General features: G+C 36.1%; 2 protein-coding genes across 2 annotated transcripts; one reads left to right on the top strand and one right to left on the bottom strand.

The window, feature by feature from the left end:
- Positions 1-22023: 22023 nt before the first annotated feature.
- LOC111142198 (capping actin protein of muscle Z-line alpha subunit 3) lies at positions 22024-23088 on the bottom strand. The gene has a single exon (XM_022495218.1). It carries the CDS (start codon positions 22938-22940, stop codon positions 22041-22043), a length of 900 nt encoding a protein of 299 aa, XP_022350926.1. The 5' UTR covers positions 22941-23088; the 3' UTR covers positions 22024-22040.
- A 1776-nt stretch (positions 23089-24864) lies between these two features.
- Positions 24865-69769, top strand: LOC111142271 (phospholipase C zeta 1). The gene is made up of 12 exons (XM_022495322.1): positions 24865-24993; positions 36474-36705; positions 40554-40755; positions 45193-45337; positions 50670-50819; positions 51688-51918; positions 53395-53542; positions 56824-56940; positions 58054-58226; positions 65175-65307; positions 68765-68914; positions 69684-69769. Exons 1-12 carry the CDS (start codon positions 24883-24885, stop codon positions 69767-69769), a joined length of 1878 nt encoding a protein of 625 aa, XP_022351030.1. The 5' UTR covers positions 24865-24882.
- The last annotated feature ends 2320 nt before the right edge of the window (positions 69770-72089 follow it).

Genomic DNA, 72089 nt, shown 5'->3' with positions numbered 1-72089 from the left:
CCTTTTCAAGATCCAGGTGTGTTAGCAGCCCTAAAATACTGGGTAGAGCTTGTGTCTCCCCCTACTTCCTGCTCACCTGTCTGTACTTTGTAACTTTATTAATCTGTTTTGGAATTTTATGTACACACACACATATGTATACACATTTTATATATATATATATATATATATATATATTTTTTTTTTTTTTTTTTTTTTTTCTTGAGAGAGAGAACACGTGTGCATGAGTGGGGATGTGGAGCCACCCAAGTGCCCCTGCATTTTTCTTTTAAGATTTTATATATTTGTCAGAGAGAGCACAAGCAGAGGGGAGCAGCAGGCAGAGGGAGAAGCAGGCTCCCCACTGAGCAAGAAGCCTGATGTGGGGCTCTTGGGATCATGACCTGACTGAGGATGCTTTACTGACTGAGCCACCAGGTGTCCCATGGAATTATCTTAATTTGGCCAAATGATATTTGTTCCTTGCTGGCAGTCTAATACAATAAACAAGTCATTTAATAAAGCATCACATGTGATACCAAAACCTGAAAAAGATAGTGCACAAAAGAATTACCAACTAAACTCACTTTTCATTAGAAAGAAAATTCTAAATTAAATGTTAACAAATTCATATACTCCACCATGGTGAAAAACACTCACCATGAATAAGTAGTTTGTATTAAAAAAACACAAGGATGGTTTGATACTACTGCATTTATTTCATATCAACAGATTAAATAAGGAAAAATGATCTTGACACTGAAAAAATATTTAATAAAATCTAATTTATCTATTATTAAAAAATCAATCAATACCTTAAAAATTAAGAAAAAACTGTCTCAAACTAAAAGCAACATCATTCTTAATGGTGAAACAAACCACCTTTTCTTACTATTGCATTATTTTTTACACTATGTTATTTAGTAGTATTATAGGAGGTCAGTGTAATTAGACATGTAACAAGAAAAGCTAGAGTGTTTTAAAGGAATGAGATAAATTATGATTATTTGTAGATGATATAATTTTTGTGTAAGTATTCTAGAATTAAGTAATCTCACTAAAGTTACTGGATTTAAGAAAATTATGTGAAATTAATAATTATTAACAGTGTAATAACCACTGAGATGAAACAACAGGGAAATTTCTTTCACGTTTGCAACAGAACAGATAACAAAATCGGGAATTAAGTTGAGAAATGTAAAGAAATATTAAAAAAAAAGTAACATTTGCCTGCTATACATGTCAGGATTCTTCAATGGATGGGAAAATATACATACTGTAATACTTGAGAAGGCAGTATATCTTGATAATTAAAATCATCGACTTGGATTCAAACTGGCCCAGGCTTGGATTCTGGCTCCTTCACTTATGAGCTGCTTAAACTTCATGAGCTCAGTTCTGCTACTTATAAATTAGGAACAATAATGATATTTCTTAGGGTTCTTGTGAGTATATAAAGTCACAAATTTTTGTGAAGCCCTCAGCACAGAGTCTAGAAAATTCTAAGGGCTCAAAAATGTCAGAATGACTGAATTTTCCTCAAACTCAATGATGGGTTTAACAGACTCCCAATCAAATTAAAAAATAATTTTTCAGGGGGTAACTTGACAAAAAATCCTGATGTTAACCTACAAGAAAATAAGTAGGTAAGAATGGTCAAAACTTTTTGACAAAGAAGAGACATGTCAATATCCCAAAGTGACATACGTAAAAATATGTGACAAGGATTTAAGAAAAGACAAACAGAGAAGTGGAAACAGACACACATATATGGGAGGATTTAATACATCAATTAAAGGGATGGGCAAGCATATTTACCCAAATGGCATGGGCACTTTTGGGGGTGAAAAAAAAAAGGCTTAATAACAATTTCACACAAACTGGCAAAATAAAATCCATATAGTTAAAATTTTAAAGATGTATCATCACACTATCAAATCACAGGAAAAATGTGTGTAATTTGATGTAAATTTCTTATTGAAGTACATGCTGCTGTACATTGCTAAGTGTACTTTAACTTTATTGATAGATTGTTCAGGTTCTCCACCTGTTAAAATAACCTTCTATCTTTATTAGAGCAAATTTATTTGCTTGGAGACTTCTTGTGATGGCTCCATTTTTCATTTTAAACTTGGACACATTCTACTTCAAATTTTCTACAGTAGCTGCACGGTCACATGCAAAGTCATTCCTATTTGGTGATTTCGAATAGTTGCCTCCATTCTTCCAGCCTTGATTTACATTTATTAAGGACTTACAAAGTTTGTACTCATACAAAAGGTGAATTTGGGTAGTCAGAGCGTTTCTCCCATCTCTATATCCCATTGACTTTAAAATTGGACTTTATAACTCTTTCCCCCCATTCTGGGAGTAGTCCACTTAGTTAAAGATGGGACTTTTTTTTTCCCATAAAGGGGCTGTCTCGCCAGGACTCATTAAGAGGGTTTCTTTCTCTTTAAGAAAATGGTCTGCTAGTTCTACCTTTCAAGCTGCAGAGGCTGACTGTGCTCTACAGGATCACTAGGATCTCCGACAGAGCTTCGTAACGATGATGCAGACGATTTCTCACCCAGAGTGCTCCATTTCACTCTCATTATGGTGTTCTTCTCCTGGCTCTGAGGCAACATTTCATAGTCTTTGCCTCTTTAAGTCTTAAAGTGACAGAAACTTGGGACAGCCTGGAGAGTCACATCTGACACTTCCATTTCCACCAGAAAGGGACTTTCGAAGTGCTGGACTAAAAAGTAGAGCTATAGTGCCTAGAACCAATGAGGCATGGTCCCACTGGTTAAAGTCAGACACTGGTCAGAATCAGATTTATGCTATGGCACCAACTTTTAATGGTAGGAAACTTGAGAAGTTGGAATGTTGGAAGAAGAAATGAGGGTGATGACTTGTCTGGAGAACACAGGACACAAAGCATAGATGAGGGAACTGGAGAGATACAGTCTAGAGAATGAAAGACCTCGCTTATGATGATGAGGCAGGAATATTGTCAAATGCTACATTGAAGAGAATGTGGGACTTGAATAGAAATAAGGGGTTCGGTAGGGTGTTTGCCATTGACCAGCAAGCACTGTGGCCCAGGGGCAGACCCTTAATCTCTCAGGGCCTCAGTACCCTTTACAACTTGATGTGTTGGATAAGATCACCTCAGTATTTTTGTAATATTGGAGATGACCTATGATTTTTCAACACTATTTTTTACAAATGTGGACCTCTTTCTTCCAGAGCAATGTTTACTAGGATTTCCATTATATAAAAAAGATAAAGAACAGGTCTTGTTTGGTTGAATCAATGACGAAAGCTCCAGAGTTTCCTCTCCACATGGTGCTAGCTCCTGTCACTCTCCCTGAGTAGCAGCACAGACACTTCCACAGAACCTCTTTATGGAGAACATAGTCTAAAACCACAGAAAAATTGGATTAAAAATCAGCATTGACTTTATAGGTGTAAGTATATGGATTTGCCAATTCTGTGCCTCCATTATGGTCAAATATCAGTAATTTCAGGTGGTTCATTCCAATATAGAGGCTGAGTGGGGTTAGAGCCTTCCCTTTTCTGACCTTTGTATCTGTCCTTTAAATGAATTTAGGATTGAACACTTCCATAGTTGAGCTGTGTGTTGTAGAGAAATAGAATTCCCAAAACTTCATACCCCTCATTAAAACATCTTACTCCCACTTCAGGTTGGAACAATTCACCTTGTTACAACAATGAGAAAAATGTATATTATAGTAGTTAGTCTGCTTTAATTTTCATAATTATGATAGTTTTCTTTAATTGGCTTGTAATAAATTAAGTGAGAAATTTTCATAATAGGAAATATTTTAGGCCCTTAAGGAAGGTTTTCATGGTTTTCTGAATACTGAACCAGATCTTAATAATATTCACTACTACTACTAGTATTACTTACTATCTGTATGTATATATGCATTTTACTTTGCAGATAATTTAACCAGTTTCATGGTAGGACATTTGGAATTAAGAAATATCCCAAGCGTCTTCAAAAACACTGATATTTATAGCAATGATTGGTTTCCTTTAAATCTGTTTTAAATGGGTTGTGAAATGCAAACCCAACTCCAGAGGATGAATAGCATCCTCTTTCGTGAAGAGTACACAGATTAGAACAGTTAATGTTGTTGACGTGACTTCAAACCAACCTTTTGATGAAGAGAAAAATGTTGACAAAAGTTATAATATGCTTAAATGAAAGTTAACTTCAAATAGAATCTTAATTATTAAAGTAACTGGACTGGAAAAGACTATGATAGCTGAAACAGTAGTTAATTTTTCAGAAAGTACCATGGAATAAATTTACATTCTCAAGTTAGGCAGGAAAAATAATAGCACAAAATATATGAAGCCCTCTTGGTTTTAACATATTACTTTCCAAGAATGTAGATAGAGGAGCAGGAAGGTGACTAACACAGATGCATTTGAGGGTTTAATTCATTAACAATCCAAGAAGGAATAATAAATACTTCAAATAAGCTGTGCTTTTCATATCTGCTCACTAATGAAATTTTAATTAACTGTGGATCCAATTATAAGATTTTGTATAAAATGTTGCAAGATTAATTTTTAAAATGGAAATTAAAGCACTCAAGCAGTTTTCCTACTAGGCTTTCTTAAGACTTTCCTTCTTTGTTTTTCTTCAATTTTTTATCATAATAAATATGAAGAATATATAAGTACTTAGGCTTTAAAAATGAAACCCATTTTATGTATATGTTTCATATATATAACAATTTTTAAAAATATAATGATATGTATCACCTCATTTGGATAAATCATTAGACAAAGAGGAGCTTTCTTCTACTTAGTAGGCCCTAAATGAATTAATTGGTTCCTTTGCATGGCAGTCCATGAAGTAGACAGAAGCCTAGGAAGCAAAACATCAGCCTAAAGCCTTTTTAAATAAAATTCCTTTTATTTTCCTATCAAAAATATTAAGTAATAAGCAGATATTGCTTATAGTGGTTTTTAGCTCTACAGGAGGAACGTTTACTTTCCTGAAGTTACTTCAAACGACTGAACAGGGAGGATGTTCCCCCTGTTCTGTTCCAGTAGATCCCCCATCACCCCACTTCTACCACCCACCCTGTCCCATCCTTGTCTAAGAGACAAATTCAAGGTGCCTGGGTCGCTCAGTTGGTTGAGCATCTGACTCCTGATCTTGGTTTACGTCTTGATCTCAGGACCCTGAGTTCATGTCCTGCTTTGGGTTCCATGCTGGGAATGGAGCCTACTCAAAAAAAAAAAAAAAAAAAAAAAAAAAAAGAGGCAAACTCAAGGGAATATATTGTTCACTACTTACCTGCGAACAAGGTGATTCTTTTTTTTTTCCACACCTGAAATAATTGGGAGTAATGATCCTCAATTACAACTTTTTCTTTTTCTTTTGTTTGTGACTTAATGACGTGGACAACTTCTGTTTTTCATAGAAATGTTATAAAGAAGCAAGTATGAAAAACCTTTTGTGACATAGAGAAAGACACAGAAACTTTGCTAGATATCCCATGCTTTTTTTTTCATTCTCTCGTTATTAGATGCATAGCCTTATGATGACAGTCTTCCAAATGGACTATGAATACCTTTGGGAGTTTGTGAAGACAGTGAAGGGAATTATTTTCTAGATCCTTGATTTTCATACATTTTTTTCTTAAAACATATCTGAAGAGAACCGTCTTGCATATTTAGGCAGATTCTCTTTTGCCACCTTTCTTTATAAAAGCTATACCCCCACTGTGTGAAACAAAGGCACAGCCTTCACCCAAATCTCACAATGCTACATTTTCCCAGGAGTAAAAGGTTCTAGGGCTCTAAGCAAAAGGACATTGGAGTGTTGGTTGAGTGTTGTCAGGTTCTGAATTTAGGTACATTGTAGAGTGGCATAATAGGAGTAATTTTGCTTCTTCTATTGCCTTGAGAGGTGTGGAAGAACACATTGTTCTTGAAAGAGAGTGTCTTGAGAACAAGGTTTGCCATTTGAAGGTAGTTGATTCTATCAACTCTTTTCAGTAGTCATCCTCAAGCCAGGCCATGAGCTGGAAATGAAGAGCCAAAGGATTAAAAATTAGACAGTTGATTCTTTTTCATGTAACTGGAAATTATTTTGACATTATCAAAATTTTTAAGCTACTGGGTTAAAGCTGTAAATGTACATTTTATATGATTTCTTTTAGACTGGAGTTAATTATTTACTAATGTAGTTAAACTTATTTTCTCAGATCATTTCATAAAATATTTATTCTGATTTCAGTCAGCCTAATCTTTTTTGTCTATAAAATATTTAATATATTCTGCCTCATATTAGCAAAAAATACAACCATATGCTAATTTTGGGACTAAGTAATTTTTAGCAGTACATATCATTTCTTTCATAAAATACATGAGAAATTTTGATTCTGGATTTATGGTATTTTATTTAGTTTTACACCAAATGTACACATTTACCAAAGGGAAACTATACCTGATATCGTATCCCTCACTTCATAAATAAACATATAATAATGTTTACTTATGAATAACATATATTATATATATTATTATATTATATGTTATTATATATTATATTATATATTATTATATTATATATTATTATATATAACATATAAACACTTCACAAATTTACATATAACAGACTTGCAAATTAAGAAATAAAAATGGCATATTATCACGCTTTCAGCTTATTAGAATATGGATAAATTAAATTAGATATAAAAAAATTTCATCTTAATAACTACTTTTAGTAATCTGTGTTGCAAGATCTGATTCCTAAGTAATTTTACATAATTTTTATATTTCTAAAAATGTAATAACACTTTTATTGGAAGTAAAAACTTGAAGTCTGATTTTTTTTCTGATCTGGTTGATTGGTTTGACAATGAGGGTTTGTTTTGCTAATTAGGTTGTAAGCTGGACGTTTTCCACTAATTAAATGAGTTAACTCTGCAGCTCCCAGACTCTGATAAGATAAAACTATATTGTTGAAAAAGATTGTTGCATTAACAAAGATATATTAAATTTAATATTTCATTTTCCCTCACCCTGCATGAGTATATTGGATTAATAAAATACCTTTAAGTGAAGGAGTTACAACATAAGCCTAGTCATTGGATGAGTCTTGGTAAAGCCTTTGTGCTCCTCCAAGAAACTGAGAGTGTCGGTGCCTATAATAAAGCCCTAGTAAATAAGGTGGTTTCTAATTCTTTGCTTTTAATGAACAGAAGGGCTACCTGACAAGTTATGAATTGATACAGTATTAAAACATTTTTTGATAATAGATTATTGTGTGATTTTGCTCTAAAATTCAGAAGAACTTAACAGAATATTGTTCATAGTTATCTCATTCGTATTACTTATCTGATTATTTGCTCATTGCTTATATTTATGAAATAAAAATAAAAATAGATTTTATGCTGACCCTTCTCTGTAACAATAATATTCATTGACAGATACGTAAAGTAACTGGAAATGAATTAGCTTGATCCATATCATTATGAGGTGAATTTCCAATAAATTTTATTTTTATCTTTAATAACCATTCATTTGTAATATATTTATATTTTGAATAATTATTTACAAATAAATTTAAAAAGACATACATATTTTTGTAGCAAAGATGTATTATACTTTCTAATGTAAAAGACTTGGAGTAAAGGCCTTTCTAGCATAAAAATATATTACATTAGTATAAAATATATTGCCGAAATGAAATGCAAATTTCAAGAAGATAAAGGAACTATAAAAAAATTAGCCAAGTGTTTGTTCACTTACTTTTTAGATAAATCCAGTGTATTTAGAGTCTACTGACTACTTTTTAAAACTTGGTATGAATATTTTATTTCAAAATGTCAATATTTACAATATGTTTGAAATTACATGCAACTGTTTAAACTTTTTATGAAAAATCGTAAGTGTAACTTATAAATGTACAGGTGGGTATATAGTTTCGCAAAATTCTTTTGAGGATTTTAAAGACTTGTGAGCTGAAGACCTTGTTCTCTTGAAGACACGCCCTCTTGATGACAACTTTTAGAGCCTTTTTGTCCATTGCAGGATCTCTTCTCCCCTCACTAGTGGCCAGAACTCTTTACCTCTGAGAAAGACTGTAGAAAGGCCTTTGGGGTTCTCATATTAAGGATCATCTACTTGGTTTGACATGCAACGCACTTCAGTCTATCCTAGCAGATTGCCATCTACCCTGGACCCAACCGCAAATCTACATTCCTGCCACAGCAAATTCCCAGTGTCTCTTGGACTATACCAGGTCCTTTGGTACTTTGGTGCCTTTGTTCATGATGTGTCTTGTGCCTGCAGTCATCTCACTGTCAAAGGCAAGAAATCCAGACTGTGTAGGAAGATGGACTTCATTTAGAGTATTGCCAAAGGAGAGCACCCCGGTTCTGAGGCTCAGGTCTCGGCAGAGTAGTTTCGCCTTATGTTTTAGAAAGAAGAATAGAGAAGTTATAGGTGCAGTAAATTGTACGGTTAGGATTGGTTTTTGAAATAAAAAGGAGCCAGTCAGATGAACAAGTGAAGTTTATTTTGGGGTACAAATACTTGGGGGTACAAAGCACAAAGGCTTTGTTTGGGGTACAAATAGTTTAGCCGATCATTTATGAAACAAAAAAATGAGAATTTTGAGGGTTGGTGTTTGGCCTTGTCATATGTAAATAAGGGAGTCATTTGAGAGTCTTATAGGAGTGCAGAGAAGGAAGAGTGTTCTTTTTTTTCCTTTTTAAAGATTTTACCCATTTATTTGAGAGAAAGAGAGCATGAGTGCGGAGGTATCAGGGGGTGTTTGGAAGGGCAGAAGGAGAAGCAGACTCGGGGCAGGACGGAGATCCTGATGCAGGGTCTGATACTGGAACTCCAGGATCATGACCTAAGCTGAAGGCAGACGCTCAACGGACTGAGTCACACTGGTGCCTGGGAAGAGCGTGTTCTAAGTCAAGCTGAAAAGGTAGCTCTTTGCAGTAAGCCCTTTCCTGGAACACAACAGGGTGGGGGCTTTGGAAAACAAAAGGTTAAGAGGCTTAACCATCTTTATTTTCCAGAACCGCAGGGTTTAGGTAAAATCTATCTTGTTACCACCTTTGTCTAGCAAACTCCTGGTAAACTTTGAGTCTCAATTACTTCCTTTGTCATGTGGTCATGCCTTCTCCGACAGAGATTTGCCTGCACGATTTTTACTGGGGAAGTCCTTTTGAAATCAACTCCTGAGGGAAGCAGGTGAGGAAGCACTTTCGGTTGGAACAGAGCTCAGTCAAGCCTGGGGTGGGGGCGGGATGGGGGGAGTACGTGCCCTGGTTGGTGTGGTGACAGCATCCTCTATGAGCTTTCCTTACCTTCCCCAGGGAAAGCTTGTTACTCTCATCTCTTCTCTCCCTGTGTGTTGTTTTTTATTCCACTTATTACGTACTTAGTTCTTGTTATGGCAGTATCTTTGGCTCAGCTAGGACCTACTCAGACACAGGAAAAATGTCCTATTTATTTCTAGTGTTTTTTTCTTGTTTTCTTTGTGTTTTTAGTGCCTCACACAGGGCTTGGCATGAAGAATGGGCTTACTAAATATAACTGAATGAAGGAATATTCTTGCTTTTCTTAAGACTGAAAAATAGAAAATAAGCTGTTCAGGAGACCGTAGACTAATTCATTGGAAGAGTCTTTTAAAATTCATATTTCTTACAAACTAGATTTTATTTTCATAAAGTGGATAGGAATGGATTCTTGACACCTGAATACAGGAAAAGTAGAATGTCATATTTCAATCACATAGATGCAGCTTGGAGTAATTTCTTCTTTGTTTGTGTAAGCAGCCCTATCAGTGCTCCTGACACTTCTTGCCACGTGTTAGAAAGAGTATATTTCTTTTTTCTTTTTTTTTTTTTTTAAGATTTATTTATTTATATATTTGACAGAGATCACAAGTAGGCAGAGAGGCAGGCAGAGAGAGGAAGGGAAGCAGGCTCCCCAGTGAGCAGGGAGCCTGATGCGGGGCTCGATCCCAGGACCCTGAGATCATGATCTGAGCTGAATGCAGAGGCTTTAACCCACTGAGCCACCCAGGTGCGCCAAGACTATATTTCTGCCAGACTGCCAGTTAGCCTCACTTGTCTCTACCTTCAAAACACAAAACCCACCATCTCCTGCCACTCTGGGATAAGCAAACTGAATTCACTTTCCCTGGCTCTGAATCAGAAAAAACAAAAAAGCGAATACCCCCCCCCTCAAAAAAAAACACAAAAAAACCAAAACCACAAAAATCCATTAATTCTAGGACAAGGGATTCCAGAATTCAAAACTCTTCTCATAAAAATTACTACTTTTTCATTCTTTTTATTGCTTGGGTCTATACAAGCAAAGAGCAAAGGTATAATTTCTTAATAACACTCTGTTAAAATTATCATCTCCAAATGGTAGAAACCTGATGTTTCATCATTAAACACTAATAACTATCACTCCTTATAAGGACACTAATTATATGGCATACAATTATTCTTGTTTCCTCAGCATTGCACCATCAAGATTTTGGAGAACAGGGATCATCACTCATGTTACCGTTCTAATTCCACAGTTCCTGGTACAGTGGTGTTTTTAGAACAATGACTTGTAGAATAAATTGATGAAAAGTAAATTCTATACGTCATAAATCCAATGCTATAAAACGTTACAATCAATGATTTATGTTTTGTTTCACCAACGGTGGATGAATTCATCTTGATTTAGAAATTCCCATGTTCTTGTAGACCTTTGGAAAGAGTTTACTGTTGGCATCATGTGAAGCTTCTCCAAGGTTGCTTTCCCAGTGGAAGGTTAATAGGGTGGGAATGCAGAAGAGGGGAATAGTTTTATTTGATAGATATCATACATACATTCTGAACTCTGGATTTAGGTGGATGGCCATGGCAGATGGGTTGGAAGGGAGTCTCTTGCATTCTACTGACTCCATAAGATATTTTCTCAACTGTGGTCATTCCAAACACCTTTTGCCTTCAGTGTATATGAGCCACATTTTAGTAATAGGTTTCAAATGTTATTGTATATAATTTGAGTTCGGCTATAGGGATGCCCATAATATTTTCTACTGCTACGGTAATAACTGTGGAAATGCACTGTATTCCCCAGAATCACATATCTTGGGTAGATGTAAATTGGCTGTCTAATACCAAGTCTTGCACTCTCTATTCTTTGTGCCAGAAACTCCAGGGCATCCGGAGAATACATCTGATTGTGTGGAAGGGCATCAAGCGTCTCCAATACCTATTTGAAAAGTGTCAACTCATTTTCTGTTATACTGTCATTTCTCAGAAAAACATCACTAATAATTTTACAGCTAAATTCCTCTGAATGCAACACTCTGCTTAAAGATAAATGGATTTTATCTTTGTGGTTTTGCTTTTTCTGACATACTCATTGAACTATAATAAGTAAAAATTTAAAAATGAATAGTTCAGCAACTTCTTTCTGCAAATTTTCTTCACCATCAGGAAATAGGTGAGGCAACAAGATAGAAATGAATAATATTAAGGATCAGAATGCACGAAACTGGAGAAGTACGTAATTTATGTACTCTGCAAAGCAGTTTTATTAAACAGAAAATTGTTACAATTTTGTGCAAGTTACAGGAAAGTCAGGCTCTATCATATGGTCAGACTTTCATAATCTTCCAAGCTGGTAGGAAATACTCTGACTTTCCAATTTCCTACTCGGAACCCTACACCTGGCGCGAGTGCTGGCCCCTGTCGCTCTCTTCTGAGCGATGCCTCAGTACCAGGGGCAGCTGTGAAGCCAAACGCACCTTTTAATCACCCCAAGCCAAAACCAGAGATGGACTTCTTTCCCAGTTTCACTTTGCAGTTATCACGAGGAATTCAACCTCAGACTCACGAGCGGCATGGCTGCCTTGGTTCAGAACACAGTCATGCCCATTTCTCAGCCTCAGTCTTACTACCGCTCATCTTTTACAATGACATGAGCTGGCAATGAAGTGTGGTGCCCGTAGCTCTACATGGCCCTCTTATGTAAAATAGTAACTTGGCAGCCTACCCTTGACTTTCCTAAAATGTGTTGTGTGGATTATTAATAAGTTTTACCTGAAAGAGGGTCCCATGCACAAACATATTTTTTTCAGCAATTATTTATGCCCTATCATGTGCCAGGCATTATTTAGACTCTGAGGATATTCCAGGAAGCAAGAAAAATAAGGCTGCTGCCCTCAGAAATTCATATTCCAGGATAGAAAACCAGAATTTTTGAAAGTTCAAATGGCGCAGAGTGCTCTGAAGGAAATACAGTTGGTGGTGTGGCGGATGTCATAATAGCATTGTATGGTGACAGGTGGTAGCTGGGTTTGTGGTGAGCATAATGTGATGTGTAGACTTGTTGAATCACTCTGTTGTACACCTGAACCTAACATAACATTGTGTGTCAACTGTACTTCAATTTAAAAAAAAAAAAGGAAGGAAGATGGTGTTTGAACTGAGGTTTGAAGGATGAAGAGAAACTGGTGATAAGAAGAGGTAAAGGGTGTAAGTTTTCAGGCAGAGGAAATGTTCGGTACACAGGCCCTCATATAGGAAAGGGCTTGGTATAAAAAAAGGCCTAGAAGGAAGCCTATGCAAGAGTGGTCAGGCAGAAGGAGAGCAGTGGTTGGTAGTTTCGAGAATGAGCCCTGGGCCAGAGGTCCCAAGACCTGATAGGCCAATATACTAAAGATTAGACTTTAAGAACACTAAATGTGTTGGTATGCTTCGGTAAGTAGGAGACTATTATTATTTTTTAAAGCTCATTTTGGCTGTTTTTCTGGAATGCATTTAAGAAACTAACAGTGGAAGCAGGGACATCAATTTGGAGGACATTGTTGTGCTCCTTAGAGAAAGGTTGTGCCTTGGACTGGAGTGATGGCAGCAGTGATGGAGGGAGGGGGCAGATATTCTTTTGGAGGTCAAACTCACAAACCTTGCAGATGAATGAGATCTGAGTGGGAGCAGGGAATGGAAGAGTCACAGATGACTTCCAGATAACACTCAACTTAATATATATATTTTTAAGTGATGTACTATCTCAGAGCCTTTAATGTATTAATGTACTTTGAGAATCCAAGTAGAGGCACACATAGCATTTTCAAACTTGTTTGTCCATGGAATCCCAGAGAGTTCTCTTTAACCCTTAGGACATCTTTTGTGCTTGCATTCTCAAGTTGACATTCACCTCTTGATGCTTTGGAAATTAAAATGTTTAGTGAAAAAGTATCTATCTAAAGGGAATAGTAAGGCAATTGTTGAATCGTTACATTGTATGCCTTAAACTAATATAATACTGGGTGTTAATTATACTTGAATTGAAAATATTAAAAATATGTAATAAATAAAATAAATAATAAAAGAAAAAAAAAGAGAAAGTAAAGGAAACAGTAGTAGAGTTTGTTTTCTTCCTTCAGTGTAGTTATCCATTTAACCGTTCATTTACACATTCAACAAATATCTACTAAACTCTCCTTATGTTCAGACTCAGTAATGGGATCACCAAAGTAAATAAGATAAGAATCCTTTTCCTCAAGGCATATTTATAAAGAAACATTTTTTGAAAATTAATTTAAAAGAAGGAATTGAGTAATAAGATAAAAGGGAAGCAGTGTTAGTGAAAATATTTCACAAAAGAATTTGGGGAGCAAGTTAAATAAATTTCTAGTAACATAATGGAGGCTCTTGGGACTGCAGTCTCATAGGAGGAAGCTGGAACTCATCTATGGGTGGGTTGGTAGCAAGATCAGATTGTTCTACCAGGTTTTGAAGGGTTTGAAGTGAGGTTTTCTTGGGTAAAACAAATACAGTGGGACTTGAATGTTGGCAAGTGGGTTACAAGTTTATCTTGGCCCCAGCTAAGTAAGTTAATGCAGGTTAACTCAAATTTTCCATAAATTCCTTGTAAATAGATGTGTGCTAGGAGTTAATTTAGTTCCAACAAAATGTACTGAGTGGTATGTGTAACTATAAAAAACCACTGTCACCAAATTTTCCTGTTTCTTGAGGTCTTGGCATTGGAGACCAAGCCACTCCTCAAGTATTTCTAGAAATCTGAAGAATCAGTTTGACATATGATTATCAGCATAGACATAGCTAATTTAATACCAGGCAAATACTATAGGCCCTTCTTAAACTTTGGGTATTTGTTATGCTATGATAATAGTTTTGCAAAAAAGCCCTGATTATAAATTTTATAAATCCTGTATTTTTTATAAATCTGCAAGAATTTGAGCTGTTGAATTAAGATTGTTTACTCAAGAATGAGGTGTAGAAACAAGTACTAAAGTGAACATGAGAGATACTCATTAAAAAACACTATGATACTGTTCAGGTACCTCTTGTAAAAACACATATAATGTTTATGGAATTTTCCCTTTCTTCAGTCACATGCTATGACTGTCTCTGAACTGAGGGGTGCATTTGCATGCTATTAGGGACACAGATCACATTCTTAAGGAAGGAAAGAAATAAATCTGTCCAATTAGTAAATCCTATTCACACAATAAAGTCTTTTTTATTTGTATGAGTTTGGAACATGAACATGGGGGCTTGCAAAAGTGAGGGCACTTTACATATTCTAAAATAAGAATAAAAAGTGACTAGGGAGATAAGAACAGTATGATAAGCATTATATTTATGCAATAAAGTTAATTCAGGAAAGCTGCTGCATTTATAACCTAGAAGAGGTTGTCCTTTTCAAGGCAGTTAAAAGGGACTAAAATATTCAGAAAAATTACTTGAAATCCTTCCAAACACATCTTTTATGTAGCTCTATAAAATACATTTATTTATTTAAACTAATGGCATTTCTAAATGAACAAAAGGACCAAATATACTTAGTAAATGCCAGGTGTTCATCTTACTAAAATAAAAGCCCTGTAAAGTGTCAGAAATCACATTCAGGTGAATGAATGTGTATCTGGTATCCTCCATCTAACCCTCTAAATCTACCTTCTTTCCTTCCCTATCCTGCTACTACCTTAGGAGGCTGATACATGGACCGTATTGATGGAGTCCTTTGCCTTTTGGCTTTTGATTGGTTCTGCCAACGAGTAGCTCTGACAGAAGCTGGAGAAAAAAAGACCACTTACGCCCTCCCTCTCTTCCTGAGGAGTCTTTTCCTGAGACATCTCTTTCTGAGGGCTTCCTTACACTGGCAGTGTCCCTTCACAGATGGTTATAGCCCTTCTGGTGGCCAATTATATTGACTCCTCCCCCCGGGTTCTAGTGGCCACTCCCTAACCTTGACCTAAATATGTAAATGGCTTAATGTTATTTTACTCTCCTCTATTGTGGGTAATCTCTTCATTATATTTTCTTTGAACCATCCAGTTTGTACTGTCATCTGTTTTCTGTTGGGGCACAAACTGATTAAATTTGGAAGACACATCTTATCCCTGGAGCCTCCTTAAGGTATCTATGGCCACATGGCGTATAATAAAACATCAAGAATGAATTATCAGGGAAATATAGTGTGGGAATTGTATTCTTATCATGTGCCCAACACTATGAAAGATTTTTTTTTTTTAATTTTTTTATAAACATATATTTTTATCCCCAGGGGTACAGGTCTGTGAATCGCCAGGTTTACACACTTCACAGCACTCATCATAGCACATACCCTTACTATGAAAGATTTTTAAAATGCAAAGCTATACTTTCAACTCAGATGCATTTGTAAATTACAATTCCTGAAAGGTGGAGAATTTGGGGGGATGGATGTTTTCTCAGGAAATTTATCTTATCTTTGGGAAATGCTGTTTGTGAAGTCCTGGCCAACCTGAGAGACTGATGGAAGCTTTCTTCTCTTGGACATTTATTTATTCACCAATTATTTATTGCTCACACAGTATATATAAAACATTATGCTAAGTGTGCATTCAACCCTCACTTAACAAATAGAACAACAGAGTATCAAAGAAGTCATATATTTTCACCTTACCTAATGTCACAAATGTAGTAAGTGGTTCAAGACTTGAACTTAGATATTCTGATCCAAAGTTTCATAGATTTCCACTATATTGTGTATTAAAGAAACAAAAATCTCCCCTTCAGTCTATTAAGAGAAACAGGACAAACACACACACCTAATATTCAAATTAGAGTAGACAAGTACCAAGGCAGAATTAGACAAGAAGTGTTCACATTTAGGAAATGTAGAGAGCACCTGTGGTGAAGCTGCTAAGAGAGGGTTTTTGGAAGAAGTGGTTAAGTCCAGTTTAGTCATATAAGGTCCATGGAAGAGGAAGGGGCACTTAGATCATAAGAACGCTGGAACTCTAAGCCAGAAAATTTGAAATATATCCCCTAGTTAATAGGTATCCTTTAATAGTGTTTGATTAAGATTGTGAGTAACAGCAGTGAGTAATCAGTTGGTTTATGAAAATTAATTTGGCAAAACTTCATAGAATAGGTTGGAGATTAAAACAAGAAAAAAAATGAAGGCAGACCTGTTAGAAAACTTGATAAGTGAAAAGTAACAAAAATTATTGATAAGGTGAGAGAGGGAATAAATAAGAAAAGTACTTGCAGAGACAGAAATTAAAAGATGCAATGACTAATTTAATCTTAGGAAATATGAAAGAAGTTAAGGATGCCTTAAGAATAAAAGCTTAGCTCTGGAAACACTGAGTTTGATAAAGGTAGGATTGTAGGTAATATCGGAAAATAAAGCCCAAAGTCAATTTGGTTAGAATCATCTGTATGATTATTTAGTAGATGTCTTATTTTCATTTATAGAGCCTAGGCAAACTGGGGTTGGATGCATGTGGGAGGGGAAGGGCAGGGAGAATGGACAGAGGAGGAGTAGCACCAACATAGAATATTCTTGGAGGTCAAAATTGAACTGGGAGATGTGTTTATGCAAAGCCGTTCTAGCCGAGTGTTGTCAAGGTTGGCTCTTAGAATAAATACAGTGCTTAGTGACCAAAATAAGCAATAAATTTCAAAGCCAAGAGGGAAAAAGAAAAAGACACATATGCTATTAAAAATACTGTTTTAAGGATCTACTTGTGATAGGCCATGGGTTGTGACTATTGGAATTTTTTTCCAGTCCTGTTGTACCTACCTGATGAATATTGTGATGAATATTGTGAAGAATGGGGTGGTTGCTGAAGACCTTGGTGATTGAGAGTGATAATGTAAAAAGAAGAGGATGGAACACTAAGGTTTGGAGAATGCCTGTATTTGAATGTAGGGTACAGTGGAGGAAGAGTGATGAAAGGAATTACGGGAGGGCGAGACTAAGATGCAGTTATAACTGAGAAATTAAATGTTTTTCAGGATAAAGAAATAGTCATGCTCCCATGATGATAACTGACTAAAGGCAATTGGAATCAACAATTATGATATTGAAAACTTTTGAGAATGGCTTTTCCTTAGACTATTAGACTGGAAGCCAGAAAGTGCAGAGTTAAGGCAGAATACCGTATAAAGAGCAGGACTTTTGAAGTGTGACAGACCTGATTTGAAATCCCAGTTCTGTCCCTTACCAGCTGTGTCAATTTGGCAAAGCTACGTAAGAATATTCTTAGTTTTCTAAGCTGTAAAAAATAATTCCCAGTTGTATAATTCTTATAAGGAAATCAATGAGGCAGACGAAATTGCTGGTAGAATGCCTAGAACATAACAGTCTCTTAATTAAATCCATTTCTTAAGTGGTAAGGATCCAGAAAAAATTAAGAATAGGATAATCTTTTGAAAAGTTTCACTGTGAAAGGACCTGAGAAACTTAAAGGGGAAAAACTTTTAGGCTAGTTGGAACTGAGTATGCTTGCTGGTGGAGGAGAAGAGCCATGATGGGATGGGGAGAGTAAGGAACTAAGGACCAAAAAGGTAACTGAAGAATCAAGAGCCAGGATGATAAAAGATCAAGGATTTAGGATCTAGCCCACAGGTGAAGAGTTAGTCTTAGAAAGGAACATATAATTCTTTGGAGACTATTTAGAAGGAGAAGAAAATAAATATATTTTTAAGTGTAGAGAATGGAAGCTGTAGAAGCCCTTTTGGAAAGCATGCATCTTCTTAGTAAAGGGACAGAGCTGTTCACTAAATGAAAGAATGATGATGAAGTAGAGCTAAAGTAGAATAATTTAAAAGCTTATCAAGAAGGCTTTAAGGGTCAATAGAAAAGGCTAAGTTGCTTATCAGCAGGGAGACCAGAGATTGATATGGAGTTGAGATAGGTTTCACTAGAGTAGAGGAAGCAGTAGACACGGAACCCATTCCTTTACAGCAACAGTACTATATCCTAAGAAGCTGCTGAAATGATCCAAGTAAAAAAGTCGAATCTGAGATGTGTAATGATGTGGAGATTGAGGAGAAGGTGAGATAAATAAAAAATTGGTTGAGTGGCAGTGACCTGAAAGTACTTTTTATCTTGATCCACTAAAATATTATCAACTATGGGACCTTCATAAATATGCAGAGCCCAGTAGGAACTCTATTTGATTATTGAAGATCTGAATGATAAGTAGAAAGGAGTAGTTGGGTTTTGTGTACTATGATCAAAGTTCAAATAAAAAAGGAAACTGAAGGCTGCTTTAGCCTCAAGGCAAGCCTGAGGCTAGGTCATGTCCCAGAACAGTAGGGGCTCAGTCTGACAGGGTTGGGGCAGTGGGAAGTAGGGGTGGAGTTGAAGAATCTATGCCCCTCCTGAATCTCTGCTTGAGTAGGACAAGATGTAGCCCATATATCCATTGGGTAGCCCTCTGGACCAGACCCCCAAGAGGAAGGGCACAAAAATCTTTGACAGAGGATTATGTAAAATTGAAATACAGGATTTTTGAGAACTTGATTTTCTTAAACTTGTTGGAGAAGAAATCTGTATTTGGGAGTGGGAAAAGAGCAAAAGTTTTCATCAGCGTGGTAAGCATCCAATGGTAGTTTCAGAATGCAATCCAGGGTTAGAATGAAGGGTTACAACATCAGCTTGGGGAAGTCTGCAAAGGAATACACAGTTCCTAAAGGGACAGCAGGTAGGGATGATTTACAAAATTTTAAGGCCGACTAAACCTACCATGTTTCATGTCTTTCTTTTTGTTTTTTGAAAGATTTTATTTATTTATTTGACAGACAGAGATCACAAGTATGCAGGGAGGCAGGTGGGGGGGTGGGGGGGTGGGGGGGGAGCAGGCTCCCTGCTGAGCAGAGAGCCCAATGTGGGGCTGGATTCCAGGACTCTGGGATCATGACCTGAGCTAAAGGCAGAGGCTTTAACCCACTGAGCCACACAGGCGCCTCATTCATTCATTCACTCATTCAGTACCTACCAAATAGCAGACTAGATCCTTGAGATAGACAAGGTCCCCATTCTTACGGAGCTTACATTCCAGTTGGGAGTGGGGTGGGGAGGAGAAAACACTGGAATATTATAAAATGATGCACTGAAGCATTTTTTTGTGTATGTGTGTATATGCCTGGGCATGTGTGTGTATATGTGTATTGCTAGAGTAGGTTTAAGTATAGGGTGTGTGTGTATGTGTGTGCGCGCACACACACGCCTGTTTCTGTGATAAAGGTACAGAGAGGAGTCGTCGTAGATTTTTCTGGCTATGCCAGCTCCAAACAAAGAAAATAACTACCAAATAAAATCAGTGTAAGAAAGTTTTTGATATAGCATAAATTAATGAGCACCTTTTTAATTTGTTTTGGATTTTTTTAAAAGTTTGTTGCCTATCAAAGAAAACATTTGGTATTCAATAATGCCAGGATTACTGTGGTGAGCTACGTACTCTCTTATGCTACTGAAGGGGTTATAAATTGTTAAATCTTTCTGGAAAGCAATTTGGCAATCTGTATTAAAATCATTAATGTGTTCGTATCTTTTCAATATGCAGTTTTGGGGAATTTATCTTAAGGGAAATAATCTACAATGTGGGCAAAGCTTTATGCATAGAAATATTCACTATAGCCCAATTCATAACAGAAGTAAAATGATAAAAATTTAAATTATGTATGAATAGAGAAATAGTTGTCTTGTTATGGTGCATAAACAGTGTGAATATCATGTAAATAATTAAAATTATGTGCTCAAGGAATTTTAATGACATGGAACCGTATTTATGATATAGGAGTTTATGTAAAAAGAACAGGATAAAAATTTATATATGTTGTAAATTCTTAATACTTAAGACAATTCCATAAAATTGGATGGGAAAAAATAGGCCAAAATGCTTTATACCTCAAGCATTTTCTATGATTTGTACATGTGATTTTTTATATCCAGATGTATCAATAATTATTATTTTAAAAACCCCATGTTTCAGTGGGGGCTAAACGCTTCTGTGATTGTTCCATAAACCATTGAGTCCTATTCTGGAATGTTCTGGCAAATCAACACTTACATATGTAACCATAATATCAATTCAAATTTTTGTTAAATAATTTGTCAGATGGGTATGTTTTAGTACAATGAGAACAACTGTCTTTGGTACTTTTCTTTAGAAAGGTTTCCCTTAATATTTTAACGAAACAGATGAAGGCATGTCCTGGGTCTGTGCATAGTGAATCCAGTGAAGCCGTAGACATGACCTTCATTTGGCAATAGTTTTATAAAGAATGATTTTAACCGAGTAAATAGAAAGCATAAAATGTGTCATTTTATGATTGGACCAATATTTCTTAAAATGTGGTCTCGTGATCCCTTGCAACAGAGTCATCTCTGATAATTGTTTAAAATATAGATTTCTTACCTACTAAATCAGAATCTGAGGATGGGTCCTGGGAAATTATATTTTTAAAGATACACCCTGGGCAAATCTCCTTAGATTCTCTAAGAATCACCAGTTGGGGTAGAAAGGTTTGAGACAGGAATTCTAATCTGCTCCAATGTTTCCTAAGTAGAGTGAGATCTTTTCTCAACAGCATGGATCCAAAATACAGACTATTTTGCCAGTCAGAATTAGGGGATGGGGCCTATCTACTGCTCTACTGCAATCTTACTGGAGAGGTTTAGATTTGGACTAATCTGAGACGGGAGGCAAGTGGTCAGTAACCTTGGTGGGAACAGTGATAGGGTGACTGAAGGTCGTAATTTGTCTTGGCTAAAAAACATCTGTCCGCTGGTTCCACTTTGGGGGGAATGCTTGCCTAAATCATTGTAGAGTTCATAACTCTTAATGAAACAAGCCTTCAGGGATAGTGGTCATACTCTAGAGGTTAAAAGCAGAGTCAGACACACTTGTCACTTACTATGTGCCTGGATGAATTAAACAACTTGAAATCTTAGATTCATCTCATGTAACATGGAGTTACTACTAGTGCCAGCCTAATCATGAAAAATTGTGTGCAAATCACTTAGCACAGGGCCTGGCATGAAATAAGCACTTATAAATGCTTATGGGATGACTTCACAAGAATTTGACTAATATAAGCTTGAGAGGTTAGGCTTTTTGAGTTGATTTTTCAAAGACCATGTTATCAGAAAAATCCAGGGGTTTGAGTAATCCCACTTCTTGGAGGGCACGGGCAGGCATGGGGGTGGATCCAAGTTTACTAATAGTCCTTCATCTGAGGTAGGTTTTGGATATCTGTTGGTTTCACAGAATATCCAACACTAACATCACTTACAGAAACCCACTCTCTCGGGGTTGGTGTAGGACTGAACTGAATTATATGAGGTATCACTTGCAGAGTGACTTCATTTGCACACCTTCTCTAGTTACAAAGAAAGTCAAAGGTCATTCCTACACAGACAGACAGACAGACAGACACACACACAGTCTTAACCTTGGCCGCCTTTATAACACTTCTGGGTGCCACATTCTATGGAGCTCTTTTAGGTTCTAATAAACATCTCTGGCTTTATGATGGTTGCTACCACAAAACACATTTACATCACCTCTTTCTTGCCTGATTGGTTAATAGTCCCCGAGTCAAATTATTTGTTCCACTTTTCCATAACTTAAGCTTGCATTTTCAAGTGATAAGCACCCCTAGTGGCTTCTCAACTTTAGGAAAATCCCAGCACCCCTCCAGGAAACATAACTAAATCAGATGGAGACGATTACCAGGAGCAATCCTTTATATTATCCAGTTGCATAACACACTTCTTGAATAAATGACGTATCCCAATTTAGGATACATCACCAGATTCAAGTCTGAGAGTATCCGTTGCCAGTCAATAAGAGTGCGGGTCACTGGAAGATCTCTTCGTAGAATTTTTCTCAGGGCTTCGTTTGATAACTCCTGTAATTCTTCTAAGACTGCAGCTTGAAATATATTCTCTTGCTCTTCCACAAGCCTCGCAAAATTTAAAGCCAGTTGAGCTTGGTTAACTACTTCCAAGCTTTCTTTCAGGTCCTTGGAGATTTCAATATGAAGGTTGACAGCCCTGAAGAAGTGAGCTTGCACAAAAATTCTTCCTGTTACTTGGGTTAGAAATGGATTTATTTGGAAAATCCACTTCGATTTCCAAAGGCCATTCCAGCAATCTCTTGTTTCATAGCTGTGGTCCTCAATGCAAGCAATCAAGAACTCCTTATTTTTCACGCTTTTTCTCAGCACGTTGCAATTTCCTGTTGGATAGTGATCGTTCACATAGAGTTTTAAGGCACACAGAACAACATTTCTCAGGTATTCTGTCTCATTCCGAATGATACCGTGACTTTGGATGTCTTTTAGCTGGTTTTGAAGCAGGTCGAATTTGAAAGAAAGTTTGCTTTGGTAGTCAAAAAATCGGTAGTCACCCACTACGTTGTGGTGAGACAAGAGTACTGGATTTCCATCGATGCAGAGTGGTACAGAATATTTTTGGCAGTGCTGGTGGCCTGCACACTCACCTTGATGGTGCATAAGTTTTTCATCACGGATAAGCAGACAGAGATCATCAAAGGCATTAACAAATTCCCCCGGAGGAGCCTGTATTAACAGTCTGCGAATTGCTCTTTCTTTCTCTTTCCTACTCAGCGTACTACGTGACATGTTTGGTTGCCGCAGAAGCAAAGCTTCTGAAATCAAGAGTGTTCAAAGGATGAGAAAACATTCCATGAGACACCTCTCCCATCAAGGTGTTAAACATTCAAGCTTAAGATTACTATGTCTAACCATGAAAGCAGGTTGTCTGGCAAGCTCTGAGTCTCCTGATGAAGTCATAAAGAAGCTTTCTCTGTGAAGTGTGGAACTTTGATGATATCACAATGGGTGTTCAGACCCAAAGAAAAACATGACAGTCACCTGACAGCATGGTACCCAGCCAACCAGCTGTTCCTATTTTGAAGATTTTAAGAACTTAACCTCCAGAACAGCCTTCTTCAAAAGGGGTGTGTCTCTGTGTGCATTATATGTTGCCAGGGATCTAGAGAAGCAGCCTAGAGTTCCTAGAGCGTGTTTGGCAACCCTTTGCACCTTCGGGGACCACAGTGGCATTGATTTATCCTCAGTCCCTCAGAATACTTGCCCCAAACCCACTGGAAGCACATAATGCTGAAAAGTTTCAGGGGGGCCGACCAAATAGTAAAAACAAAAACAAGATATGAAGGCTATTGATAGAAAAATGTCAAAGAGCAGAAGATGCTGCATTTATAACACTGAGGGTTTGAAGATGGTCAGAACGCAATAAGAAGCCAGAAACTTCCAAGGGCAGTGACGTGGTGCAGGGAGCACCCCTTGTATGCGGTTTCTGTGGGATTCAAGCAATCTCCAAAAAACAAGAGCACAAACCACTGTGTTTTCTGCTTTCTCTCTAGAAAAGGGGCAGAGGCAACAGCTGATGAATATCAAGAAATTCCTTTACTACAAAAGGGCAGAGTTAACTATTTTTGGAACCTGTGACAACACGTAATGGGGAGAGACTTCTAAGCGAGGAGAAACGGAACAACAGGTCATGAAAATATGGAGAGCAAATATCCACTCAGAAGTCATTTCTGTTCCTCTTTTCTTTCTCTTGATTTATCCCCTTATGTTATATATGATTCCCCTCTCATTCTTTTTGAAGAGTCCTGAAGTTAAGCCTCTCTCATTTAAGTATAAACTGCTCCCTCCCATCTGTCCTAAGCTTTTCTGAACTTCCCTGTAAGAACTTTCTTATAAGAACATGAGCTTTGCCATATTAAGTCATATTCCTCACGTTTAAGGGCTTTCATTAGCTTTAACAATCTGAAACTGAGTGGATTTTTGAACATTTTTTACCAATACCTTTCATGATTTTATAAAGTTCGTATTAATTCTTAACTGTAGTTTTTCAAATTGAAGTGTCCTAGTTTTTGTAGGTTATCTGTATATGATAAGTAAACTTGTTTTAGTTTTCTCATTCATACCAAATATACACACCCAGCATGGCATTTTTAACTCTTTTTTGATGGTACTTAAATGTCGCTTTTTTTTTAGCATGTGTGTAGCTGGGCAGTTAACTGATGTTAACTAATATCAGACATGGTAACTATGTTTTGAACACTCAGTAGCAGAAACTGTGTTCAATAATGTGTTAAGAATTCATTTAATGCCCCCACCTTCTTAAGTATTAATTTGTCCACTTTTCAAACAAGGGAAGTGAAGGTGAGAGACAGGTCAAGTGACAGGGAGATCCTGAAACCCAGCTGTTCCCCAGGTCCAGGTCTTCAGGAAACAGACAATATTTCCACAATAATAACTTGATTTCTCAATTTTTTTCTTTACTTGTAATTTTTTATGTTATATATGCCCTTTCATATTTTTATTACAGAATAGTACCTACTTCGTTTCCTTGTAAATATTATATATCATAGAATTATCTTGTCACTTAAGCACAAAATAGTCTATCCCTTAAAAATAAAAATGTTAAACTGAAGAGAATTCAAATACTTATTTAGGCATTTTAAGTACTTAATGATTTTCTGTGAGAATTTCCTTAACTTCTGTTTTTGTGCTTCATACATGGTTTTTGACGATGATTCGGGATGAATTTAGAGGTGGAAAAATTAACGTAGACAAAACTTACAAATTACTTGAAAAATTAAGTATTCCGTGCAATTATCTTCATGTGAAATCTATTTTCAAGGTGAGATGATATCTGCTCCCTGTGTACCCCACCCTAGGAAGGACTTGATTCAATATAGGGAAATGTCAATAGCTACTTGGATGCTTTCTGCAGAAAATACCTATGAAAAATTAGTCTCTTGAGAATTAAAGCAATTAATTATGCTAAATATATTCATAATCAAGAAGGAGAGACTTTAGGTAGGTGGCAAAACAAGTTAGTGATAAAAATTGAAATAATACTAGGTTATTTATTTAGCACTATTAGCTGAACATAGGAATGTTCACATAAGATTAGGATTGGTCATATGATTAGCTCAAAATCATACAACTGATGAAATGGTAAATGGATTTGATCTTAATAATTTATAGAAGGAATGAGTAATTTTGAGAAAAATGTCATTTTATTCACATCAAAGTAGAAAATCATGCCCAAATTTTTCTTTGTTTGAAGAAGAACCAGTAGGGAGGGAACCTGACTCAATTCTTTCACTAGAGGTTGGAGGAAAAGACCATAACTAGAAGAGAGAAAGTCAAGCGTTCAGTTGAGTTTTGCATTAGGAAGACGGTAAATTTCTTGGTGAATAGTAGATTGGCCAATCCAGATAATTAGGAAGATAGAAATCCTGAATCTGATAGTGTTTTTTGAAAGCAACTACCCAGATCACAATCTATGTTGAAACGTTACTATTATTGCCAAGTGTGAAGCTTGTGGTATCTACTGGCAAGCTAACCAGTTAGCCTGATATAACTTCATGGATGATGACAGAGGCAGGTTTCTGGTTCAGGAAAAGTAACTTGTTACTCACAAAAATAGCAATTGAAAGAGAATCAGCATTTTGGTGCCATTTCTCCCAGCCTCAGTTCCCAAAGTGTGATGTGAGGAGGGAGAGTCCACACATGCATAGGCAGTGGATTGTGTCACCAGAGAGGGACTGCAAGCGTAAGGAAACCGCATCTTTTGTTATGAGCGGTAAGCCTGCCGGATCTTTGCCCAGGAGGGTGTCATTATCACTATTATCACGCCCAGTAAATCTACTCTTTCCTGTGGAAGGAGATACTATCTTTTCATTACACAAACGTCCTTCAAAAGCTAGTTCTGATGAAATTGTCGGTGCCTCTGCTCAGAAACTTGCAGAGACCTGGGAGACAATGGAGAGCAGCCCCCCATCATGTACTTCTCTCACTAACATTTAGCCCCCATGTTCATAAATCACAAAGAGGAGGTTCAAATATATATATATATATATATATATATATATAATTTCTTAAGAGCTTGCAGTAAAAGGCAAGAATTTCAGCTTGCTTTTGTGAATGCAAGTAGCATGTACTGCCATGAGCTCTCAGAACTTTAATCAACTCATATCTAACACCAGACCTAAAGAACACAAGTTTTTGTGCAAGATCTTTACATGTAGAATTTCCCCCCAGTGGTGTCACTCAAAGGGAGAAACAATTATGTACTTTCTAGTTTAATAAAATTCTCATTTAATATAATATAGAGGTAATGTATTAAATTTGTATCAAATGTGAAATATGATAAATCTTATTCAGTGATTATCAGGTTGCTTTGAATTACCTGCAAAATAAAGATATGCATCTGAAATGCACTTGAGTAAAATGCATGCCATATTTACCAGTATTATGTAGAATGTGCAGCAGTTATAACAAGTAAAGAAATAGCTCCTTAATTGAAACTGACGATTATTTGGACATGGCAGGAATGAAGGTCTGTTTTGTTTAGCAAAACCTTTTTGGAGTGGTTATGAAAACAACGTGAATTATAAAAATTAGAGGGGCAGAGGTTGCTTAGAATTTTCCCAAAGCCTCTTTCAAATGACCTCAAATAATTTAAAGCACAAATTGCCTATAAACAAGGCTGATGATATGGATCAGCAATTTTTATCTATTAAAGTAATTCCCCAAGGGCCCTTTAGTAAATAATACTTTGCTTTCTTGGGCTAAGTTGTCATATATGCATTAAAATGTTAATTAAATAGAATGCAAGGGAAGGTGTATTGGCCAACTGAATTTTCTGGATAGCTAGAAATTAAGCTGCTTACACAGTGGACTGTTTTGCTTCAACTTTTGATGTTTTATCTTTCTACACTTCATGGGTACACCTTGTAGCCAGAGAAAATAAAATGAATCATAATGAATCTCATTTTGGTGACCAAAATCTCCTAGTGTTTCAGGGCTGTTGTTATTGGCAAGCTCAACAGGCATGGAGATTCTTTATTCCACTAGATTTTAACTGTGTAGTGCTTGGCAAATCAGAAGTTTCTCTGAGCAAATGTCGTAATCTGCAGAATGGGGATACTGATATAGTTAACCTTGAAGGATTGTGCTGAATATTAAATATTTGTGAATGTGTAGTAGCAGGCTTGGCAAAGAGTAAGCTCTCAATAAATATTAGGTGAAGCTATAACAATCATAATTGTTCAAAATATATAGAAAATTGCATTATATTTATTGATTTCTTTTTTTTTAAAAGATTTTATTTATTTATTTGACAGAAAGAGATCACAAGTAGGCAGAGAGGCAGGCAGAGAGAGAGAGAGGAGGAAGCAGGCTCCCCACGGAGCAGAGAGACCGATGTGGGGCTCGATCCCAGGACCCTGGGATCATGACCTGAGCCGAAGGCAGAGGCTTTAACCCACTGAGCCACCCAGGCGCCCCTATATTTATTGATTTCTTAAGAAGCTGGCATAAATTCTGATGTGAATTTATTTCCTTATTGGGTAAATATTTACCATGAAACTTAAGTAAAGACAATGTACCTTCATGACCTTGGGAAAATATTCTTAAATTTCATTTTACAAAATTAATTATTGAGTCATGACTTGAGGAGCAATTCCCTAAGATTTTTTAATCTCTTTATTAAAAAATCTTTATTGCTTTACTATTGTCTTTAATTTGTAGCACACAAGATATTTTATAGGAAATATCATGTGTCAGTTCAACACACATTGCTAGCCTGAGATTACCTTCTTGATTGTAGTTGAGTATGAAATAACATCCTTCTTAATTTTAAAAATTCATGTTATTATTGGGCTTACCTTAAGTTTTCAAATTCTCTAAGCAGTTAATAGCCATTATTAAATCTATAGTATGTAGATTTAGATGGCATTCTGTCAGAAATTTTGGATTGTGAAAAATTAATAAAGTGGTGTCTTTCATTAGAAGGAAAAGAAATGCAGAAATTACTCTTTTATAAGCAGATTATAATAAATTTCATAGGTAATACATACAGGGAATTTGAGGAGACAGAGTCCCAAACGTGGGCTTCCATAAAAGAAGCCATTGTAGAGGTAGCATTCTTGTTGGTCCCTGAAGAATGAGAAGCAGTGTGTGTAGAGTACAGTGTGAGAAGTGCTTGGGGAGTAAAAGGTAATGAACCATGACTTGCATGTAGGATGCATGAAGGAAGTGGTGAGAAATGGCTGCAAATGCTAGGCATGGCCAGATGACAAAAATCCTGAGTGGTAGGCTGTGGAATTTGTATTTACTTTTATAGGCAATGGGTAGCCATTGAAAATTTTTGAGTAGGGAAATAGTGCAAATTTTAAAATGAATCTGGCAACAATGTAGAGTAGTTTGAGAGTTAAAAGGTAGAGAGAGGAGGGAAAGTACATCTCTGCCACCTCTGCCCTACAAATCTGCAACTTGGGTCAACTCAGCCACTTATATTTTTGTTTGGTTCCCTCTCAAGTTTATGATTTCTTACCTTAGTAGGTCCTCCACAGTCTAAGCTTATTTTTTTTTTAATTTTTTAAATTTATTTTCAGCGTAACAGTATTCATTGTTTTTGCACCACACCCAGTGCTCCATGCAATCCGTGCCCTCTCCAATACCCACCACCTGGTTCCCCCAACCTCCCACCCCCCGCCCCTTCAAAACCCTCAGATTGTTTTTCAGAGTCCATAGTCTCTCATGGTTCACCTCCCCTTCCAATTTCCCTCAACTCCCTTCTCCTCTCCAAGTCCCCTTGTCCTCCATGCTATTTGTTATGCTCCACAAATAAGTGACTAACTAAGCTTATTTTTTATCTCAAAAACAAATAGCTCCATATCCTTTTCTAAATGTTACATTCTCTCTTTTGGCAGATAAACTGAAAGAATCTTTCACATTTCTTTCCCTACTTCTCCAATGATTCATTGCAATACATTTTGCCTTTTTACCTACCTTGAAAACCTCAATTTTTAAAAATGGTAAATGCAATGGTTAGGCTCTCTCTGCATTTTATTTATCCCTGTTTTCTTAAACTACTCTCCATTCTGACTTATAAGACATCACTCTCTTCTAGTTTTCTTTTAAAATTTTTGATCATTCCTTTTCCATCTGTCCTGTCATCATTTTTTCTTTTGCTGTTCTCTTAAAGTTGAGTTCTTAATTTTCTCTCTTTTTTTTACTTTATATACTATTCTGAGCAATTTTATTAACTTTTCTTTTTTCTCCAGTTTTATTGAGATATAATTGATATACATTATATTAGCTTTAGGTGTACAACATGATGATTTGATATATGTGTATATTGAAAAATTATTCCCACAATAAATTTAGTAAATAGCCATCAGTTCACGTAGGTACAAATTTATTTTTCTCATATCAGAACTTTTAAGATAACTCAGGTTATCTTAAGTTATCTTAGAAGATAACTCAAATATACAATATGGTATTGCTAATTTAGTTACCAGACTGTGCATTACATCCCCAGAACTTATTATTATGTATGTTACATCAGTGTTAGTTACATCAGTGTTAGATGGCTACATGTTAGCCATCATGTACACTTCATCTCTAGTACTTGTTTATCTTATATTTGGAATTATTTATCTTATAGTTAGACTATTTATCTTATATAATATATAATTAATATATAATATATCATATAATATATCTCTCATATATAATACATCTTATGTAATATATATCTTAAATAATATGTTATTATATCAATATATCTATATTGAACTATTTATCTTATAATTGGAAGTTTGTACCTTTTGACCACCTTCACCCATTTCTTCCACCCCTATCAGCCCTGCCTCTGGCAATCATCAATCTGTTCTCTGTTATGTATGAGTTCAGTTTTTTTTTTAGATTCCACATAGAAGTGAGATCATATAGTATTGGTCTTTCTCTGACTTATTTCACTTGACATAATGGCCTCAAGGTTTATCCATGATGTCACAAATTATAGAATTTCCTTCTTTAGTATTGCAGAATAATATCTTATTCATATTTTCTCAGTTCACCTATTGATAGACATTTAGGATGCTTCCATATCTTGGCCATTGTAAATAAAGCTGTAATAAATATGGAGGTATGGATACCTTTTCAAAATAGTGATTTTATTTCCTTTGAATAAGTATCAGGAAGTGGAATTGTTGTATGATATGGTAGTTAGTTCTATTTTTAATTTTTTTGAGTAATCTTCATATTGTTTAGAACCATTGTTTGAATTCTTGATCAGGTAAATCTCTTTTCTCTGTTTCATGTAAGTCTGTTTCTGTTTGTTTTGTTCTTTTGTTTGGAACATATTCCTGTTTCTTCATCTTCTCTTACTCTCTGTGTTAGCTTCTGTGCATTAGATGGAACAGCCACTTCTACCTTTGAAGGAGTGGCCTCATTTAGAAGATGATACTGCTCAGCTCAGTCTTAGCTTTTGTTTGGCTCTCAAACTTTGTCCAAGCAGCCTACTTTATTCTCAGTGGCCCCCAGTCATTGAGGGAGTGCCAAGACCTATCAGTGTTCCAAAGGGGCGGATCCCAGTCAGCGCCCACATGTGGGCTGATTAGAAGCCCGATCCCCCAGGTGGCAGCTTATAAAGTACACACATACACCTCTTTCAGAGAAAGACTGGGAGTGAGTTTCTCTGTCAACTCCCTCTGCACCAATTTCCAGGGGGACAACTGGCCAAGGATTTTCTCTTTGTTTGCCACAGTTCTGCTGAACATGTGAGCACAAGCCCTACTGGTCACCAGATCCAGGCTGTTAAGGGATTTTCATCCCTTGAGTGGCAGCTATAAAACCTGGGTGCCAGATGTGTGCACAAGCTTGTTTCACGGAGATACTGGTGATCTGGACGGAGGTGGAGAGAAAACATGAAGGTACCTGCGGGCCTTCCTGGTCTTCGGGGAGGATTGCAGTCTGCTCCTACACCTGTGTTGGATCAGAAGCATGACTCTCAGGCTGTAGCTTTTAAGATAAGCATATAGGCCTCTTTCAGGGAAAAACTACATGGTAGTCGGCTACCTCTGTGCTGGCCTCTGGAAGGATAGCCACCATGAGTCCTTGTGAACTGTTAAGAACTATTTACTATAGCTTTGTGGATCTTGCCGACACAAGCCGCAGCTGGCTTTCAGAGCTGGGTGTTCTGGGAGCCTCCCTCTCAGGTGGAAGTCTTAAAAATTGGGGACTAGAAGTTGGGTCCAAAGCCCTCACTCCTCAGGGAGAAGCAGAGAGTTGTGGGTTCTCTCCAATTATATGTCACCATGTTGTGGACTGATTGTGTCCACGTTTGTGGACAGATTATGTCTCAGCCTCTCTGCCCTATTTTGATACAGATTAAGAATGTTGATATAATTTGTTTGTGTCATATTACTGTGGATACTCATGTCTGGGTCTGTCTGCCTGCAAAATCCTTGTGTTTTCTCCTGTAATACACCAATCCTCATGTTCCATCCCAACCAGTTGTCTTCTGGCTGTCTTGGCTTGGATGAAGATACTTCACCTTTATTGTGTTTCAAATAAACCATCCTTCCTTTCTAAACTGTCTTTCTCTCTCTTCTTGGTGATGGCAGCACCATTCTACCTCAGCTATCCAAGCCAGAAACCTGAGAGAGTCCCAGCCTCTTTCTCTTACCTTACCTCCGCATCAGATTTTCAAATCTTTTAAGGTCTATTTTATTCCTACACAAAGTCAACTGGTCTCCAACTGCTATCTACTCAAAGTGTGCTGCTCAGACTAGCATCTCTGGCATCCCCTGGGAGCTTGTTAGAAATGCAGAATCAGACATATTGAAGCTGACTCTGCATTTTAGCAAGTCCCTTGGTAACTTACATGTCCATTAAAATTTGAGTAGCCCTATAAATTGGTTCCTTGTTTTTAATCCTACCTTGTATATAGCTGCCAGAATGATTTTTCTAAAAAAAAAATCTATGTGATTTCCCTCATTATAGCTCATCGGTCAGTCACTGGTTGAGAATGATGTCTGAGAGCCCCAGTGTGAAATCCAAGGGCCTCTAGGATGTAGTTTTGGCTTCAACCTTATCACTCACTGCAGCTTCACTAACATCTTATTTAATCACACTCCTGTTTTGTGCTGTCATGTGTTTATTTGCTCTGATCCCAACTATTAGAATAACCCTTTTCCTCCTCACTTTCAGGCAACCATTCTTTCTTCTCAATGAAAGTTCAGCTCCAGGATTGCCTCTTCTATAAAGACCCTCTTTTGTCTCCAAAAAGAATTGCCCAACTTCCTTTTTCTGTTGTGTATAAAGTTTCCATTGTAACTTTCATGTCAGCTTTCCTTTTCTAGAATATGAGCGTACAGAGGTACTGATGAGGTGTCGCCTTTACATCTTTAGTACCCAATTTTATTTCTGATTCACATATTTAGTTAGGAAGAAAGGGAAGACAGAAGATAGAGTTTCTAAGCGGTTTAAATTTGTATGTCAAAGTTTGAGGAAGAAGGTGGCAGGTCATATAATTTCCTGTGATATATTTTGAATACTCTGTTTTTAGTGTAATTTCAGAGACAAATTTGAAACACCTCATCTTAATTTAAAAGTGAATTCTGTGTTTTGATAGCTCAATTTTCTTGTGAGGTCATTTATTTTAAGTGACACCTCATCTTTTTACTAGCAAACTGAGCAAGGGAAAATGGTAACATGAAAAGCTTTAATTCTGTTTTCTGAAAGCGTACTATCAGAATATCAATAGAATCAATTTAATATGTTCTTTTATACTCGTGTTTTAAATCATTCATTCAAACATAGTCACTAATGTGCTATGCTAGGGGAGATCCAGTATTAGACATTGGGAATATAAAGGATAAAATACCTACCTTCATGGTGTTTGTGGTCTTAAGGTAAGACATATATTTTTAAATTATATGTAAACTGAATGGGTTGTTTGGTAAAGTTCTTTTTGCAATGCCTTGTAGAGACTAACCACTTAATGAATTTTTTTTAAACAAGAGGAAAATGGCTTCACTGCTCTTATTTTATGCTGTATTTATAAATGATTAATGTGTAACATTTCTAAAACCTGTAGTATTGCCTGAAGTGGGGCCCGAGATTTTGCATAATTTTAGTAATATATACTTAAAAATATCTTTCCCTATTCTTCCTAGGTTTAGGGATATATCAACTCTTTATCCAATTAAATGCACATATGTCACCAGAATCATAAAATTGTTTAGGTGATAGATCATGTTCTTAATATCTTCTGTCAGGCATTCTTTTGTTCTTTAAGGTACTAAGAATATAAGAAACAAATGGCAAGCTTCCTGTCCAAGGCAATTCTAGAAGGGATTTAGGGGGGAAAAAAAAAAGCTTTCATTCCAGGGTAATAAACTTAATGATACAAGAAGATTCAGAGTCTTATAAAAACCCAGAGGTGGGCTATCTGATGGGGCCTGGGGGAGAGAGAGAAGAATATTTGGGAAGACTTCTAGAGGAGGATACTTTTCTAAGAATTAGTAAAAATTAGTAGGTTAGGAAGTGAAAGAGGAGTATTCCAGACAGAAGAAACAATAGCAAGATAGTTTGGTATTTATACTGTAACTAATTCAGAGCACCCAAAGTGTGATGTACAAGAAAGAAAAGGATTAGAGCAGACACCATCAGAGACATCTTAAAGGACCTGGGATGCCAACACGATACAGTTCAGGTTTTGTCTTGAAGACAAAAAAGAAATAAGTGAGCAATTTAACAGGTGGTTAATGGGATCAGATTTGTATTTTACACAATTTATTTCTACTTATATACTGTCAATATGCATGATGGTGTACTGACATGTCTTTTTTCCTGATGTTTCTCTGTGTGGTTTTGGAGTTAGTTCAAATCCTGGTCTACCATGCGTGTGGGACTGGGGACAACTGACATAAGAGTTCTGAGCTCCAGTTTTCTCCTACAGGGGAAATATTAAATAAATACATTGGTACTCTGTCAGTTTTGCTGCTATTATGTGTGTCAGTCCTCAGATTTGAGTCTTTCTTGCTCATCACTTTCCTTTTTCCTGCTTCCCCTACTGCTGATTTTGTTACCCAGGCTCCCTCATTACTGACTTCTGTTGCTTTCCTTTTCCTTCTCTCTTTCCACTAAAATTAAAACTTTCCATCTTCAGTAATATAATTTTCACCTATTCGGTGTAGTTTTTATTTTTTGATAATTGAATTAATGTTTGACTGTTAACTCCTTTGGGTTGGATCAAGGAGCAGTTATTTGGATTTGTGGAATTTTGTTTGAACTTTACATCTCTAATTTTTTCTAGTATCAGAGGACAACTTTGATCTTTTGGGAAAAACAAAACAGAACAAGTCAGATGGCCAAGTTTAAACCTTGCTTGAGAGTAATAAAACTTTCATTACTTAGCGGATAATGTATTTTATTTTATACTGCTACTTAGCAGGACTGTAATTTTTAATTTACACAGTTTTGTATAACCAAATTGGCAGGAATTACAGGCACACTTGACTCTTATGGGTTTGTTAAAGATCTTATAACAAATTATGAGTGGGATGGGGCTAAAATAAAATAAATTTAATTCTATGACATTGGCTTTAATCCAGAATTTAAAAATAGCAAGTTGAATCTTGTTAGTCTACTCAGATAATTGATAATATGAATTTAAGCGTATGTAATTTTAAGGTGCTATTATTGTTGAATGAGCTCTGGGCCCAATTTGACAAGAACTGATCCCAGCTTTTCCCCCAAGCTTATCTTCATCTCATTCGCACTTGGGGCTTCATTCCAGTCCCTGCTTCTTCGTGCTGCTCCATAAACATGGATTCATACTCCTTTGTGAATTAATCTGAAGCTCTTCATATTTGATTCCCAGCTCAGACTGCCTCTTGGATCCCTCGTATCCAACCACCTGGTCTACCACTGAACTTCTGCTGTTGAACCGTTAGAGGTTCATTTCATGGGCAAAAGTGCAAAAGATGAGATGATAGGCTGGATGATGTGAAGGAAGCAGAACTTGATAGGACATAGCAATGTACTGATACCTAGAACAACCATTTATTGTATATTTTCAGTCCTCACAGCAACTTGATGACATATGGGGTGAAAAATTCCATTTTTCAGATGAAGAGCAGGAAGCTCAGAGAGTTTAATTTATGTGTCCCAAATCCCACATACTTTGGGGCTAGGGATATAATGTTAGCTCCAACTGTTTACAAATTGTCAGATTTTTACCACAGTATAATTGTCCTTTAGCACATGCTCCTTGTACTCAAGCTGTTTGCAATGTCATGGGAAAGTTAAAATATAAGTAAATAGCTTCATTTGAAATTAAGGGTCCTTGTAAGTACTGCCTACTCTCCAAAGTTTTCTATTTGTAAGTGATTCTACTAGGTTTTTTGTCGTTGTTGTTTTTTAACTCTTCCCCAACTCTAGACATTCCTGATTTCTCTCCTCAATGCATATAACATTTTAATACATTGAGTCCTCGTGACTTCTCTGTTCGTAACTTCATTGATCCTTGTTCTTTAGCTTGTACTCACTACCTCCCACCTGGTTTGCACTTCTCTGTTCCATCCTGCTGTTCTCCATTGCTTCCAATTGGTCATGCCCAACTGGTTATTCTACACGTTTACTTCAGCTAGCCATTTTCCTACTCAGAACCTCACAGTGTTTCTGATGCTTTTAATAACTGGACACAACCCACTTTCTTGTTTCTATTTCATAAAGCTCAAACATGAATTTTCCAGAAGAGCCAGGTGAATCCACTCTTTTTTACCAGAACCCACCTTGTTGGTCCCTACCCCCAGTCCTTCAATGATTATGTACATTCCACTTCCTCAAGATGCTCCGTAGCTACTGCAGTTACTGTAGTGCTAATAGCACTCCTGCAGCTTCTGAAGTTTACAGTGACCTTGAACGTCTCTGGTTTACCCTGATGTTTATGCACATCAGCAGCATGGGATTACAAACCATCTCACATGGCTATAAGAAGGTATTGAAGGAGAGTGGAAGAGAAAAATGAAACATGTAATTGAAAAACAACCTAGAATCCTCATCATCTCCCACACCTTTTTCCATTCCCACTATGGCCACTGGGTTTTAAGTGGTGATTTTCCACTTACCTTTTTCCAACTTTGGCATCATTTCATGCAGTTTTATATACTTTATTTGAGATAAGAATCCAATGTAAGATTCATCTTCCTTCAAGTATTAATTGTTACATATATTACACAAATACGTTTATCTATTTATTTTCTGTATTTTTTATATTCACAATGTGAGCCCACCAGTCATTTTTTTTAGTAGGCTAATGACAGGCTGAAGCAAGGAAGAATCACCATAGAAGAATTTAGATCAATTTATCGAATTATGGCACACAGAGAAGAAATTATTGAGATTTTCAACACATATTCTGAAAACCAGAAATTTCTTTTTGAGAAAAACCTGCTTCAATTTTTGATACAAGAACAGTATGCACTTGACATGACCAAAAATACTGCTTTTGAGATCATTCAAAAATATGAGCCTATTGAAGAAGGTATGCTTACATTTCAAAGTTTTCTCAAATATCTAAATGTGAAGTATTTTTTTATGAATTACAGTTATCAAATTGAAATTTTTGGATTGGTCATATTTATTTTGGATAATGTAAAATATTGACAATTTTATTTCTATATTTTAGAGACTACATATGTACTTGTAGAAAAGTGCACTGCAAAAACAATTACATTCTTTCCTACTTCATTGACCAGCTTCCTTTTTTTTTTTTTTTTTAAACTGCCTTGGTATATCTCTTAAGTGTTCAGAGATGAGCTTAAGCCTGGAAAGCAAGATGAGATTCTGTTATATGTACTGTGATGACGGAGTCTTCATTTTCATTAATAACTTAAACACCAAGTAATAGTCAGTCTTCTATATTTATACATTATACTATTGAAAAGTATATAGAAGTATTAAAGCTAAGTGAAAACTATTCTAGGAAAAAAGTAAAATATTATAAAATCACTACTTTCTTCATTGTTTATACACATAATTCTCTATAACTTATCATAAACATTAAAAAATTTTCACTTTTTCTTCATTTTTGAATATAGTCATCTGGTTTATTTTATTTTATTTTTTAAAAGATTCATTTGTTTGAGAGAGAGAGAGAGAGAGGGAGAGAGCACAAGTGGGGGGAGGGGTAGAGGGAGTGGGAAAAGCAGACTCCACGCAGAGTAGGGAGCCTGACATAGGGCTGGATCATGACCTGAACTGAAGGCAGATGTTAACCGACTGAGTCACCCAGGTGTCCCTAGTCATCTGGTTTGAATTAAATGACCGTTAAAGCTAATGATGAGTCATATAATTTTTGATCTTCGTTCCACTTTTTAATGGGTAAAACACTTCACATTTTTTCCACTTATGCTTATCTTTAAATGAAATAATAAAGACATAATGTAATAAAATATTCACATAATTATGTAAAAAAACCATCAAAGTAGTGTTTAGCTGTACACAAATTAATAAAATAGCTCAGAATATTTATTTAACAAGGGAAGTATGAAAGTTCAAGTTCTGCCTTTGAAAGCTAGTTAATGTACCAGTGTTTAATATATGATAATATGGTTCTAACAAAATAAAAAATTTCTTCATTGAGTCATATATTCATGACTTATTCAAATATTTATTTGTGGCAACCAAATCTGCTTCTGGGACTGGGGATACTGCCTTATGAAGAATAAGGCAAACTAGATCTTATGTTAATGATGGGGGTGTGAGGGAGATTGACAATAAATAAATATCTAAAAGCCTGATTCCACAGACTGCTCTATACTGTGAGTGACAGAGAATAAACAACCCAGGAAGACTAGTTCTGGCTGGGTGTTTAGAATGGTCCACTCTGAGGATGTGACCTTCAAGCAGAGACTGAAATGATGAGAATGAATTCGTGATATAACAAAATGGGAGAAGTTTCTGAGGTCAAGTGAAGGAAAGTATTGGATGGACCAAATCACGACTTGTCTTGCAGATCATAATTAGGATTTGGGCTCCATGACTCATTTTCGTGAAAAGATTTTGGAGAGTTGTAGTGGTAAGACTGAATGCAGTACTAGTAAGAGTTTGGTGTGATCACTATTAAAATTTTTACAGGTTTGCAACAAGATAATGAGCTTGCACCAGGATGTAAAACAGCTATATCACTAAGCATGGCTGATGAGTTTAGCTGACTACTTGCTTTTTTAATAGCAAGAACTTCATCTAAAGAAGTAATGAATTGATTTATGTTTTGGCTCAAGCTCTTTATGCAACTGCTGGCTGGAAACAACCAGTCCACAGATAAGCTCTTTGAGTAGCACTGATGTAGTAGTGAGTATTCAAAAAAAAAAAAAAAAATTAGTTTGGCAGTTACCTGCAGGTGGTAAATCTAAAAAATAGAAAAGGATAATGGGGTGGTGGCAGTGACATCTTGGAATTGTGTTTGCATTTTAACTATAATTCATCTATTTCATCGTTTAAGCCTCCCTCAGCCTCAGATACTTTCACACACACAAGACCTTGTGTTTCATTTACATGCTTATTGATCACTTATTGAGGCCAATTAGAATTATGATTGGATAGTCTCAAATGCTGCTGGCTCCTCAATCTCATCCCACTTTTGTATGCGATGTGTACCAAATGAGGCTTTTAAATATCTGTTAGATTAACTCTCATCTCAATCTGGTAGCTTTTAAGGGCACAAAATGAGTTTGTTTTTTTCCTATCCCATTATCAAAGATATTAACTTAGTTATTCAGTAGTTCAAAAGAGCTATAAAGCAATCACAGCTCCAGAGAAAAGAAGGAATTTATGCAAATCTTTACTATTAGAATATATGATGCATTTGCCCATATGCTCCCATACTCCTAAATTTGCATGTATTTCAAACAGAGTTTGCATGCCTCTAAACATTTTATGTATTCTCCTCTAGCTTTCGTTTTTTTAAACCAAAATTATAATAGCATTTTGAATGCTGGCTTTTTCACTTTTATGAAGTAATAAACATTTACTTTTGTCACTATATATTTTTTGATACATTATTTTTAATTGCTGCTTAGTACTGTATCATATTTTGAGCCTTAATTTGTTTTCTCCCCCATTTATTTTGCTTTTATAAATAATGCTAGCGTGAGTGAGCATTCTTGCACATCAATCTTTGTCTGAGTCTCTATTTCTATAGTATAAACTCCCAGAAATAAAATTCTTTGCCAAGGATCACTCTCTAGTTTAAAGTGAATGTTCACACCACCTGTCATTTTGAGACAAACTGAATTATGAACAATAAAATAATAATAACAACTAGCATTTATAGAGCTAATTTATGTAAATAATATATAGGGATAGGAGCTATGATTACCACCATTCCAAAGATAGGGAGAAGTTAAGTAACATGCTTAATGTGTAAGAAGTAAATAGATTTAACCAAAACTATCTGATTCCAGAGTCAGTGTTTTGCTTAAATACATAATTTTGGTAATATTATGTCAATGGTATAAAAGTTCAGAGACAGTTTATTAGAGATGCTAATATGCAAATGATCCAGCAATTCCATTCATAAGTACGTACCCAACAGAAATGTATCCATATTTGCAATGAAAGACATGTACTGATTGTTTATAGCAGCATTCTTAGTAATAGCCTCCAACTGGAAATTATCTAGCTGCTCCTCAAGAACAGAACTGATAAATAATTGTGGTGTACTCACACAATGGAATATTACAAAACAATGGGAATAAACAATGTCTAACTATGTGCAACTATAAGAATAAATCATAGTAACAATGTTGAGCAGAATAAATCAGCCACAAAAAATACATACTGTGTGAATTCATTCCTTTAAGGCACAAAAATCGAGAAAACTAAGCTAGGTGATTAGAAGTCAGACCACTAAATACACTTGAGTTAGCTGGGAGAAAGTGAAAAGTTAGCAGAATGCAGGCATCCCATGCAGGCTTCTGGGATGTTGCAATGTTTTGTTCTTTGAGGTAGGTGTTGCTTATCTAGATGTTTAGCTTATGGAAATTCATTGGCCTATGATATGTGTATTTTCTTGTATGTATTTTTAAAACATTAAAAAATCAGAGATGAATTAAATAATATACTCTCTACTTGAATGTTGATATAGAAGAACTAGGAGTATTCATTAGAAAAATTTTTTTGTTTCCACAGAAAAATTAGAAATAATGTCAATATTAATTCTAAATGAATGTTTTAGAAACATGCTCTACTACAGATGTAATTTTTATATAGTTAATGATATTTATAGAGTTATTTTACAGATATTTATACAGATATTTTATATAGTTAATGAGATGTATTTTTATACAGTTAATGATATTTCTGCATCTCTTTATTTATTTTTTCTAGTTAAGAGAGCACACCAGATGTCATTTGAAGGTTTTATAAGATACATGGGTTCACCTGAATGTCTAATATTTAAAACTGACTGTGGAAAAGTTTATCAAGATATGAATCATCCATTAAATGATTATTTTATTTCAAGTTCACATAATACATACTTGGTATCTGACCAGTTACTGGGACCAAGTGACCTTTGGGGATACATAAGGTATTTATTTTGATTTTTTTATCCATTACATTTTACAGCACTTGGAAGTTCCAGTAAGTGGTAATTCACAGTAAAAGGCGGCTATGGATGTTGTACAAAAATATAGGAAAAAAGAAATTTTGATTTGTGAATATGTTGGAAAGCCAATGTTTGGGTGGCTGTATAATTATTCTATGGTTTAGTATCATACATTTTCTTTCAAGTTCTGCTCGTTGACCTCCTTTCCCTGATTATTGTCCCTCTGAGGTTTCCTGAATAATTTGGGTACCTCTTATAGGAAACCATATGAAGAAGAATGTTCTTATCTTATTTCACCAAAATATCTTAGATTTAAAAAAATATATATGGTTAACGTTATTTCCCAGACATTAAGACACGATGCTACAAGTAAAGGCAATGCATAAATCGATAAATTATATACTTTATCATTTATAGATTAGATAGATAGATTTATATGTCAAATGATTTACATAGATTAAGTGATCTATGCTACACCTTTAATTTTGCACTCTACAGTGTATCACACTGTTAATATCAGGCTTCAGCTTAGGCAGTCAGCTGAGAATACATTGGTGAATAAGATATTCAGAGCTTAAGTGTTCATGACAACAGACATTATAAGCAGGTAGGCAGATTGATATTTTCAGGGACAGATGAGTCTCATGGGTAACGTGAGAGAAAGTAACAGTGGCATGGAGGGTTTTACTTGAGAAAGACTTTTCAAGAAGTGATATAGTTTGGTGTGAGTGATGATCAAGAGGAAGCCTCAGAGATATTTGGTAGGAAGAACACACTAAATAGAAGAAATAATAAATGCTCAGGCATATTCAAATGAGAGAAAGAAATTATGGCTTGCTTCCAAGTATGGAAACGAATGGAGACTGAAGGGAGTTGAGTTTGAGGAAGTAGATAGGGTCAGTTTATGAGGATCTTAGAGGTCATGGAAAGGAGACTGGATTTTATTCCAGTTTCATTAGGAAGTCATTGGAGAGGTTTTCCTTAAAATGATGTCATAATTCGATTCACTTTCTACTGTTCAGGAAAAACTGATGGTGTAGGATTGGAGGTAAATGATGACTGGAGAAGATACTGTAGCAATGCAGCTGTTGATGTTTATGTAGATGATGAATTCATGAGGGAGCTGTTGAGATCAGTGGTTGAATTTGAAATATGTTAAGGTGGCAGAGCCAAAAAGACTTACTAGGTGATTTGAAGGGAGATATAAGGGAAAGAGAATACTATCAGGATTTTTGGCCTGATAACTTAGCATACAATGATGCTATTGACAGAGACAGTGAAACCTGATGAGATCATTCTAGGGTGTGAGGCAAAAGCAAGAGTGTAATAGTTTCCTCATTTAGTTAAGATACCAATTCTTTGTCAAAGGGCTAGGTCAGACAGTTAAGTATACATATCTGGGACTTAGAAGAAATATATAAACTAGAAAAATAGAATTGGGAGTCATCAATATATAGATTGATCAATATATCAAAGCTATGTGACCAGTTGACACTAATTAAGAAAATCATGGGTGGAAAAGATAGTTCATAATTCCATGATAATACCAAATTCACAAATAAATATCGCTTGACCCATTTAAAATCTTGTGTAAACACTTGAATCCATGAGCTCAGAAGTGTATCCATTGAGAATTCCATAAGGATAACCCAATTCGTAGTTATAATTTCACTACAGAAATTTCTACTCATAATTTTTTTAAAAATGAGAAAATATGCATTTTAGTTGGGTTGATTTAGAAATGCAGAACATTTACTTTTGAATGAAGAAAATGTTCCACCCAGCTAAACATTTAAATTTTAATTCAATTTAATTGTATTCAAATCTAATTATACTTCTTCCACCCACTTGTGGAAGATACAATTTTAGAATGCAAGTTTTTAAAAATTTCTCTATGCATGAGAGGTAGAATAATGTAATGTTGATCGATTAATGCAAAGTTTCTGGGGCTGATCTTTCCTCTCTTTCCCTCCTTTGTTAATTATGTGACTGCTACCACCTCTTTGAGTCTCAACTTCCTCATCTCTGAAAGAGGAAGACTAATATTAACTACCTTATAGCATTAAATATTTTAATCCATGAAAAGCCCCTTAAACTTATTTAAGTGGATTTTTTTTAACTGAGTGACAGAGAAATTTCTATTATTCATTTCCAAAAAGGTGACTCAGTGTGAAATAGTAGAAAGTAGCTTCCCTAACACCATTGGGAGAGACACTACTTTCTTTCTTTCTTTTTTTTTTTTAAGGTTTTTTAATTTATTTGACAGACAGAGATCACAAGTAGGCAGAGAGGCAGGCAGAGAGAGAGGAAGGGAAGCAGGCTCCCTGCTGAGCAGAGAGCCCAATTTGGGGCTCTATCCCAGGACCAGGACCCTGGGATCATGACCTGAGCCGAAGGCAGAGGCTTTAACCCACTGAGCCACCCAGGCACCCCGGCACTACTTTCTTTTATGTGTCCCCAAATAAAAGGAGTTGGCTTGACACAGTGAAATTCACTCAAATCATTTTTGCCGGGGACCAAACCATGGAGTGGAAATAAGCAGTTTGGTAAAGGTTGGCTTGATCTAAGGATAATCACAGCTATCTAGAGAAGTAGCAAGAACCAGTATTATTTGGGTTTTCCTTCATGGAAAGTTTTCTTTCACAGTTTGGTTTTTGGTAGTTTTTTTGTTTTCCAATCAGAACGTTCAAGATTATTCTCTGGTAATAGCCCAGAGGACTGATATTTTGTAGCAGTTAAAAAAAGGCAAGATAATTTACTTTGACAATCAACAAAGAGGAGAGTAATGCAAATATTTTTTAATGGCAATTAATAAAGTTTACAAATGGTTATTGCTTCTTTTCCAATTTAAAATCTAAATATGTAAATAAATCTACAAGATGAGAATTACATTCATTTTGAATTCTACAGATATAACCCAGTTTAGGACTTCTACGTAAATTAGATCATCACCTAATTCATCCATGGAAATATTAATGGGTAAAGAAAATTTTCTTTGAAGAGCACACTAGGTCATTCCTCCAAAACAAGAATAAGCAGATGAACAAAACTCTGAAATTTTACATTATAGTGCATCACTATATGCCTAAATAAAGCCATGTACACTTAAAAAAAATAAAACAAAAATGGTCTTAAAAAACAAACAAACCTCAAAAAAACTCAAAAAATATTTAATTATTTAATTTTATATTTTGCATTGTTTTGGTGAAGCCTCCAGGATAGACGAGACTTACTTCCCCTCTAATGCTGTTTCCTCGGATTCCCTCCATCTTTCATCCATATTATTTCCAAAGGAGCATAAGATCTCTCTATTTTCTGAATTCAGCACCTGGATTTTGGGGTCATAATTGTTTTATCTTTGTTCAGTTAACACTTGTCCCTTAATATTGCTTGAGTCCTATCCTTAGAAAGTTGACTACATTTGATCCCCCAAGAAGTGCTAGATCTAAAAGTTTTATTTTCTCATATGGCTCCTTTGCTTCTGTTTGGAGGAACTACTGATTTTCTCTCAGGTACTTGGTGTTGGGACCACACTCCCTTTTCCTGTTATGGCTTAGGGCAGGGTTTTTCAAATCTTCACATATGAGGTCAGATCGTTCTTTGCTATGGAGGCGGGGTGCTGGTTCTATGCATAGTAGAATGTTGAGCAGTAACCCTGGCTTCTATGATCTAAATTCCAGTTGCAAATTTCCTTTCCATTCCCAGTTATGGCAACCCAAAGTGTCTGCAGACATTGCCAAATGTCCCCTAGGAGGTGAAATTGTCCTCACTGAATACCACTGGCCTAGACACAGTGGGATAACTCAATATACTTGGAAAACAAGTGTTAACTTGGTCTTCTCTGGGAAAAAGATATTCGAGTGTAGCAGGGGTCTTCTTCTATTCACTTCCCGATACGTGGCTGCTGATTCTAAAATCCTGATCAAGTCAGCTCTCTTTTCATTCAGTTTCTCTTCCAGGATTGTATTTTAGGACATCACTTATGTCTGCTTGCTGCTTGTTTTCTTACATCCCTAGAATTCCCATTTTTTTCTAATAAAAACACAATAAATGTTTTTTGATCATGAATTATAGCTAACAAACATTTTTTATGAGACTGAAATTTTAGTTCCCGCCCTTGTAGGAATGAAAGGGTAAGGAATACGGAGAAATTAAAGGGTTCAGAACCCATAGCACAACACACTGCTCTATCTTGGTGGTGATGGAAGTAGGGATGGCTCATATTACTTCCAGGTCAGGCTGTGCTCGCAGAAAACAAGAAGAAAAGTGTGCTCAGTTCAACACAGCTACTTGTCTTTCTTATGGATTCCGTTATACATTTATTGCAAAATCACAAATAGTCTTTGGGATATTTTGACCCTCTGGCATACATTTTTAATGATCCAGAAATGACAATTTATTTTGTTTAAATTTTGCTAGTGCCCTTGTGAAAGGATGCCGTTGTCTGGAAATTGACTGCTGGGATGGATCACGAAATGAACCTGTTGTTTACCACGGTTACACACTCACCAGCAAGCTTCTGTTTAAAACTGTTATCCAAGCAATAGAGAAATATGCATTCCTAGTACGTGCGTATCTTTGTTAAATTATAGTTATCTAAACACAGTATAATTTACTTGCTTCAAAATCCGATAATGTTTGGCCTTAGTTTAGATCAGTGATATTTCAAATTATGTGTTAAGATCTATGTAGTATGTACTTAAAGGTAGATTTATCAAAGTTAATCTCAAGTAGTAAGATGAATGTTTCAGGGAACTTTTTGTTTAATTATAATATATATAAATTATATATACATATTTATATATATATAAAAGTATATATATATACTTTTTTGGCTGTAACTCACAATAAGAAATGTATTTTACATTGTAACACAATGTAATGTGTGTGTGTGTGTGTGTGTGTGTGTGTATTGTGTTACAATGTAAAATACATTTCTTACTGTGAGTTACAACCAAAAAAAGTTTGAGAAATACTGGTCTATATAATAGTAAATATTTTACCAATATCCAAGTACTTTATTTTCAAAAAGCAAAAACCTGTCAAAAATGTATTACTTAGATTGTTGACAGTTTTTATGACTATGACGGCAGCAATTCATACAGCAGAGAATGTTTAGAAGTTTACTCTGGATTTTTTAAAAAAATTATTGTTGGCTTTATTAAAGTTATAGATTCAAAGATCTAGCTCTTTTGAGAGCTTCTAAATTCAGCCTACAAATCCTAGTCTATAAATTGAGTGGGTTTTAACACTCAGTTTAGAATAATATTTGGTTCTGTTTACAAACTTGGCTAATTAAGCACCTTCAGAGATTTTAAATTGTTTTTGTAAAGTTAGTATATTTATTTCTTAAGTACTTCAGTTGCAGTGCCATTGAAGAGATTTAATAAAATCTTACTGAGTACTTAAACAATGTATACCTAATAAATTAAACTTACAAATTTGATAAACCTAAAATTCTCCTAAATAGGTCGATACATTATCTATAAATTTAAACGTAACTTAAAAATCACAAACTTAAATTGACTGCTCTGTTATGTGAGAGTATAAAATACTAAAAATTTATAAAATATACATATAAAATATGAAAATTTTCTATTTTAGCATAAAGCATTGATATGTGGCATTGATTCTCTTAACATCTTATTTCTGATGATTTCTAAATTTATTTCTCTCCCTTGAACTCTATACCAACATAGACAAGTACTTATTGGACATCTCTTCTTGCATATTTAATTGGCATATTTAACTTAACATGTGTATAACTGAGCTTCAGATATTCCTCTTCCTCTCAGCCCTGCTCTTCCCATGGTCTTCCCCATCTCAGTTATTGGTAACTCCTGTGTTCAAGCCTAAATCATTGTTGTCAACTTTAACCCTCCTCTCCTCATTTCTCTGCAACCCTTCAATAAGGTTTTTTTTTTTTTTTTTAAGATTTTATTTATTTATTTGACAGAGAGAGAGAGATCACAAGTAGGCAGAGAAACAGGCAGAGAGAGGGAGAAATTCACAGGCCTTGAAAGGGTGAAAACCCTTACAACTTCTGAGAATCAAAGAGAAAGAGATGGAATGAAAAAAAAAGTTTTTGAACAACAAAGACTCAATGGGACTTCTCAGGTGAACAGGGTGACTCAGTTTTGTAGCAAAGGTTAGATCAAAGATTGAATTTTCTTTTTTTTTTTAAGCAAGATTATTTTATTACTTATTTATTTTTCACTTCTACCTTTCATTTTTTACAACTTATTATTGAAATATAATCTGTATTATATTTATGTACAAATCAGCATCATATAGATTGATACCTTTCTACAAATTGAATACACATAACAGCCAGAGCCCTTTCTCATGCCTTTCCTAGTCATTGATTCCTAAACAAGAGCTGGCAACTGTCTTGACTTCTAATATCACACATTAATTTTTCCAGTTTTTATACTTTATACAACTGGAATAATATCTGTGTATATTCTTATTATTTAAATTTAATTAACATATAATGTTTTACTGGTTTCAGAGGTAGAGGTCAGTGATTCCTCAGTTTTATATAAGTGCTCATTACATCAAATGCCCTTCTTAATGTCCATCATCCCATTATCCCATTCCCCTCACCCTTCTCCCCTCCAGCAACCCTCAGTTTGTTTAAGAGTCTCTTATGGTTTATCTCCCTTTCTGATTTTGTCTTGTTTTATTTTATTCCTCTTTTCCCCATTATTCTCTGTTTTGTTTCTTAAATTGCACATATCAGCAAGATCATATGATAATTGTCTTTCTCTGACTGATTTTGCTTAGCATAATACCCTCTAGTTCCATCCACATCATTGCAAATAGCAATATTTCATTTTTTGATGGCTGAGTAGTGTTCCATTGTTTATAGATATCTTCTTTATCCATTCATCTGCCAATGGACATCTGGGCTCTTTCCATACTTTGGCTACTGTGGACATTGTTGTTATAAACATCGGGGTGCAAGTGCTCCTTTGGATCACTACCTTTGTATCTTTGGGGTAAATACCCAAGAGTGCAATTGCTGGGTCATAGCGTAGCTCTATTTTCAATGTTTTGAGCAACCTCCATACTGTTTTCCAGAGTGGGTGCACCAGCTTGCATTCCCACCAACAAAGTAAGAGGGTTCCCCTTTCTCCACATCCTCGCCAATATCTGTCATTTCCTGAGTGGTTAATTTTAACCATTCTGACTGGTGTGAGGTGATAACTTTGTGGTTTTGATTATTTCCCTGGTGCCAAGTGATGTTTAGCATTTTTTCATGTGTCTATTGGCCATTTGGATGTCTTCTTTGGAGGAATGTCTGTTCATGTTTTCTGCCCATATTTTGATTGGATTATTTGTTCTTTGGGTGTTGAGTTTGATAAGTTCTTTATAGATTTTGGATACTAGCCCTCTATCTGGTATGTCATTTACAAATATCTTCTCCCCTTTTGTCAGTTGTCTTTTGGTCTTGTCAACTCTTTCCTTTGTTGTTCAAAAGCTTTTTATCTTGAGGAAGTTCCCATAGGTCATTTTTGCCTTTGTTTCCTTTACCTTTGGAGACGTGTCTAGCAAGAAGTTGCTGCAGCTGAAGTCACAGAGATCCTGCCTGTGTTCTCCTCTATGAAGGTTGAATTTTCTACTCAAGATAGTCACCATTAATTTGGGGAAGAGAGAGGAATAAAATAAAATAGACTTGGTAACTATGACCAGGAAAGAACATTGGATATAGTTACTGGCCCATGTTACTTATTAGAAGGAAGCTTATAAAGAGTCTAACTTTTTAGATACAACATGATACAACATGGCAAAATAAAACACAAGTATGATTCTTAGATGAGGCTTAGAACAACCCTTGGTCAGGAAGGGAGATGCACAATGTCTACAATAGCCAAACTATGGAAAGAACCTAGATGTCCATCAACAGATGAATGGATAAAGAAGATGTGTTATATATACACCATGGAATACTATGCAGCCATCAAAAGAAATGAAATCTTGCCATTTGCGATGACGTGGATGGAACTAGAGGGTATCATGCTTAGTGAAATAAGTCAATCGGAGAAAGACAACTATATTATGATCTCCCTGATATGAGGAAGTGGAGATACAACATGGGGAGCTTGGGGGGTAGGAAAAGAATAAAGATGGGATCAGGAGGGAGACAAACCATAAGTGACTCTCAATCTTACAAAACAAACTGAGGGTTGCTGGGGGCTGGGGGGTGGTCAGGAGAGAGGGGTGGGGTTATGGACATTGGGGAGGGTATGTGCTATGGTGAGTGCTATGAAGTGTGTAAACCTGGCGATTCACAGACCTGTACCCCTGGGGATAAAAATACATTATATGTTTATTAAAAAAAAAATTAAAAAAAAAAGGGAGCTGCAAAAGTAGCCTGGTATTAAGGAAAGCAAACTCTTCGGTGCCAACTTTAAATGTGGTTGAGGATAAAAGTCAAGAGGACCTTCCCTGAAGGTGGGGCCAAGGACCACAGAAGACCGCCCAAAAAAAGAAGTTTCCCCAGTGAGTGTCAGGGGCTAATTAAGAGATCTGCCTGCTAGGCCATCACTTTGCCTATTCTCAAAATCAGCTTTTATATTTGGACAAAAAATTTACACTGTTCTCTTAATATTAGACTAGGGCATATATATAGATATGCGAGTATATATGAGGTTATTGTAGTAGGCTGAATAAGGACCCACAAAAGTTCTAATTCCTGGAACCTATAAATGTTACTTTATTTGGAAAAAGAGTCTTTGCAAATGGATGAAATCAAAGACCTGGAGATGAGGTGATTATCCTAGATTAGCTGGGTGGGCCCCAATGCCACACAGAAGAGGAGACAATATGAAGATGAGGGGTAGAGATTGGAATGATATGGCCACAAGCCAATGAAAGTTGGCAACCACCAGAAGCTGTAAGAGGCAAGGAATAGATTTCCCTTAGAGTCTGCTGCTCCCTTGATTTTAGCCAGTGAACCTGAGTTTAAAAGTTTGGCCCCTAGAATTATGAAGGAATCAATTTTTCTTGTTTCAACCAAGTTTGTGGTCAATTGCTATAGCAGCCACAAGAAACTAAAATACATTTAAAAAGCATAATATTGTATCTCCTATTCAAAGGTCTGTGATAATGCAACAGACCTTGCAAGTCCATGGCTGGTTAACAAGTTGGTACAATTGTGCCCTGATAAATATATAGGAAATAAAATATAGAAAATAATTTTGAATGAGACCCCAAAATAAATGTTATTTCTCTATTTTGAGGCACATTTCAAATGTACAGTGGTGACAAAAGGCAGAAAATATCTTTGTAAAGCCGTCTTTACTTAATGGTTTCTTTTTTTATTATATCTTTATCTTTGTTTCTAATTATAAAGCCATGAGTTTTGATTATAGAAGTTGAGATTAAAAAGTGGAATATTAACATCTCCTCTAACTCATCTGTGCTAAAGCTTTTCCTTCACATTTAAAAATATCTAAATAAATTAATATACAGGGTAAGCAATGTTATATGCTTAAAACATTAAAATGTAGAATTTTATATGTTAGCAACTTGTTTTTTTCTCATAAGACTATATTATAGATAACTTTCTATATAGCTCTACCTCCTTCTTACCAGATTTATATCATTCCTTTAAATGGATGTGGCATAATTTATTTAAACAAATACCTACTATTGGATGCTTCAGTTGTTTCCTATATTTCTAGTATAAATCATAATAATCTTCCTTTTTATACTGATTTAGTGTTCCTGTTATGTCAAACTCAAAAGTACTTTCAGTTTAAAGAATATTTATTTTGCAAAAGTACAGAACATGGAATGTAAGTTTTAAAATAGATGAACTGTTTCTATTAATTGCATTAAAATTATTGAGGCGTTCTGACCAATAACCATAGCAATGGTTAATTTTTTAGACATCTGACTACCCCGTGGTGCTCTCTTTAGAAAACCACTGCTCCCCTCCCCAACAAGAAGTGATGGCAGACATTTTGCAGTGTGTTTTTGGAGATTCCTTGCTTTCTGATATGCTTGATGATTTTCCAGACAAACTACCTTCACCAGAGGTAACCTTTTGTCTGAGAAGCTCAGGTTAATAAGACAAAGCATGTCATTATTATATTGATCCATAAAACTGGGTAAGAAGAGATCAATGAAAATGCTTAGTTTTGATGATGTATAGAGGTGTCTCTTTACCACGTGTTGCCTGGGAAGTGTTCCTGTGAGCATCTAGGTAAGTGTATGTTGATAAAGTGAATATATAGAGATATAGTTAAAAACTCATGTTTTTATTGTGAGTCTTACCCCATAAGTCCAATATTTCAAGTCAGTTAATATTGGGCCACAAGAGTTTGGTATGTTTTATAGGCAAAGGCAAAGAAAGAGGCAGAGATGTATGTTGTTAATAAAGTCTTGTCCAATTCCTTAGCATCTGGGCAGTAGGTTTCCCTCCCCCACTCTTTTTTTTAAAGAGTTATTTATTTATATAATGTATTAGAAATTAATATATAATAATTATACATTATACATAATTATGCATAAATATATACAATATGTGTATAAAAATATATACAATATGTGTGTGTATACATATATACACACATGCACATATTGTGTGTGTATATATATACACACACATACATATAATATTCATGTATGCCAATTTCTTAAAACAGTAGGAATTTGTGGGAAGTAAAACAAATGGAGCCACAGTAAGTCCCAATCACAACAGGCTTATTTTGGGGTGAATTTTGGTTAATACTATAATATCACTGGTTTCTATTAAGGTATTAGAAGAGTATGGGAAAAGAAGGAGTTCTTACGTATTTTACTACTGTGGGCTAACTGCAAACATGGTGAAAGGCTTTTCGGTGACTGTTCAAATTCAAACGTCCCTGTAAATGTGTAATTGTATCTCTCAAATCATTTCTGTAGGTATTAAAATTCAAAATACTAGTTAGAAACAAGAAAATAGGATCCTTAATGGAAACTCGTGAAAGAAAAGGTTCTGATAAACATGGTCAGGTAGCGGAATATGAAGAGATAGATCAAGATGTGGATGATGAAGTCAAAGCATCAAAATCATTGGCTGTTTTAGAAGACAATTCAGAAGAGAGATCAGACACAATAAATGTAGCTGGATTACCACTTTTCAGGAGAAGGAGGGTGAGATGATACTTTGTGAAAATCTTCCAAATGATTGAAAAGTTGTTGTATTTTCTTACTAGAGAATTCATATTTTTTTTTTTTTGGAGGGAAAAATCTTTTTCTTCCTTATAAAAATTCTAGTCTATCATTTAAAACTTGTTTGGAAAAAATTAACATGGGAAAAGAAAATTTTAAAGCTATATCTTTTCCTGTGTTGGTTTTTTTTTTTTTTAATTTATTTATTTATTTGAGAGAAAGAGAGAGTGGGCACAAGTAGGGGAAGAGGCAGAGGGAGAGGGAGGGAGAGACTCTCCAGCAGAATCCCTGCTGAGCGTGGAGCCCCCACAGGCACTCAATCCTATGACCCATGAGATCATGACCTGAGCTGAAATCAAGAGTCAGACACCTAATCAACTGAGCCACCCAGGTGCTCCTGGCTGTGTTTAATGTTTTCTCAATGGCTCAGTCTTAGGTATTTTTATGTACTAGGCATTGTGCAATGTACCAAATAAAAACAACATAATATTTCTCCCCTCAAGGAGACCATAGTGTCAGAGATAAGAAAATCACTGTTATAATATGTAGTATTATAAATACACAAATTAGCATGATGAAAGAAGGTATCTTGAGTTACAAGTGACATTAAACTAATTCACCTGGTTTAAATAAAATGTGAATTAGTTAATTGGCCCCCATCAATGAAAAGTTCAGGGAAAGGGGTTCAGATTTGGGGAATAACATGGCATAATGTCTCAAGCAAAGTCCACAGAACTTTTTTCTCCAACTTCGGATTCACTTTCTCTACATTGGTGCAAGACTTTGCAAAGCTTTAGCTTTGTATGCTTTCAGATTCAAATCCAGTGGAAGACCTTCTTATCTCTCAGATGACCAAGAAAATGTTTTTGTGCATTAACTAGAATCTAGTTATGGGCACAGCCCAGAGTCAACTGCTATTGCTAAGGAAGTACAAAGCTCTGATTAGCCAGGTCTGAGCCAAATTATCAGTACTTAAGCCCATGGACTGAGCTTGAGCAAGGAATGTTTCCCCAAAACAAAACTTGAAAAGGGGCTAGCAGAAGTGTAGAGGGTCTAGAAGCTGGCATGTACAAGAACAAAGGTGTACCATACAGCAGAAGTCATTCCCAAATGTTAGATCACACTGGACATATACTTACTCATGACTAAATATCTTCGAGTTATAAAATTCATGGGAATAAACAGATCTTTGGGAAAAAGGAAATAGTCATAATTGTCATCTTTAATACTTACTATATTAGTTGGGATTTTAGCTGTATGCTGTCTCATGTTAATATTAAATACTATCATCAGGAAAAATAATTACATTGATGCATTCCAACTAGTTTCTGGGGAGATAATCTTATGAAAAGACTCATAATTGATCTGAAAACATATTTTCTTTATTGGAAAAGGATTTTTTCAAATGATTTATTACAAAAATATGAAATTACTGCATTTTATTTTTATACCACAAAGGTAAAAGTGGCTATGGCCCTATCTGATCTTGTCATTTATACCAAAGCTGAGAAGTTTAGAAGCTTTCAATATTCACGACTCTATCAGCAATTTAATGAAAGTAATTCTATTGGGGAGTCAGAAGCCAGGAAACTTTTGAAGTTGAAAGGTAAATTCTTATGATTCAAACAGATGTAATATTTAAACTACTCTTATTCACTGCTAAGCTGTCAAGATTGATCAATGACATTTATGAAAACTATATTCTCATGAAATTTCAACATACTTAATGTAGTTAAATAAAAGGCTATATGCCCCAGGTCACAATAAGTGATTTCACAGAACTTGTTTAACTTTTTTACGTCATGAAATTTTGATTGAGGATGTCCACTGTGGACACTTTTGTGGGCTGGGCCCTGGTGAGCTGTTTGGAAAGGAGAGTTGTGAGTGACACGGCTGCAGAGTTAGGCAGAGTGAAATCACAAGAAATGTGAATTTTGTCCTAGAATCAAAGGCATACAGGATTGAAATCTTGGGAGTCACACCATCCCCTCTGTGTTTCTGAAGGATGACTTTGATAGCAATGTAAAGGGGAGACTCCCTGTAGTAGAGAGATGATGAAGCTCATGGTAGAGGGAGCCGTGGTGAACTATATAAACTCAGCAGGCACGTAAGGTAGACAATTAAATAGACCTAGAGGCTGTATGTCCAAGGTGAGGGAGAAGAAGGACATGGCATCCAGGCTAGGCTGCCAGATGGTTGTACAGATTACACACTATCCCCGCACATCTTCAGTGGGACCATTGGTCTCTGTGTTGTCTTTCTACTGTCTTCTGATTCTGAACTTGATTCTGAACCTAAGAATTCCATTCTGTTTGCTAGAGCCAAAGATGCAACAAGGCCTTGGATAGGGAATGGTAACAGACTCTACCCTTTTCTCAGACGTGTATGGTGGGGGATAACCTCAACTTAGAAAGGAATGGACAGTTAACTCAGCAGCCAAGTGACTCTCCAAATCCTTCTTAAAAAATGCAATCTACTATCCTGTGTAGAACCACCACAGCAGGGAAAGCAGCATCTGCAGCAGACTCAAAAAAGCTGTTGGCTATTTGGAAATGTGGATTCTGATATATTTGTTGGTTAACCTCTTCTGGGCTGGTCACTGGCACCCAAGGGTTTTGAGGTATACACTTCATCTTATCTCTTCAAACTGACCTCTGGATATTTTAGGGCCTTCTTGTTGTTAAGCTATAGATTATGACCAAAAAATCAATTCAGTAAGTCTGAACCACCATTGAAATAATGGAGTAGAATAGAATGGAATAGAATAGAATAATAGAGTAGACATGCAATAAGAGTATTCTTTTATGAAACAATTATGTGTGTGTATTGTGTGTTGGGTGTGATATAAGATATATTTCTTACCGTTAGTATTGCCAACCAGTTTGAATTTGAATGACTTACTTTGCTAGTCTCTATTCTTTCAAGTTATTGGATAGTTTTTGTTGTTTTTCGGGGTCAAGCCCTCTGGGAACAGCAAAAGTTGTTATAATTCTCTCACTCTCATTGTATTAGACACTTGCTCAAAATTTGAAAAGGCACTGGCAGTTCTGAGTAGAGTCATAAGGTGTAGCATCGCCATTTCTTTGGAAAGACTATAGAGCATTTTTCTTGCACCAAAATTCAATACTAAATAATGATGTGGGTGAAGGTGTACTCTAAGAATGTCCATCATTTAAAAAAAATTTTTTTAAAGATTTTATTTATGTGGGGGAGAGAGAGAGAAAGAACAAGGGAAGGGAGGGCCAAAGGGAGAAGCAGACTCCTTGCGGAACAGGGAGACTAACATAGGACTTCAATCCCAGGAACCTGGAATCATGACATGAGCTGAAGGCAGATGCTTAACTAACTGAGCCACCCAGGCACCCAGAATGTCCATCATTATTAAAAACTTAAATGTCACTAATTTTATAATACATAAAAATAAGAAACAACTTTTTATATGCATGGATACTTTTCAATCATTTAAAAATAGTGTAGTAGGTGAATATTATTGAAATGGAATGATTTTTTATGTTATTTTTAAATGAAAAAGTAGAAGTTTATAAAAGGGAACAAACAATATGATTCAATTAAAAAATATGATTATATCTATGAAAATAGAGTGGAAAGATATATACCAAGAGGTTACTGGTTATTAATTAAGTGACAAGATTATATATAGTTTTAGTTCGTATTTTTTCTAATTTGATTTTCTCATTTAACTAAAATGAACATACATTACATTTATTTATTTATTTATTTTAAAGATTTTATTTATTTATTTGACAGAGAGAGGGGAGGAAGCAGGCTCCCTGCTGAGCAGAGAGCAGGATACGGGGCTCGATCCCAGGACCCTGGGATCATGACCTGAGCCGAAGGCAGAGGCTTTAACCCACTGAGCCACCCAGGCGCCCCCATACATTACATTTATAATAACATAGCATGTTTAATTTCTAATTAATTTTCTAATTAAATTTTTATTTAATTTCTAATTTCTTTGTAGATAGGAAAAATTAAGATCCAAAAGAGTACACATCTCACCAAAAGATAAATATCCTGCTTAGGGCAGGATGAAGGATCGTTATAGTTGGACACACATGGTGCCTTTATACATGAGTAGCTTCAAAATAAACTTTCTCTCAGGAGTGTATAACTTCTAAAATTGAGAGCTGATGAAATTAATTATAATTATTAACCTCAGTAATTATAATTATTTTTTAAAGATTTTATTTATTTATTTGACAGACAGAGATCATAGGTAGGCAGAGAGGCAGGCAGAGAGAGGAAGGGAAGCAGGCTTCCTGCTGAGCAGAGAGCCTGATGCGGGGCTCGATCCCAGGACCCCGGGATCATGACCTGAGTTGAAGGCAGAGGCTTTAACCCACTGAGCCACCCAGGAGCCCCAGTAATTACAATTTTTTATTTGACAATGCTTCCTAAAGAATAGTATGTGGAATGAGGGTGGCATTGATTCTATTCTAGTTTGACCAGCAAATGTAGTGGGCCATTGGCAATAACCATTTCTCCCAATACTGGTCACCATATTAGCAGGAGTAGTTGTGGGAACAGGATGCATTTTATTTGGGAATTTTATATATTCTTATGTCAAAGTGAGATTAATTTAGATTTAAAAAGCAAATATGTTTATTTAATCATTTTTCCTTAAGTGAATGATTAGTATACATAAAATGATGTAATAAAAAAAATAAAAAAAACTTCTCAATAACCATGAATTACACTGTCAAACAAAAACATGGATTTATTTTGATGTCCATGAATTACAAATATTTTTGCTAAAACATACATATCAAAAGTACTGAAACAATTGTAGAATTATATAATATATAGAAGCATAGCAGTTTATTTATTTGAAATCTTTCACAATGTTCTAATATATATATTTTTTAGCCCACGAGTTTATTCTTCACACCAGGATGTTCATTACCAGAATTTATCCCAAAGCAATGAGAGCAGACTCCTCTAATTTTAATCCTCAAGAATTTTGGAATATAGGTTGTCAAATGGGTATGTTATATAGAATATTGAATATATTGAATATATAGAATATTCTGGAAAAATAAGATAAAATAAGTTCATTTCGTAAATTAATGAAAGATTTATGAAAAGAGCTTCCCAAGTAGGTTTTTTTGGCCCTGGGTGTTTTGGGGTCAGGCGATAATGATGAATCACTGGTTTCAAGAGCAGAAGTTATTCCTAAATGGGTCAGAGAGGGTAACTCTAAGTGAGGGTTAGGGGCACGGAGATTAAGTTCATGAAGAGTTGGCATAAGAAGTGTAGGAAGGGGAAAAAAAAGACATCAGAATGGATGTAAGAGGACAGTGAATATCAAATCCTTTGCTTGAAAGATTTGCTAAGGGCCTCTTTAAATCAAGGGACCTCTACCTTTTTATACTTTATACCAGCTTCCGCATTCACAGTATTGAAAAGTGAATGAGATTATGTAGCTCTGTTATTTGTCTTTACCAGACTCTCCCTATTCCAAATTGACGAGCTGTTCTAGCAGGGGCGCTCACCAGTCAGAAGATACCCGTGTGAACCCCTCTGCTCCTGGATTGTGGCAAGGCCCATAGGTTTATGGAGGGAGGTGGAGAGTCTAGGTTTGGTGGGTGAGGGGGATTTGGGGGGAGTGGAGGATGGTACTGCCTAGAGTGGCTATTTACCAACCTCTAAGGAAGGACTTCTGTATTTTAATAGCAAGTATTCTGCTTTTTTCTCACTTTCTCTTCAAGTGATAACAGTATCTCTTTGGACCTGAAAATTTAGAATATACTTGGTGTCTTTTCTTCCATCATGAAGTGTACTGATTTTCTCTATTCTCGTACTTCCTGAATGTCATCTGACTTACACATTGCTATTCTGTAATCTATACTGAGTATCATTTTGATTTTAACTCAAAGCTATAAAATAATTAAAAAATTAAAACTCACCTTCATACATTAATATATACATGGCAGGAAGACATGTTTAAAAGTCTGGAATTATTTGGCTAAGGATGCTTGTTCTTAAAATGTTTGGATATATAAAAGCCATTAATTCAGTTTCAGTAAATCTTTGAACTGTACTTCTTTAGTTATACCCTTTCTTTCCTGACAATATCAAAATACTTTTTTCTGACAGTGGCCTTAAATTTCCAGACCCCTGGTCTGCCTATGGATCTTCAAAATGGGAAATTTTTGGATAACGGTGGTTCTGGATATATTTTGAAACCACATTTCCTAAGAGATATTGAAACACAGTTTGATCCAAATGAAACACCAAGAGACACTGATCCAGTTACACTTACAATAAGGGTAAGATGAAAAACTTTTTTCTTTCCTCTTTTTTTTTTTGTTATTATATAAGCTAGAGAGTCTGCACTAATATTTTGAGTTCCACTGATTTCCTTTAATATCCTTTAAATTTCTGTTCATCTTTTTCAATATTATAGGTGGGTGGCATTTCAGTATCTCTCCATATCTGAAAAATCTTTCTGTTGGCTTTTTGCATGAATGATTACCTGCTTGTGAATAGAAACACTGAGGCTGAAAGCTTCTCCTCTCCAAAGTCTATGTATTCCATTGTCTTTAGGCATTTAATATTGTAATAGAGAAGTCTGAGTTCAGCCCACTAGTTACTCTGTGGATATGCGACTTTATTTAGGAGCTCTTTGCTTTTTCGTTAATCTCTAGAATTAGACTTTCACAGCTCCAGAGTTTTGCCCCTTGTCTCTGTTAGTATTTAGAAACCAAAAGTCATCCATATGCTTTTCTTGAGTATTTGCCTGCGTATTTACTAATTCCTGCCAACTCTATCACTCTTTTTCCTGCCTTTGGTTTTCCTCCTTATTTGATTTTATTCTTTACCGATTCTAATGTAGATGTGGATTTTTCTCCTGCATTACCAGTTTCTTTCTTCCAATTTTTATTTACCTCATTCTGCTTCCTTACCAGATCCCTTCCCCACCACCCCACCCCTACTTCTTAAATCCTATGTGGTTTTATTGGGAGCAAAGGTAGTGGTCTAAAATTTATTGTTTCCAATAATATAGCCTTTTGAAAACTTTCTTATTCTTCTATAACCCAAGTGCTATATTTATTTCCTTTTCTTTTAAATGTCCCTGAATCTTCTGAAAGGCCCTTAGCTTTTTCTCTCCACTTAGTTACAAGCAATTCTATTTTAGATTGTATCTGCACCTGTGGTTTGCAACAAATTGGGTGGGTAGGGCTCTTTGGTCTATCTCTTGGTTTAGCTCGTTGCTCCTAGAACCATATGAACCATTTCAGATTCTGTGGAATTTCGGTACTTGGATTGCTGTCCCTGGTGAGGATTTTTGGATCTGCAGTTCTGATTGAAGGGAGTGCTGCTGGCTGTGCTGTCTGATGGGGGCTTACCTGCTCTGGTGCCCCAGATGCTCCAACCCAGACAGCATGGCCTTCAGAAGACTTCCTCTCTAGGCTCCTTCCTCTCGTGTCTTGATGGCAAAGGACTTGGGGGACCACTTTCATCCACTTCTGGCCCTAGCCTTTTTGTCCCAGCTGAGAAAGGAGATTTAAGAGATGTTGCTGTTTTCGAGAGATTAATGTATAAAGAGAGTAGAGCAAAGTTGAATGAGACAGAAATGATCCTGGCCACTGTGGGAAATAGTACCAGGGAAGAAGGTAGCCGACTTTTTACTTGGTTGTTAGGGATTTTTCTAAATTTTTAAAAAAGATTTTATTTATTTATTTGACAGACAGAGATCACAGGCAGAGAGGCAGCCAGAGAGAGAGAGGAGGAAGCAGGCTCCCCACTGAGCAGAGAGCCCGATGTGGGGCTCCATCCCAAGATCCTGGGATCATGACCTGAGCCAAAGGCAGAGGCTTTAACCCATTGAGCCACCCAGGTGCCCCTAATTTTTTTTTTGAAGATTTTATTTGTTTGAGAGAGATATAGAGTGCAAGGAAGGGGTGGTGGAGAGGGACAAGGACACTCCATGCTGAGCACAGAGCCTGTCTCAGTGCTGGATTCCACAAAACTGAGATTGTGACCTGAGCCAAAATCAAGAGTGGGCTGCTTAACTGACTGAGCCATCCATGCACCCTGGATTTTGTGACTCTATAAGTAGGGGCGTATAGGGTAGAAATTGCCTCCAGCACTGGATGCAGCCCCCAACCCGTTAGTTGGTACTCTTTCTAGGATCCAGCAAAATATTCTCCATTAAGTTTGCTTTGCAAATATTATCATAACTTCCACATTCTTTTTTAAATTTTTTTATTATTTCTTTAAGAGGGAGAGAGAGAGATCACAGAGGGAGAAGCAGGTTCCCCACTGAGCAGAGAACCTCATGTGGGACTTGATCTCAGGACCCTGGGATCATGACCCGAGCTAAAGGCAAATGCTTAACTGACTGAGACATCAAGGCACCCTCTTTTTGAATTTTTTTAATACAAACATTTAAAAGATTAGTAACTTTTTCTTTTACTTTTCAGTTATGATATAAGCTAGAAAGTATACATTAATATTTTAAGTTCCATTGACGACTTTTAGTGCCTTTAAATTTCTGTTGATCTCTTCAGCCATTGTAGTGAGGTAGGTGGTATTTCAACATCTTGCCACATCTGAACCAGTGTCTTCCTGTTGCCTTTTTGTGTGAATGACAAAATGCAAAAGGCTGCATTGTTCTAGCCACCAAATGTAGTGTTGTAGTTGCTGTTTTAGTGAGAAAAAAGGATGAAATCAGTCACTTTGTATGGTCCCCTCCTACTTCTCACAAATCTCCTTGCTGTGCGTCTGGGGTTTTCCTTTCTCTCTCTTCTTTTTCTCTTCCTCCCAAGTGATGCTTTCTCTCTCAGATTTGTGGGTTCCTTTACTCTACCTGCCTCTGAAGTATTTGTATTGTTAGGGCTTTTTCTTTTTTTAAAAATTTTAACTTAAATTCAGTTTAGTTAACATAGAGCATATTATTAGTTTCAGGGGTAGAATTTAGTGATTCATCAGTTGCATATAACACACAAGGCTCATCACATCTCATGCCCTCCTTACTGCCCATCACCCAGTTACCCCAACCTCCACCTCCCTCCCCTCCAGCAACCCTGTTTCCCAGAGTTGAGTCCTTAAGGTTTGCCATCCTCTCTGTTTTTATCTTATTTTATTTTTCCTTCCCTTCCCCTATGTTCATCTGTTTTGCTTCTTAAATTCCACATGAATGAAATTATATGGTATTTGTCTGCTATAAACATTGGGGTGCATATGTCCCTTCAAATCACTATTTTTGTATCCTTTGGATAAATACCCAGTAGTGCAATTGCTGGGTCATAGGGTAGCTCTATTTTTAACTTTTTGAGGAACCTCCATACTGTTTTCCAGAGTGGCTGCACCAGGTTGCATTCCCACCAACGGATTAAGAGGGTTCCCCTTTCTCCACACCCTTGCCAACATCTCTTGTTTCCTGTTTTGTTAATCTTAGCCATTCTGATCAGTATGAGGTGATATCTCATTGTGGTTTTGATTTCTACTCCCCTGATGCTGAGTGATATGGAGCATTTTTTTCATGTGTCTATTAGACTAAGGCTTTTTCTTAATCCTCATCTCAAGCTAAACATTATCCTATGTCCTTTTATGTACATTCATGGTTTTAACTGCCAACAATGCTCAAATCTTTAATCTGACTTCATTTCTGGAATGTAAAGACATACTTTAAATATTCTACTTAACATCCTTACCTGTTTAATCCTTGCTCTGTCAACCTTATCATATTAAAGGCTGAACATCCCTTCCTAATCCAATCTTACTTTCTTTAAATGTCATTGAACTCCACTGAATTCATTGTGTCAATTAACTCGGGCTAGAAAATTGGGAAGCATTCCTCTGTTCCACATCTGTCACTTCCCATGTCCCATCTCTAAATTTTATTGATTCAAAACCCTTCCTTATCCAATCCCTTGGTCTGATGCCTTTTGCTCCTCTCCCCCCCCCCCCCTTTTTAAGGAATTTGTTACGTGGCATCACATTATTCCATCACATTATAAGTCTTAAGTGTTTTTCGCATAGCCTGTCTCAGTCCAGCTGAATATCTTCCACAAGTTGTCCAGAGACGACGTGCTCCAGTGCTAATCTCATCATGCCTACTTAATGTTTCTTTGGGCGTCCTGCTTGCTTGCTTAGTCAGGGCTTAGCCTAATTCTCTGGGCCCATCTCTCATGACTTCTAGTCTTACACTTACTCTATAACCATATGACAACTCCATGCATTACATATGCTTTTTCCTTTGACTGGATCATTCTTCCATCCCTCACCTGCCTGTTGATTCAGACCCATTTTTCAAGACTTAAGGGTCACTTCTTTTTGGAAATTTTTTCCCCTACACTGAATTAGTTAGGCTTCTTTTTGTAGTTTTGTTTTTTCATACCCCCTATAGGTGCGTACACATGCAATATGCCACTGTATTCTACAGGCCTCCATCAGAGATATTGCAGGTCTGGTTCTAGACCACCACAAGAAAGTGAATATCACAATAAAGCAAGTCAAATGAACTCTTTGGTTCCCCAGAGCATATGAAAGTTATGTTTATACTATAGTCTATTAAGTGTGTAATGGTATTATGTCTAAAAAAATAATGTACATACCTTAATTAATACTTTGTCACTAAAAAATGCTAACCATCGTCTGAGCTTTCAGGGGGTCACAGTCTTTTGGCTAGTGGAGGGTATTGCCTGGATGTGGATGGCTGCTGACTGAGCAGGGGGGCGCTTGCTCAGGGTCGGGGTGGCTGTGGTATTGTTTGGTCAACTACGTTGATGTAGTCTTCTAAGTCCTTTGCTGTCATTTCAAAAATTGTCACAGCATCTTCACCAGGAGTAGATTTCAGCTCAAGAAACTGCTTTCTTTGCTCATATCCATCAATGGCAACTCCTCATCTGTTCAAGTTTGATCATGAGATTCGAGTAATTCAGTCACATCTTGAGGCTCCGCTTCTGACTGTAGTTCTCTTGATGTTTCTGCCCCATCTGCCATCAGAACACACACATGTATTAGTTTGCTGTCTTACATGGACATGCTTGGTGGCACCCCCAAAATAATTACCATAGTAACATCGAAGATCACTGATCACAGATCCCCATAAGAACTATAATAATAATGACAAAATCTGAAATAGTGTGAGAATTACCAAAATGTGATGGAGGAACATGAAGTGAACCACAGCTGTTGGAAAAATGGTGCCCATAGACTTGTTCATTGAAGAATTGCCACAAACCTTCAGTTTGTAAAAAACTGCAATATCTGCAAAACAGAAAACAAAGCTCAATAACATGGAGTATGCCTGTAATTGTTTATTTACTTGGGCTTGTCTTCCTCTCTTGTCGCACAGATGCTTACAAATGCCACCTCTTTGTTTCTGAAGGGTCTCATATAGCGATGAAAGTGACATGATATAAAACAGGCAGGATTAATGATTTTCCTGAGACACTGCTGTCATAAATATCCATGTGGGTCCTTCTCTCTTGGTTTGATCATTCTGGAGAGCTTTTATTACAACTTGTACAAATTGTTGAAGACATGCTTTGGAAATCAAGAAATCTTGTTTTGCCTTTAGCTTTATGTCCTTGATGAAGACATTTCAACATTTCTGATTTAATCTCTGTCATCTGCAAATTGAGAGTTTTGGATTAGGTCAATCATTTTCAAACTTATAAAAATGATGCAACCATTTTCTAAGTTCAAAAATCTTTTGCATAAGGCCGATAAATAAAACCAGAGGTACTCTAGTTGACCATCAAGGGTTTTCTTTTTTTTTTTCTTTTTTTTTTTTTCTTTTTAAGATTTCATTCATTCATTGGACAGACAGAGATCACAAGTAGGCAGAGAGGCAGGCAGAGAGAGAGGAGGAAGCAGGGTCCCTGCCGAGCAAGGTGCCTGAGGTGGGGCTCCATCCCAGGACTCCGGGATCATGACCCAAGCTGAAGGCAAAGGCTTCAACCCACTTAGCCACCTAGGTGCCCCAAGAGTTTTCTTTTTGACATCTATCTCTATGGTCGCCCCTGGAAGGGCTCTGTGAATCAGAGTGTAAAAAGTATTCGAATAATAGCCTCTAAATTTTTTCAGATCTCATATTCAATTGTTATTATATTTTAGTCAGACATTTTTTTTTTTTTTTGGACCTGAGTTGCACCAAAGCCAAACCTTCTCCATATTGGTAAGGGTCTATTACCTGCAGAGGAAATACTCACCTGGGAAGCTCTGGTATCAGTGTACTTATTGATTATGGCCAATGTTCTAACTACCTCAATGTCTAATTAGGCTGATTGATCAATGCCCATTCTATAGTTGTTGTTAAATATTTGCACAGTCACTCTGGTTTCCAGCTAATGTTGTAATATGTGGATGTAGGAAAGGAAAAATACACTGACACTTTTTCTGTTTTTTTTTCTCTTCCTTTCTTCCTTTCTTTTTTTTCAAAAAATTATTTATTTTGTTTCTCTTTATTATAATCTTCAGAAATTGAAGTTATGCCTCAATTTTTATATCAGTATGTTTTACAAATCAGCACTCTTGAAATAGTGTTTTTCATTTAGACTTTGTCCCTTAAAGTAAGACAAAACTTAGCTTCAGCAGCTAGTTTGACAATACAAGGTTAAACAAAACTATTGTTAATTACTTTAAGTGTTCCTCTGATACCCAGTCCCTAATATATGTATGAAATCATTGATTTTGTCAGATTCACATTACTCACGATAATATTGACAATAATAGGTAATATAAAATTTTATCATAAATTATTCAAATGTAAATTATACTATCAAAAATGCTATCATAGGAAATTATGCAGTTTCTTTCTTATATTTCAGAAGTAGTATTACTATTATTTCTAATTTTTGACTATTTACATACAGTATGAATTTCAAGATAGTTCATGTTAGCAGAGTAATTCAGCCTGAATTACAGTAGACTATGATTATATTAATACTTTTAAGCAATGCCTTATAACAACTATAATAAAGACTTTAAAAATAAAAAAATATGTTGAACTATAAAACTCAATGTGAATTTTACTATAATTATATACTGGTAAAATGAAATAATGCAGACATATTCTTAGTTTTCATCTACCGTCACTTGAGGATAAGAGTTAAGGTTTAAAATGTGCATTATATTCCATTTTTAATTTTTTTGTGGGAAATGAGAGTCTGTCATTTTTTTGGAATACATATTTTATTTTGAAATTACGTGATTACACAGTTTGAAATCCTATTAAATTTTTGCATTCAAATATTTTTGTGCAGCTTATCAGTGGTATCCAGTTACCTCCCAGTAACAATTCATCATCTAACAAAGCTAACACACTAGTGATTCTAGAAATTTTTGGTGTTCCAGATGATCATGTGAGACAGCAGACTCGTGTAATTAAAAAAAATGGTGAGCTCCTAATATATTTTTATTGAACTTCTACTAGGCTTCTTGTTGGAAAGTTTAAAATTTATTTATTCATAGAATTTTGAGACATCTTTATTATTCATAAGACAAGGGCTTTGCATTAGGTTTAAGATGACCAAAGTTGTTATATGCAGCGAAAACAATTTGATAATGATTCAATGTATTGTTTAGATGTATTTTCAGATTACAGATACAAAAGTTTATCTAACCTGAAAAATTACTACCTTTTTTTCACTTTGACCTCCTTTTTATGTATCTTCCTATATTGCTGAATTAAAGGGACATTTTGATGGCTGCAAGTCTACTTAGCTTCTAGCCTTTGTGTAAAATAAAGAACATATGATTATTCTGATATAGTATATTTCCCATTTTTATTTCACTATTTGAATTATTTTAGATCAAAGGTCTGTGGTTTTTGGCTCTGGCTAAGGATGCCATAGAAACCTACTCATACAATATTTGGATTCATAATTCAGTCATTTTTGCCAGAAGGGAAATGTAGGAATGGAAGAAATGACTTGGGTAAGATTTTTAGTTCCAGCATCCCATGGTATTTTATGTAATACACTACTGACAGCATCACATCTTCGCTGAGTTTGAAGTCATTAAGGACATTAAAGTGTAGTCAGGGTCACTTTGGAGGAGACCTTGGAACTGACTCCTGAGTCTAGAATCTTCTTTGTGTGGATATTCCCAAAGTGTAGCGGGCTTCAGTTCAGAGTCTGCAAATATGTGCCCGGTTAAATGGCACCAATGGAAAAACGGGTGCAGTCATACTAGTCTCTCTTTTTCTTTTTTCCCTTGGGTGATAATCTCTAATAATACCCACCATCTGTCCTCCTATTGACACCCCAAATACTCCTCCAGTGTTCACCTAGGGCAAGGGGTATGGAAGAAAGATGTGGAAAATTTTGACTACTTCATCCTAGGTTATCTATAGGTAAGGATGTTGGTGATGACTCACCGGCTTATTTGGCAAGGCTTGGATTTGAAGGTATACTACAATGGCGGTGTCATGAAAAGGTAACTGCTTATGTCAGGAAGTTTGTAGTACCCTATCTCTTGTTCTCTTCATCCCCCTACTTGAATCTTCATGACAAAATGCACAGAACATTTATTTATTCAAGGCACCCCTTATAATATGATTCTAGATCCCATTAGAATTTAGATTATATCCCTGAGTCTTATGGAAATATTCCTACAGAAATTAAATTTAGTTTATCTAATGATACTGAGCCTCTTTTATTAGAAGCCTGGTGATAAGTATCAAGAAAACTTAAAATCTCTGTTTACTTAATGTATTACTATGTATGTCCAAATCAACTCTATTGAAGATAGTTTTCAATTTGGTATGGGAGATAAGATACAATAAAACTAGTATGATAGAGTCATTAATATTTTAAGGAAGGTAAAAGAATTGTAGTGGAACAGGCAAATTGGGAGATGGTTCTTGGAGAAGGAATAGAATTTTTTACAGAGACTGAGAATGAAGGCATTGAAGGTAAAAGGAATAATATGAGCCCTAAAATCTGGAGAAGACTAAATCCAAACATGCTAGGGAAAAATACAGAAGTTTAATATGGGTGGAATACAGAGTGAGGTAAAATGAAAAAGTTATGTTTGGGATGCTCATGGAAAATTGGGAAAGGCATGATAAGGTGTTGGGTAATGTCTTTTCTGTAGAAAATGAACAAAATTAAAACTCTTAAACAGGGAGATAGCATTAACATAGTTGAGCTTTAGGGAAATTGTTTCTGCAGATTGGGTAGAAAGCAGTGTATGCAAGAGAGATGAGAAATACAAAATAGAGTCAGGATATGATTCATGGCTAGAGGATGAGGAATTCCAGTCAAAGAAGGCCCATGGCATCAGAAAAGGAGTTGAGGGTGAACATGAGGAAGACTAGCAGGAACAAAAGTCTACATAGCTGGAAAAGGGAGATTCTGGGATGGCTTAGCTACTAAAGTAATTGTGGTATAATAAAAGAAATGAGAGTCTGGAAGGAAAAAGATCACATTTGGATAAGGTGTGGAAGTAATTTTTCAGTTTTTGATCATGCTCGAGAAAACTATTTGTAACCATCAGATTTGGTGTCCTCCTCCTCTCCCTCTTTCCTTCCTCTCTTCCTCCTTTCCTCTCTTTTCTTTCCTTCGTTCCTTCCTTCCTTCCTTCCTTCCTTCTCTCTCTCTCTTTCTTTTCTTTCTTTCTTTCTTTCTCTCTTTCTTTCTTTCTTCTTCTTTCTTAAAAGGGCTTTCTTATATGATACGTATGATTTATGCGTGAGTGTGTGTGTGAGAGAGAGTTTATAGGGAAGTAGGGTTAGAGGAGGAAGACAAATCAGTGTAAGAATTTTGTGCCCATTTTAAAGTGTCTATAAAAAAATTGACTCTTAGATCTGCCCTTGCACTCCATGGAATTATTTCTTTTCTTAAGGCAAGGTAATACATTCATTATACCAGCATGAGCCAATTGGTTTAATATTTTCATGGGCCTAGACTTCATCCTGGATTACTATCTGGTAAATGTGTGCTTGTGACCACAGAGTCACCCAGAAAACAGAAAATATAATTAGTCACAAATTCTTTAATCCTTCTGGAAAGGTAACTTGAAGAACAAAACCTACTTACGTAGCAAGCATAGCATTACCTTTGTACATGAAAGTGATACATATTATTTCTCTTTGAACCTAAGTAGACTATATATTTGATCTGGATGTGAATATCTTGATTCCATTAAATTATGCTTAAGTATTGGATGATTTGGGTTATGTTTTGACACAATTTGGATTTCTTATTTGGCAAGAGATTGTTGTTTGGGATGATTATTTTGCTGAAGATCTAAATGACTCAACACCTGGAACTTTAAAATGAGCACTTATTCAAAAGAAGGATCAAAGGCTGGCTTTGGAGCACTTAGCTCTCAGACCAACAACTATGGAGCTCGTCCCATAATAGGAGCTGGTATAGAAAAATGACAGTATTTAACTCCTTTGTTAGGGAAATGCCTGAACCCAGCAGTCATATTGCCAAGGGATGAAATGCTTTGCTCTGAAATTGGACTCCATTTGTTTGAATTCCTGCCCTGTCACTTAAGGGCTGTGTATGTGAAACCCTGAAGTTATGTAACGTCTTTCCGGCTCAGTTTTCTCATCCTTAAATGTGGATAGTAATAACCCTGATGGGTTTGTTGTAAGGTTGAAATGAGATTATCTACTTAAAGTTCTTATCATATTGCCCAGCAATACTAAGAACCTAATAATTATTGTTATTGTCATCAATATTCCTTTCTCAATGGGTGTGTGAAAAATTCAAGTGCTCTAAAACATAATCTATTAATATTAGTAAGTGTTGAAAAGAAAAAATTTCAGAGAACAGATACCATGCATTACTATAGACATAGTGTCTATGATTTTTTGATGATATGTTCCTTTATATTTCAGCTTTTTGTCCAAGATGGAATGAAACATTCACATTCATTATTCAGGTGCCAGAATTGGCTCTGATACGTTTTGTTGTTGAAAGTCAAGGTCTAATAACTGGAAATGAATTTCTTGGCCAATATACTTTACCAGTTCTATGCATGAACAAAGGTAATATTCTGAAAAGTAAGATGATTGTGCTGACCATTAGAACTTGCATTTACCAAAGAAACACATTGATACACCAGATAGCTCTATCCATGACAGTCAGAGGTAAAGGAACTTTTATGCATTGACACATATTTTCTCTCAGTGGTAGTACAGAAATGTGTTCTCAGGTGGAAGGTGGGATTGTGGTTTGGGATCGCTAGGAAGATAAATTAGACAAACATGGAATGTCTTAGCATTTCTTTACATGGATTGTTGCTCTTTTGTTTCAATTAAGAGTAGTCATGACTACCACAGAGAAATCAAGCATGGGAATCAAAGAGAAGGGAGAAGCAGGGACTCATCTTCCAGCCCAAAAAGGGTCTGGGAGCCCAAGATCGTCCTTTCTTGACTCTTTCCAGGGCCGACTTAATGTTGCCGTCAGCTTGTGGAGGTGATTTATACAGTGCCTCGAATTACCTTGTCTCAGTGTGTTTACTTCTCTAGCACCATCTGAGCAGTATCCCGGAACCAGAGTCTTCCTGCAGCAGAAGGGTGGTGGCGAATTTAGCACACTGCACTTTGAGGGAGGAGAAGTGTGATCTGTGTGCTCAGTGTTCGGCATTAAGAAGTAGAATAGAAATTTCAGATATTTTCTCTTATATACAAGAGGAATATAACAATGTGGTCATAGTTTTTCCATAGGCTTAGTAAAGATAGAGTCTCAGCAGCACTGTTGAGAACACTACTGATTGATTTTTATTGTCCTAATTGGATATGATTCCTTTTGCAGGCTACCGTCGTGTTCCTCTGTTTTCCAAAATGGGCGAGAGCCTTGAGCCAGCTGCACTGTTTATTTATGTGTGGTATGTCAGATAGCAACTAAAATCACTGACGTATTGTTAGCTATACATCCTAATAAAACAGCCAAAACAAATGTCTATGCCTATTTTCTTTATTTAAAAACATAAAGCAAAAGAATTACTTACAAAAACAGAAATATTGAGCAAATTCCCCTTTAATTGGCAAAACAGAACAGTGGAAAAAAAGAAAGCAAAACCGTTCAGAGGGTCCTGACACTGTGGCACTCTTGTAGCCCAGTTTTCCCCCCACCGCTCCCCTGCTGTCTGCTGAGGCTGCTCTTCAACTAGCTTGTGTCATTTTAAATGAGTAGAACTTCCAAGCTCTTAAAATGTCTGATTAGGGGCGCCTGGGTGGCTCAGTGGGTTAAAGCCTCTGCCTTTGGCTCAGGTCATGATCCCAGGGTCCTGGGATCGAGCCCCGCATCGGGCTCTCTGCTCAGCAGGGAGCCTGCTTCCTCCTCTCTCTCTGCCTGCTTCTCTGCCTACTTGTGATCTCTGTCTGTCAAATAAATAAATAAAATCTTTAAAAAAATATGTCTGATTATACAAGATATGTTGGCAAATATTTATCAGTAAAAAGAACTGTGAAACCTAAGAGTGTTTTAACTTCTAGACACCCACTGCCACGTGTTGTAGTGAACTGGAATTAGATTCCCAGGTGCTATGTGCCCTTTTACATCCTAGACAGTAATTAGCCCCTGCCTCCTGCTCCTGCTAGTTCTTAGATGCTGGGCATTGGGTTTGGTATCCTGTAATTACACAGACATTTTTATGAGTGCCTATGAAATTGATTTGCAGTCAAACGGTGTTCAATCTCCCTATCTGTAAAAGAGATCTACTCTGTCGACTTCTGTGCTTGGATCTCTGAATTCACACTGTTTTTGAATCTGTGCTAAATGTACTTTGAAGATGGTCTTGGTCAGACATGAGATTCCTGTGTTATTTCATATGCTGAGCTTCTCACCATCAGCAGCACTTTGATTTACTCCGTGTCCTATGCAGAGTAATATAGTTCCTTATTAACTCTTCTTCAGAAAAACCCCAGGGATGTTAATACTTATTCTATGACATTGTTATATAGGAGTGAGGCAAAAGTATGCAGCACAATTTTTGACTAATTAGGGAATCCTCATAATTCAGATTTAATTTCAACAAATTAAACCTGAACTTATAACTAAAATAACAAAAATGACTTTGAGATGTTTACTAATGCATTCTCTCTTGATGGCCAGAAAAATACAAAATAATCCAACTACTTTATTTTACTACTATGGTTCACCCTCAGAACCACATATTTAAAATAAAGATGCCACTGGAATTCAAATACCCAAGTCATAAGCAGTGAGAAAAGTCCTAGTATATCATCAGTGAGATACTCCCTCATGGCTGTTCTAGGGTTAAGCGTGTGGTGCCCTCTTCCCAGTGGTGAGGCACAGCCAGTTCTCAGACGGATACTTTTATTTTGTCAGATAATAGAAAGATCTTATTTAAATCTTTAATTGTACAGTCTAATAGCAGGTGGGGTGTTCAGCCCATTGACCCAAGGCCTTAAGCCTTTTAAACTCCTAAAGTCTTCTGAAGATCTGGAATTCCATGAGATTTAAAGACTCTGATCAGGTGAGTTCTTGCAGAAGTGCACTAATTCTGCAGCAGGATAAACTTCTATTTCTTATACCATCAAGATTTGAAATGAGGTAGAAAAAATGATATATACATTTTTTCCCTCACTTTTGTTCAGGTACTAACCAAATTCAGCTCACTAACTTTGAAGAACAAATCTTTCATTTTTTGATATCCCACTCTGCATCAGAAATGCACTTTTGAAAGGAAACACTAGATCATTTTATTTCCTGTCCAGTGTTCTTATAATGTCTTTTAACATCTTTGGTCCCATTTTTTGTATGCATTTACTTTCCTTTTGAATTGAACTAGAGTATTAGTACTATGACTACACTACTACTACTACTACTATTAATTTTCTTATAATAGAAACTCCACAGCCAGGGAATTTTCTCATTTTAGGGAAGGTTGGGAATGATGTGAGAGACCAGCTTTGATTCGTGCTGTCTAAACATGATTTTTTTTTAAAGATTTTGTTTATTTATTTACTTTGGAGAGAGAAAGAAAGTGAGCACACACAGCATGGTGAGGGGAGTGGCAGAAGAGGAGGGAGAGAGAGAGAATCTCAAGCAGACTCCATTCTAAGCATAGAGCCCAAGGCGGAGCTCCATCGGAGGACCCACTGAGACTGTGATCTGATCCAAAATCAAGATCAGCCACTTGGGGCGCCTGGGTGGCTCAGTGGGTTAAAGCCTCTGCCTTCAGCTCAGGTCATG

Source organism: Enhydra lutris, unplaced genomic scaffold (assembly GCF_002288905.1).
Source record: "Enhydra lutris kenyoni isolate GAN:26980312 unplaced genomic scaffold, ASM228890v2 scaffoldscaffold7, whole genome shotgun sequence".
NCBI classification, from domain to species: Eukaryota; Metazoa; Chordata; class Mammalia; order Carnivora; family Mustelidae; genus Enhydra; species Enhydra lutris.
This window is presented reverse-complemented; position numbering and strand designations above follow the sequence as displayed.

Coding starts and splice junctions, on each gene's coding strand:
- LOC111142198 (XM_022495218.1), bottom strand. CDS start 22,940: ATGTCACGTAGTACGCTGAGTAGGAAAGAGAAAGAAAGAGCAATTCGC.
- LOC111142271 (XM_022495322.1), top strand. CDS start 24,883: ATGATTCGGGATGAATTTAGAGGTGGAAAAATTAACGTAGACAAAACT. Junction 50,820..51,687: donor ACAAACTACCTTCACCAGAG/GTAACCTTTTGT, acceptor TCATTTCTGTAG/GTATTAAAATTCAAAATACT. Junction 53,543..56,823: donor GAAACTTTTGAAGTTGAAAG/GTAAATTCTTAT, acceptor TATATTTTTTAG/CCCACGAGTTTATTCTTCAC.